Source organism: Juglans microcarpa x Juglans regia, chromosome 2D (genome assembly GCF_004785595.1).
Source record: "Juglans microcarpa x Juglans regia isolate MS1-56 chromosome 2D, Jm3101_v1.0, whole genome shotgun sequence".
Lineage (NCBI taxonomy): Eukaryota > Viridiplantae > Streptophyta > Magnoliopsida > Fagales > Juglandaceae > Juglans > Juglans microcarpa x Juglans regia.
In genome coordinates, this window is record NC_054596.1 from 5,700,035 (window position 1) to 5,769,275 (window position 69,241).

The window sequence follows — 69,241 nt, forward strand, 5'->3', positions numbered from 1 at the left end:
TTTAAGATGCATGCATGCATGCATGTATGTCTGCATTTTCGGAACTTCCAATCAGTTAAGATTTCCGAGGTGCATGAAACGGAGCTAGCTCATTCATGTCATAAATACTACGTACGTACGTCTCCTCGCGTATGCAATATAAGAACAGAGCAAGCTCATTCATGTCATATATATTGAATTTCTCGAGGAGACTATTTTCCATTTTTCCTTCCAAAATCAAAACTTTGTCACAATCAGAATTAAGCCAGAACCGGCCTGTTCACATAAGGTCATACATATGATTTCGGCTGCGAGCGTCGCGTCAGCCCCATTTAGAAATAATATGGAGAAGGACCCATTAATTTGTTTACTTTATGACGAACAAAATATGCAATTTCACGCATGCCTACATTCAACAAATTTGATTTTTAGGGACTAATTTTTTTTAGGACAATTTTTTTCATCTTTAAAATTTATTTTTGGGGATGAAATTTAAATCTCGTCTAAAAAAAATCTGAATTATAATTACTGTTCAAATTTATCGTTTGAACAACAATATTTAGAGACGAAATCATGTCTCTAAAATTGATTATCCGTTCGAACGATAATAGTATCCGTTCAAACAGAAATAAAGTCTGTTCAAATGAAAATAGTTGAATGGGAATAGTTTTACTTCGAACGGTTAAATTTTAGTAAAATGTTGTCAGGATTTGGAACGTGCTAATTTTTTAAATTTTACTGTTCAAACGGTTTATTATATCCGTTCAAACTGTGTTAATTCCGTTCGAATGGTACCAAACTCATCAAATAGTAATAATATGTTCAAACTAGAACATGTTCGTTCAAACGAGAATAGTTTCCATTCGAACAGTAATAATGTCCTTTTGAACAGGAATAATGTTAGTTCGAATGGTTAAATTTTAATGAAATTTGGCCGAGATTTGGAATGTGGTAATTTTTTTAAATTTTAACATTCAAATAGTCAACAATGTCCTAAAAAATATAAAGCATCCCAGACTTATGAAGCGTGGCATATTTTACAACTCCGAGAGAGAGAGAGAGAGAGAGAGAGAGAGAGAGTAGCATTCCAAAAATGGAAAAATTTTGGGGGATATTCTTTTGAAGTTGGGAATGGGAAGAGTTATTTTTTCTTTCAAACAAATGTAATTTTTTTTTTTGTTTTTGTTTTTTTTTTTTTTTTTTTTTTGCAGTTTGAATGTGCATTTTTTCTATACTCTACTAATGTTTCTATTTTTTGTTCTTGTAAGGGATGCTTGGTGCTCAAAAATCACTTTCTTTGTTTGTATTTGAGGTATATTTACATAGATTTTATTCTTGTTTTCAATTTTTTTGAAATATATAAAAACTTGTTGTTTGCTATAAATGTTGTTTTTATTTTTTTGGTACCCTACGCTGTTCTTTATTATTATAATTAATATTATTTATTACAAATTATAATGGTTGCTTGGTGTAGACTTGATGTTTATATTTTGTAGGTTTTATTTTTAGAAATATTCTGTAGGCTAATATTGTTCTGTAGTTTGGAAATAGTATGTGATTCTAGCAAAATATATAAGATCGATGGTGTTTAGATATAATAAAGTTTGAATGATATATGTTGGGAATGAAACATATAATCTCTAATTAAAAAAGATTGCAACTAATCCTCGTCTAAAACAAATCCGAATTATAATTACTGTTCAAACGGTAATTTATCGTTTGAACAACAATATTTAGAGACGAAATCATGTCTCTAAAATTGATTATCCGTTCGAACGATAATAGTATCCGTTCAAACAGAAATAAAGTCTGTTCAAATGAAAATAGTTGAACGGGAATAGTTTTACTTCGAACGGTTAAATTTCAGTAAAATGTTGCCAGGATTTGGAACGTGCTAATTTTTTAAATTTTACTGTTCAAACGGTTTATTATATCCGTTCAAACTGTGTTAATTCCGTTCGAATGGTACCAAACTCATCAAATAGTAATAATATGTTCAAACTAGAACATGTCCGTTCAAACGAGAATAGTTTCCATTTGAACAGTAATAGTGTCCGTTTGAACAGGAATAGTGTTAGTTCGAATGGTTAAATTTTAATGAAATTTGGCCGAGATTTGGAATGTGCTAATTTTTTTTAATTTTAACATTCGAATAGTCAACAATGTCCTAAAAAATATAAAGCATCCCAGACTTCTGAAGCGTGAGATATTTTACAACTCCGAGAGAGAGAGAGAGAAGCATTCCAAAAATGGGAAAATTTTGGGGGATATTCTTTTGAAGTTGGGAATGGGAAGAGTTATTTTTTCTTTCAAACAAATGTGATTTTTTTTTTGTTTTTTTTTGTTTTTTTTTTTTTTTTGTTGCAGTTTGAATGTGCATTTATTCTATACTCTACTAATGTTTCTATTTTTTGTTCTTGTAAGGGATGCTTGGTGCTCAAAAATCACTTTTTTTGTTTGTATTTGAGGTATATTTACATAGATTTTATTCTTGTTTTCAATTTTTTTGAAATATATAAAAACTTGTTGTTTGCTATAAATGTTGTTTTTATTTTTTTGGTACCTTAAGCTTTTCTTTATTATTATAATTAATATTATTTATTACAAATTATAATGGTTGTTTGGTATAGACTTGATGTTTATATTTTGTAGGTTTTATTTTTAGAAATATTTTGTAGGCTAATATTGTTATGTAGTTTGGAAATTGTAACACCCTGTATTTTAGTGAATTTTTTACTGAAGGAATTATTTTTATGGATTCAAAATTTTATTCTCTTATTTTAAAATTATTGGATTTTTAATTGGGTTATTTTTATGATTTTTAGTTTACGAAAATAATTTTCGAAGTGCTTTCTTTAAATTAATTATTGTTATGTGTTTAAATTTCTTCTCGAATTAAATTAACTTATTATTGGGTTTAATTATTTATTTCCATATTAATCACTGTGTTTGAAATATTTTATTTCACTAGCTGTTTTAAAATCGTTTCCGTTGGATCATTTTCGTGACCCAAGTTATGAGGATTGGACCTCATTTCTTTTCCCTCTATTTTTCTTTTCCTTTTCTTTTTCTTTTCTTCTTTTCTTTTCTTTCTTTTCTTTTTCTCCTCCCTGGTTTCCCTTCCCGTGCGCGACTCTCTCTCTCTCTCTCTCTCTCTCTCTCTCTCTCTCACCGTGCATTCGTCTCTCCCCTAGCCCGCCGCCATGCGCCGGCAGTGGTCGACACCGCCCGGCTCCTCCGCTCCCCCTGCCGCCGGCGATCACCCCCTCCATTTCCAGCTCCTCCATTGCTGTCGTTAACCACCACGAACCCATTGAAGCCGCGGTGCTCCTCGGCATCTGCGTGCTCCTGGCATCGGCCTGTGGGCACCCCATTCGGCCCGTCTTGAAACACGGACCAAGGAGTCTGAAATGTGTGCGAGTCAACGGGCTAGTAAACCCGTAAGGCGCAAGGAAGCTGATTGGTGGGATCCCCGCGCGCGCGCAGCGCCCCAGCGCCTGCGCGCGCACGTTTCGCCCACGCCCAGCGCGCGCGCATACGCCTCAGCACGTCCAGCGCGCGCGGCGCCGCCGTCGCACCACCATTGACCACCATCTTCTCACCACATCATCCTCGACCTCTTGGCAACCCATTGGACCCAACCCCAGCTCCAATCCGCCACCGGTGAAGCTCCACCATCTACATTTTCGATTTGAGTATTTTGGTCTTCTACCGCCCATTGCGCAGCCACCCACGGCCAACCTTCACTACCACTAGCTTCACCGACCTCCTTAGGCCCTACCCTATCATTTTTTGGTCTTCGCTTGTCCCTGTTTGAAAGTGGGTATTTGTGACCCACGGCCACAGTGTATTTTGCACTGTTACGTTGCTCAGACGTCATTTCTTGCAGCTTTGTGATCCATCGAAAATTGCTATATAGCGCTGTAAGTATTTCTTCAAAGAATTCTTGTGAATTTAATGTATTTTTGCACTAACACATTTTATTGTATTTGAACTGTTGATTGGTTTTGCCGGACTGAGTCCGAGGAGTATGGGGGTCGGATGGATTGGTAATTGGAGTTGTTTAGTTGGATTTGATTGGATTGGTAATTGTTGGTTTGGATATTGTGTTGGTTCATGTACATTGCATTTGGCACGCATGATCATGTTTGTAAAGGAAAACTGGATTTTCGTGTATTGCATTCATGTTTATGTGTTTATGAAAACTGAGTTTTCATGTGAGTATGGAATTTGGGTGCGTGTGTATCACGACCCCAAGCCGAGATGGGGCATTATCTCGGTGGAGCTCCTCTGGTTACTTGGGAGCGGAATATACTGAGTAACGTCCCTTGGATTGTCGTCGGGCGACAATGGGATCGGACGAGAGATTCGTGCCGACTCCATGGTCCTTCTGCTGGCGGGGACTAGAGGATGTCTGGCCACGTACGTGCTGGGCGCGGAATTGGGCATCGCTCATTGCGTAGTGTGGATGCTTGGCTATGTATGCGCCGAGCGCGGAACTGAGCACTGCTACGAAGCCAGGACGTGCGGATGGTCCATAGGGGAGGCCATGGTGCATAGGGTAATAACGGATTAATTGGCTATTTTCTGGAAAAATAGTGTGCGTTGGATTTTGTGTAAATCATTTTCTGGAAAAATGTTTTACGGATTATTTTTGGGCCAAATGGGATTTTGGCATGTGTTGGAAAATTATCATTTTTGGGGAAAATGATGTTTTGAGGAAAAATGCATATTTCATCATATGCATGCATGTTAGTTGCATTAAATGCATTTTATTCTTGAGGATTATTTGGGTTATACTTACCTGCGATACCATTTTATGGTAACGCAGATTTTGATGCAGATGGAGAGGATGAGGGCGAGCCTGAGGAGACGGCTCTGCCTGAGGAGTGATCTGGGATCACTCGTTTGTTTATTTGAAAACTATTGTATTATATTTTTATGGATGACTGTATAACTGCTATTTAAATTTTTACTGATGTTTGATTGTAAATAAATTCTGGTACTTAGTTGACTATCCGCTGCGTTATTTTATTTGTACACTGTTGCATGTACACACACTGGCACTTCGTTGGGATGTGTGACTGTGTTGTCACCATCCTGGCGTCTCGATCCCTGTGTATTTATATAAGGGGGATTGAGGGCGCCACAGAAATAGTATGTGATTCTAGCAAAATATATAAGATCGATACTGTTTAGATATAATAAAGTTTGAATGATATATGTTGGGAATGAAACATATAATCTCTAATTAAAAAAGATTGCAACTAATTGGGCTGAAATATATGTGCTAAGAGGTTCAAGTGTAAGGAGTTATAGACCCACAATAATAAATGTTGTTGGGTCTTATAGGAAGTATACCTTCAGTCAATTTTGCTATGGAATAATTTTTTTTCAATGATGTATAAACTAGAATTAAGTGTTATCATTAGAGCTTGAATTGTTAGTTCAAAGAGAAAGATGATGTTGATTGAATTCTATGTTCATTAGCATACATCATGTATTAGCTATTTGTAGAGGACTAATTTTCCTGTATGCCTATAAGGCTATATATCCTAGTTGTAGACGCATTTGAGGTCATGATCCCTTTGTATGAATTTGGTCCTTGTTGGTTGGAATAATTGAAGTGACTTTATGCAAAAGTGGGAGTGGTTTTTAGACAAACGTTGTGTGGGTCTTCGTGCTTTCCTAGATGGAAGCAAAATGTTCTTTATGAATTGTTAAGTGTGATATAAGTTGTTCTTTTAATTATTTACTAATTGCCTCGTGTTTATGAAAATTTTTAAGAATTATTCTTGACTATAAAGGAAGATAAAAAGTTCAAGACATGAATATCCTTGAGTTGAACAGATCTGGAAAGAACAGAAGTACTAAAGTTTCAAACTTGGTCCGTTTCATCATGTTGTATTTTTCACATGTTCAAGGATATGTGATGGGTTGTGTAAATATTGTCAATTAATTTGTTATGGTAATTAAGAATTTGAGGGGATTTTATAATGAAGAATTTTTTTTCAACTTTTATATTAATTTTCTTGATTTTGTATGACTATAATTTTTTGCTAGGTGAAGGTAAAAAATGGTTATATTTTTTTTTTTAATTTTACATTAAAGTATTTGTTGGGAGATCAATTCGCTATAATTAACACTTTTTGCCACAAACCTCATTTCCTATGAGATAATTTCGCAGGAAAAGTAATTTGGCAGCCAATTTTGTTGCCACAAATTGTTATTTGTGACATTTTCAAAATAAAAATTTGTTCTATTAAGACTATTAGAGACGATTTTTTTTTTGTTCCAAATAAAATCCATTCGAACGGTATTTTTTTGAGACAAAAAATCTATTCTCTAAAAAAAATCCATTTGAACACTTTCGAATGGAAATGACAAATTTTGTCTCGATAAATATTTTTTAAGATAAAATTTGAATTTTGTCCCAAAAATCCTTTTGAGACAAACTTTTGTAGACAAATTAGAGATAAAAAAAATTTTGTCTAAAAAAATTTTAGAGATGAAATCGAAACCTTCATAGACGAAAATTTTCAACCCTAAAAAGTAAATTTGTAGTGATATATCTTCTTTTACAACACATCTAAATAAAACTAGATAAAAGAGGTTCGATATCTGCATTAATGACCACTCAAATACTCTGGCCAGCTAGCATGGCATGCAGCATGCAGCATGCATGGAGCGATCAGCCTCTTTTTACATAGAGTTATCTGTACAGAGCATATTAGATTATTAATTAAGATCTGTTTCATATACTCACGATAGATCATGAGAATGATCAACTAGAACATTAATGTTCAAAACAAAAGATATGTCTGAACTAATTTTCAGGATAATCCTCATTTTGTTTAAGCTATATTAATATATCGATCATGCATGCATGCATAACACAATATGACTACTTGGTTGCAAGGAGCCATACGAAATGGAATCATTTGAATACGGCACACTAGTTAAAAAAAAAAAAAAAAAAAAACATGCCGAAAGAATTCCAATCAATATGATTACGATTTTTAAGTCAAGTGAGAATTTCGAGTGCTTCATCCGAATCATGGGTCCATCATTCTGTCGGAGTAATATTTTGGCAATCTTTTCTTATCAAATAGGAAGCTTCGGAGGTAATTACACAACTTACTTACTGTTGGGTTGTCCCACATTCGTTGTGAAACGGATTGGTGGTTAATTCATAAGTGTGTGGAAAAATCTCACTTCTTGAGCTAACTTTTGAGATTGAGAAAGATCCAAGACCACCTAACACTGTATCAGAACTCAGGTTTACCAATAGTATCAAGTCCAACAATCCACAAGAGAAATGGATTGTTGCTGCTCCGACCCAAGACCCGATGTGTGAGGGGGCCGGGGAGATTGTTGGGAACATTGTTAGTTGTCACACATCGATTGTGGAATAGAGTATTGGTGATCACTTTATAAATGTGAGTAAAAGTTTTACTTCTTGGGTTAGCTTTAGATCAGATTGAGAGGAGCCTAAGATCACCCAACACTTACGAGCTGGGCAACGTTAGTTTTCATTTTTCTAATTTCCATCCATGCTAAATTGATCGGTACTTCAGCCTTTCTGCAATCAGAAAGCATGCGCGCAGTCGTCACAATTATGCATGAGATTAGAGTGACCCGCCGATCGAGCGGCGCCGTATGGCAACAGTACGTGAAAGCTCCATTAATTGATCATTAGGAAGAGGTTGCAACTCTGAATATATAGATTATAATACGAGGATTTTACAAAAGGGACGTACGTACAACATCAGTCTTATATAATGTCGAAAGAAAAATATAAATGGTTGATTAAGAACTTAAGCTCAGATCGATACCAAGAAAAGGAATAGATCAGCTATATGTAATATCGAATCAATTAAACATAAAACTATACAATAAGGTCTGAATTATATGGTGTGCAAAACTGTAGTAGTACTACTAATACATATCAAAGCAACTTGACACTAATGAACTATCAAACAAGTCGTGTTGTGTTAAATTATTCAGGTAATTAAGTTCTTGGAAAATAATTTACACATAATATTTTTTACAATATTTTACACAACTATATTTTAAATGAGGGGTATTTTTATAAAACATCTTATAAAAATAACACCATTTTATAAAAATACTCTTATTTTATAACATTGTTGTATGATGTATTGTGTGTATATCATTACTTTAAGTTATTTGCCAGCCAATCTGAATCTGACATGATTAACCAACGGAATAATTACTATGACCCGAACATTGACCCGCATGTTTTATGGGTTCACATGACGCAACTCATTTGATCATGCCAAAATAAAATAGTAGAATATACATCTAATGTGAACCAACCATTATAATTTTTTTTTGAAGTGTGGCTTGATGAGAGGTAGTACTACTCTTAGTACGTGTGAGTTTGCAAAATTTTTGTTTTTTGTATACTGTTGTTTTTTAATTTGATATAAAACTAAAACGGGCCAAATCATGATTTGTATCGAGTCAATTAAATATGCTAACTTAACATGTCTTTATAATTTAAGCAGTTAAACTAATCAATTAGTCAGGTGGATCAAGTACTCATGACTAGCTAACCTAGCTATGAGTCAACATGAAAATGACCCGATTATATATAATCATGATCAGATTCATATAAATTCAATTAATTGACACGAAACGTGTTTAATTATATCTAATCTCCATTAATTATTCAATTATTTCGTGTCAAATCCATACAAAGTTCATAGGTTATGTCAATAAACATTTTTGGTCCCGATACATATAATCTATTAACACAAAATGCACCGCCCGTTTCATTTCATTCTATGGTTAATTAAGATGTTAGTAGAAAAAAAAGGAACTCTTCGATCTCATGGGTCAAGTGGGCCTAGCTAGCTAGCTAGCTTTGTTTGTTTGATTTATTTATTTAGTTGCTTTCATTAGTTCATATGTGTGAACCATTGTAAAGTGATGGGGGCATGATCATTTCTTTCAGTGACAGCTGGTCGATCGAAATGATGGCAACCTTTTTCCGAAATCATGGTAGTTTAGACCTTGAAATGGGATATGCATCAAGCTAAACCCATACATCTTTTATTACTTTCATTCAAAACATGAGCGGAGAGAGATTAATTAGTGTGATATTCTTGGAGTAATTTACCTATATATATATATATATATTATATTGATCACACATGACTACTCCTGGGAAAGGGTCGGTATTATAAGAAAATTATTTATTTGTAATCAATTAATTCTAATAAAATGATTATTTATAATTAAAATGAGTCTATTTTAATTATAAATAATTTTTTTATTATAATTAAATGATTACAAAAATCTATTTTTTATTTATAGTGCGGAGACTTTACAAAGGAGTTGTTGTTCATGAAAGGCTTTTGCACAGTACTTGAAAGTGGTGGGGGAGAAGATACAGGTGTTCCTCGTGCTTTGGGGGCCCCTATGTCCGCCTAAAGAAGTGAAGGTAGTGCTTGTTGGTGGAAGTTGTCAAAATGAACGAAGCCATTGGTCATTTTCATGACCCCATCACCTTAAGAAATGTTGGCAGCTGGGCTTATTCCGGAGATATTGACCCCTCAACCAATCAATTTAGGGTTCTGCATTTTTATTTTTATTTTATCAGATTTGAATATATATATATATATATATAATATATATATATATATGTATGTATATATCACTTAACTAGCAATATCTCATGCGGCAAAGCTTCAAAGCAAATCTAGCTTATCAAGACGATCACCTTGATCATTTGTCTTCTTAAAGTATAGCTTCTTTTCTTTATATAAATCAGCTATATATATATACATACATACATATATATAATGATCAGATTGATTCATATGCACAAACTGCATGTACGTGCATCTACCTATATTAATATAAAGTGTTGATCATGAAAAGATATGAATTATTCAATTCCTTTTGGCAACTTAGAAAGTTGAATTAATGGCAAAAGCTAGCTAGCTAGCTATGATCTGCTTTAATTCTCCATAATGGGATTTAAATATGTCCAATAGAAAACGCAACTTGAATCACATTTCCAACAAATTAAACCATTAATATTATTCGATGGACCGAGTGGTACATGTTAATTTTATGCCCATCCTATTAATTTGAGGTAGATATATAATAAATTTTACCGTAGGTGCAAACTTAAAAGTGACATGCATGATAACTTAACAAATCCCTTTAATCTTGAATAACGAGGTCTCGATACATCTAATTGAGAAATAAAAATACTAGTTACCGATAGTTGGGTCCTGATAATTTTTTTTTTTTTTTAACTTAGTGATTAAAAAAATATATTTTAGTGATGTTGTGAATTTTTTAAAAATAAAATGTTTAAGAATATAAAAAAAAAAAAATGAATCTTATGGCGACAGAGCACTGCTCATTGAGAAATATGCTTTTTCTTTTTTAAATAGCCTAAACACAACTATATATTACCTCTCGGCCCGTTACACACAAAAGGAAATTAAGAAAAAAACACTGCGATTAACAGATTATTTTCCTAAAAAACCAAGCATTGGAATCAGACTTATCCTTATGAGGCATAACCAAACATAGGCCACACATACTGTATTAATTTTAAAAAGTTTGATATAAAATGTACCCCATGTTTCAACTTAACTAGGTAGTTGAATTAATGGGGAAGCTAATCGTATAGCTAGCATTAATTTTTAAAAATGGGATTTAGATATGTCCAAAATATTTTAGGCAACAACAATCAAATCCACCCCATTTTCAACTTAGATATATTTATATATATATATAGTCCAATTAATTATGAGTGACACTTTCAAAAAACTCAACTACTGATAAAATCCTTATAGATAATTCGTGATCAAGAAATAGGACACAGCTATTTGCGGTTTGCGGCTAATCAATTTTAAGCTGATCATCAGTAATTTTAGTAACAGCAATATATAGATTACAAAGGCATTAAATTCAACAAGTCGTTGGCTATATGATAGACCCTCCTTTTTAGCCCTCGTTTTACAAAGTTTCATATTTTTTACTAAAACATATGATCAACGCTACAAAAGATCTCCTTTACTTCATAATATAATAATATATATAATAGATTAATGCTACTTACTAATTAATTAAAGCCCTAAGATAAACTAGAAAAATACTATATCTTATATTGAGTTTTATCGTCTTAATCAAACCAATCTATGCAGTTTTTAATTTTTAATGACTTTCTTAAAAAAAACATTTAAAATGTATCAGATCAATCAATCGTGATTATATAAAAAAAAAAATACTAATATATCGTATGAGTTTGCTTCCTCATTTTGAATGTTCATGTATTTAATTTTTTTTACTTAATGATTTTGGAAATAACTTTTAATGTATTGATATATTTTTTTATTTTTTAAAAATATTTAAATATGTTAAAAAATATAAAAAATCATATTTGTGCTAGACGGCACAGCGTTATTGCTGGCAGCAGCCTAGCATCACACTAGTATAAAAATGACAAAATTCATTCAACAATCTTGTAGAGATTGCCTTAATTTCAAGTAATTAATGGGTGCGTTCTAGTGACTTTCAAGTGCATGGTATTTTGTTTGGGGAGTAATAAGATGCTTTGTAGTATATATATATTTGATCGATTACGTACCCACCTGGTTTAGTCCGGAATTAATGCCATTTGGAGAGCAAAAAGCATTTCTGAACTAAATGAAAAAAATTAAAAAATAGACTCCAACAACAACCCCACATTCCACATGGTACCGAGCGCTGGCGGCAATGTGCGGCCCCACATCGACGCAGCCCCGCAGGCTCACATGCCTACCCTAGCTACCTATTATATTCACCCATCATTGGGCAAATCGTAATCCGGACTTTCTTCCCCTCTCTCTCCCTCTCTCATTGCCATGTAGCGCATTCTTTATAAGGAATGTGATAACCCTTTAACTTTATTTTTCTCAGGCATCTTCTCTTTTGTTCTACACAAGACTATAAATTGGATCAAAATGATTTAAATGCCTTTTTGAAGTTAATAAGAGTAGAACTCAGCTGCACCTCATGCACACAGTTACCATTCATGTGCTTGTTATAATATATCAAATTGCTCAATCAAGCGAGGGAAATAAAGTTACTGGAGTTAGATATAAGGTAAACCCAAGATTGTTTATGTAAGCCAGCTAATTAATTACTCAAAAGAATTTACTCTTTGATGTAAAGCCAGGTAAAGATAATCATTATATTTTGGACATGATTGGGTTCCATGTACAATGAATTTAGATTAATGGTTCACTTCTTAAACAACCATGTTTGTTCACAAGTATACAAGTTTCAGACATAAACCATGATGTTTCTGATTTCTCTTTGGAATACTTTCATAAACCAAGTCGAAAAACTTGCAGGCCATTCATTGTATGTACGTGTGATGAAACATAGAAAAAGCTGTGAGAATGCTCGCCATTATTTATTAAAATTAATTACAGATCACGCGCATTCTCTTCATCCCTCAAGAAAAAAGGGGAAAAACTCTAAAGACATGACGTTGAGTTCCAACCAAGTTTAAAAAAAAAAAAAAAATTGAAATGAAATTCATCGGAAATATTGAAAATAAATTAAAGGGAGGGGGGACTGAGAGTGGCTTAAAAAAAAAAAAAAAAAAGTGGGATTAACCTCTCTACCTCGCTTGCTCACGATTCAACTCGGCTAAGAACCTTCCACCGCTATTTGGTCACCTCACCAAACCCCACTGGGTTGAGTTCACTCATGAAGAATCGGTGGTGATGAGCTGCCAAGCCGACGTGGCTATGAGCGGCCGAGTGTGCCAGCCAAGCATGAGACAACCATTGTTCTCATCCACCTTATACCCATCCCCACCCGCAAACAAGGCCAACAGCATGCTGGCCTGCCTGAATGCGTTCGACCCGAGGTGCACCGGTTCGAACCCGGCCGATCCCATCCTAGTACGCCATTGAGTCAACGTCTCGTGCCGCTCTACTCGGTCGGTTCCTTCAGAAGCCACGATGTTGCATATCTGCCTCCCTAGGTACGCCTCGGACATTATCAGGTCCTGAGTCGGAGGGACCAACGTGGACCCCTCCAACGAATCGAATAGACTGGAGTAGTAATGTAAGGCCTCCGTGAACCGGTCCATGAAAACCGGTCCGTTGTGGTTCGCTTCTTGCTCCACCACTGCGACGATCTTGGGCTTCATGGCCTTGATGGAGAACAACACCTTGTCGATCGCTCCAGGTCTAGCCAACAGGGGGTGAAGCTCGAACACGGAATTCACAGCCACGGCCTCTTCTTCGGGGGGCCGGATATCGAGCATGGACGGATCGATATCGGCCAAGCTATTGGTGACGAATCCCCGGAACTGGAATTCGACACCGATAGTTTCGGCCAATTCAGCCAGCTTCCATCCGACTTGCTGCAAAGCATCCTTGTTGTCCGGCTGGGGTGGACCAATTCCAGTTAACCGAAAAGCCGGTGGCCCGCCAGGCCTTAATGCGAGCGCTTGAATTAGTGCCGGCCATTGCATCCCCTGCTTTAAGCCAAAATCAATAACATGCACTCTGCTGGCAGTGGCAAATGCTTCTAGTATCGCTTGGTTTGCAGTAAAATGCGCAAACTTGAGGTAGGGGCAGGTCTCGTAGAAGTGCATCTGTAAGATATCGGAGTAGGACGCATCGAGGCAATCTTGTGGGTAAATTCTGTAAATTCGGCGAGCCAATGCTTTGGCAAAGTACGTGGCCACTTTTTTCATGGCACCGGCTTGCGAGGCCGCAAGCAAATGGACTTGTTTAACGAGAGCATCCGCAATCTTCAAATTTTCTTGTTGGACTGCTTCGGCGCAAGCCATGAGAGTGTGGACGAGTCGGACACCAGTCTCCTGCGAGTCGGCTAGAACTATTGGCCTAGACGGCTCCGACACTGTACCAGCCGCAGCACCGCCCGCTGGTTGCGGAGAAGATGGCAGTAGCGGAGGTGCAGAATTAGACCCACTCGAGGTTTTCAATCGCTTTCGGTTGCTTTCCCTGTCTTGGGTCTGGGGGTAGGCAGCAGAACCAGGAATAGCTCTGAGATCATACTCGGAGTCATCGTTGTAAATCCGAGAGGACTGGGCCGTGTCAATCTGCCGCTGTTGCTGGGAATTCAAAAAACCTAGTGTGGGGACGGACGAGAATTCAGCAGGAGCAAGAAGAGGATCGTCGATTTGCTGGCCCTCAAGCATAGGGTCAAGAATGGTATTGGGTGGATTATTGAGCTCGGAAAGCATGCTCTGGACCCATCCATAAAGATCGGAGGGATTGTAATGGACTGTGTCGCAAAATAGATTTGGGACCGCATCCATGACCATCCCGAGCTGCTCCAGCTTATCGGCTACATCTTCCATCTCGGAGGACTTGACCTTGTACCCCAAAACCGCCAGTAGTTCATCATCCACCCCTGTTCCTGCGTCCTGCTCTTCCTCCCACATCTTGGCCTTACCACTGGACATTGATGAACTATCGCTTTTGCCTACGTTGCCCTGCAGGCCACCATAGTCACCTCCACCGGAGGTATCTTGGTGGTTCCTCTTGTTCATCTTTCTCTGATTCTCACAAGAAGAAGAAGAAGAAGCAGCAGCCTAGAGCGACTTAGAAGTCGTTCATTTCATGGGGGAACAATTGGGTTTTCGATAGATTCGGTGTATTTTTCTTTTAAACTATGGGAAAGGAAAAGGAAGAGGCCGAGAAGGGTGGGAGGTTCAATGAAGGAACAAGCACTGAGGAGAGAGCTGGAACTGGAAGAGATAAGGAACAACGGAGGCCATAATAATGAGTGTTTTTTGTTTAGTTTTTTTTTTTTTCGTTGGGTAAAAACTGAAACTGTAGCGTTGGGCCATTCTAAAAGGAATAAATAAATACATAAATAAATAAATAATAGCGTCCGGCAAAATAATTATTAAGCAATTGAAATAAAGGGACAGAGACGTGGGAGCACCGCAATGCTAAAATAGATGCCGCATGAGATGGAAGTGTAGAGAGAGAAGGGTGTGTACTCCTCGCGTCGGTAGACCACGCACGCACGCACGCACGCAGTCTTTATATCTATTGAGAGTTTTGGGGACCGAGAATGAACTATGGGGTCCATCTATCAAATGTATATTTGTTCCAGTCTCGCTGCATCCTTTTCCTATCCCCCTCCCTCCTTTTCAACCCTCTTGCTTTCTTTACCCCGCGCGTCCTCCAACGCGCTTTTACTTTCTTTTCAGATTTTATTAGGTTTTTTCAGAATTTTTTTGTTACAATCAGATAATTTTGTATCTATTTATTTCCATAAAATTTAAGACAAAAATACATCTCAACATTTTTAAAATAATTTTTAAAAGCAGAAGTTCTTCTTCCCAAATATTTACATCTCAAACTACAAAGAAACCTTAGTGCTCGGCGACAAATTGATAAAAGGGTGGTGGGTAAATTTCATTGGTTAGTATCCTCTTTTGCTATCTTAAGCCAACAAGCGTAAAATTCATCGAATCATTAGCTAAATAAATACTAAAAATAATATTTCATGTTTCTATACCCATTAATTAAACAAATTGGAGGACATAAAATTTTTAGAAAACTATTAATTCATTATTCTTAATTTATTTTTAAGTAACATATAAAATTAAAAAAAAATAGTAATTTTACGTACAATCGTAAAATATGTAAATACAACTTAATTCCTTTAAAAAAGAATGAAATCTATTTTTAAAAATTTAATTTTTTTATATAAATTTTATATTTTATTCATTATTATAAAAATAATTACGGGAGAATTACAAATATCTTTTCTTGTAAAAAAAAAATTACCGAAATTTAAGAGTGCTCCAGATTTTGTAGCTTTACGTGAGAAGGTGCGGTGTCAAATTGACCAACGAAAAAGAAAACGAAAAACCAGTCTAAACAGACATCAGAGCAAAAAAGGTCAAACCTTGCCATCATCAAAGTGTTCCTCACTCTCCTTTATGTCGAGTAGAACTGTAGAGGTATTCCGCCTCGTACACGATCCTCATCACATGAGGCAGAGAGAGATAAAGGGTGGGATGGGGTTCAACTTTTTTAAGTCCAAACGCGTACGCACAAGCGACTGACTCTCTCTACCCAATAAGGAACCGCTTAGTATCCTTTACGACACCACGTGGCATGATTATGTCATACACGCGCTCGGTGAGCGAAATCGTATTGTACGTACTGATTCGTAGTAGTGTATGATGTTTTCCCGTGGGACCCCACAATGAGGGAGAGTGGGGATTCAGACGTCAACATCGTTTTTAGGACCATCACACCCCTCCCCCCCTAATGGGGCCCACTCCAAAAATAAAAATAAATAAATAGTAATAATAACTATTATTATTGCTATTATTATACGGAAAAAAGGAGTGGCAGCGACGTAAACGTTAACGGCGTTGAAGGAGAGGGTCTGCAGACTCTGTAGTCTGTACCCCCCTCTCTCTCTCAAAAATGAAAAATTTTATTTACTATTTTCATACACCACATATCATATTTATTTTTTATTTTCTTCTCTTATAAAATATGTGATATATGAATATTAAATAAAATAATTTAATAAATTCAAAAAGAATAAAATTTAAAAATTTAAGAAAATAACAATAATATATAATATGTAAAAATAATGAGTAACAAATCACCTCAAACATTGAGGCTGAGGCGAAGGCGAAGGCGCACTGACACCTCGTCCCTCGTATTGGTCCATAGCCATGTGATTCTGCCACGTTTCCCAGATTCGCATGCTTCTGTGGTCCCTCTCACAGCCTTAATACGAAAAGCGAATTGTAATCCACCGGACGAAATAGTACAAAAAAAAATTAATTTTCTTTTTTCGAGATCAAGTTCGAAATTATTTACGAATTTTGTTTCAATAATGTATTAGTTTATAAATTTGTATTAGGAAAAATTAACAATGTTGGTTTCTTATAATTTGATAGTACAATGTGAAAGTGTAAAATTGTAATAATATAAGGTTCAAAGTGTAGTTATTCTAAAAATTAAACAAACAAATATTGTAATTTAATAAATAATACAAACCTTTTTATTAAAAAAGTAATAGATCACTTCATGACTTTATTTTACAGATTTTGACAGGTTAATTTTATATTTATATAAATAAATACATTTGTAGGTGGCGGTGATAGAGTTATTGTCTTATTATTATCTATTTATTATTCATAGTTCATTTAAGATTTTTTATTTTTTTATCATTTTATTTTAAATATTTTTTTAACATCCTTAACTATTAAGAAAAAAATTAAAAAAATATATAATTTTACTAACAGTCACTTCTTTAAAGATTAAATAAAATAAAAAAATCAAATATAAAATGAGTAATAAGAGGATATTAACCTTATCATTTTCTTTCGTTTATATCTACTCATAAGAATTTAAAGCACCTATATTGCTTTATGTGTATCATTTTTCGTAAAAACATTTCTATTTAGTAACTCCACACCACATACTTAATTAAAAAAAAAATCTCAGCAGTAAGTGTGTAACGTGTATAGTGTAAGACTGCTAAATAAAATAACTCTTCTCGTTATCTTTTTGAATACTTAAACAAGTTCTTGTTACAAAATTGAAATAATATCATCAAATAATAAATAATAGTTTGCAAAAATTTATACAATGAGTTGAGTTGGCTTTATACAAACCTGACTTAAATAAGTACTTTAAATTGATGTTCTGACTTAATTTGCTTATCAAACTTAATTTCAAGTCAGGATATACAAACTGAGTTCATATTCCTTTCATTAGTTTATTAATTTTATTGTTAAATAATAAACGGATTTTATTGCAAACAATCCAATCTAATATACTCTGTATTATTTTATTTTATCACTAACAGTACTAGTCATCTAAATTATGAGAGAAAAAGTTTTATATGGCATATATAGAAGTTGTGAAATTCTATGTATAACTGTGAAATGCGTAAACGCCGCGTAATCATTTTAAAAAAGAGTGGAATCTATTATTAAAAAATTAATTTTTTTTATATGAGTTTCATGTTTTATTTATTTTTTTCAAAATAATTACGTAGTACATACATAATTTACAATTATAAATATATTTTTCTCGAAAAGTTAGGTATGCTTGGGTAAGTATTGAATTTTCAAAAGTTATGATAACAATTTATTATCAAACATAAATTAAGGATAAAACAACAACAGCCAACTGCATGCAGCTTTAAGTGTGACGGCTAGCAACATTAATATAGATAAAAAAATTCTACATTAAACCCTTATACATCCATTTAATCAACGTAATATTAATGATGTGCTGTATATTAACGTGACACAAATTCATTGGTTAGTAATAAATTAAAAGGGTCTCTCAAACTGGTATTTGGCAGCAATATCTGAAACCCACAAGTGCCTGCTAGTCCTGTTTTTATGCCTGGACCTACTGCAATCAGTCCGTCCACCTTACATCTAATTTTTTTCATTCCAGAAGATCAACGAACGTCTGCACAATGTTCTGCTAGAAACTATACTATTCTGTCTCTTATGATCATAGTAATTATTATTAATTGATGAAACGAAATAATAACGTGATAATAAATTAAGTAAATTTAATAGTATATATTCCAACAGGAAAACAATATAGCTGCTGGTGTGCCATGATCTGAGTCGAATGCCTGTAAAAATTGGTGGTGTTTTGTATTTGATTTGGGCGGGACATGTCTCGGCCGGGGGTGGGGGGTCAAAAGCAGTGACCAGTGACCACTCATCCCAAACCGTACGCACAGGTTGCTATTTTATAGGGCGTCCAGCTGGGCCGAATAATCAAGAGCGTACGTACTTGTACCTAATTTTAGGACGTTGTTTTGATCGGCTTTGCATTTTTTACTCTTTTATATAGTCAAAGTATTTCAATTCATTTTAATTTATTATTATAATTATTTATATATAATAAATAATTAAATTTTTTAAATTTTAAAACCATAATAATATTAAAAAAATAATTTTTTATTCAATTTTTAACTTTTATTTTAATTCATCTCCTCTCAACTCATTATTCAAACCTTCCTATAATTAATTAAAAATAAAACAATAATATGATCAACAAAGTTTCTCATACAAATTTTAATTAATCTTTTGTTTGACAAGGCAATCATTTAAAGAAAATGGAAAATCTAAATACAAATAAAGCTCTAAACAGAAAAGATACATTTGCATGCAATACATGTATTGAGTTGGGCATCTTAATCACCACAGATTAGTATTTAACACATATTCAAACGGGTGGCAAAAACTTAATTGACCATTGGATCTAAAAAATAAAATAAAATAAAAAACCTTGACCATTTCAAATATCAATGGCCGGTTAAGGTGTCCCGAACAGCTAACAACCTTGTTTCGATTCCATATACGAATAATTTTATTTGAAATCATTTACACCACATACTATTTATGTGATATGCATAATTTAATTCGGATTGAATGTTATAAATCAAATATTGTCATATGGATGATTTTTTTTTATTTTTTATTTTTGCAGCGAAAAAATATAATGCAGTAAAAAATTAAGTACCAAAAAATTTAAAAACCGATACAACAAAGTCTTCCAAAAGGTTAATACAGTCATCCGGCTGAAATAAATGAAATCATAAATACAAAGGTCCAACAACAAATAACGGGTGAAGTCCCAAGCCATCACTTCTCAGGTGTGGCTAGTCCCTCTACTCATACCACTTCTCTACAACAAAGCCTTTGGCGTGATCAATATAGGGCTAAATCATGTATAACCTGGTAGTGAGGTTGAATGGGACGGCAACTGGTCGACTCAAATCTAGGGCTTTTGCTCTACTATATGGCAAATAGGAATGTCAAGCATTTACTCCCGAGGCTTGTGAATCTTCGACTACTATATGGTTCTGTGGCCATATTGTCATATGGATGATATATAGTGTAAAGATTCTTCAAATAGTACTATTATAAATTTTTATATATATTGTTACCTCAACAAGTTATTTCAAGATCAGATGTACTTCTTACGTACATAATACAAATTATAATCTCTTTAATCTACATGAATTTGATTCAATTTAATTATTGATGCAAAAAGATTGCTAAATCGCATAAAAACCAAAGCCTTTATAGATGCATATATATTAAGATATTGTACCCATGCATTAGCCATCTAGGAAATCACGAAAAAAAAAACAGCACCAAAAATATAGTACTACTACTAGGGAAACTATAAGAATCTTGTACGTACGTATAATATTTAGAACGGTTCAAATTAGCATTATTAAACATATATCCGAAATTTTTGTATTTGTCATGACATCCTAGTACAGCTAGCTATGCCACGTTGTTTCTCTCCTCCATTTGCATTGAATTCCTCGTTCAAATAGAGGTCAATAAGATTCCTAAATTCTAAAAGTCAAGATACCTGCATGTTGTCAGCTTGTACTCTTGTTACGTAAACCCACATGAATTATTTGAAAACGAAATGCACTTCCTTCCCAATCTCGATGCACCTTGTAATTATAAACATAAATCAAAATTAATAATAGTAATAATTAATCTCCTGTTAATTACCATCAAAGAAATTCCACCAATTATAGATTATTATTAATGTCCTTGTGCCGGCCGTAAGCCATGCAGGCCAAGTACATGGCACCAAATTAGTGATTAATAGTTAAATAATCACACATCTTAATCTAATCTTCAATGATTATTTCCACTTGTCGTTTAATATATTGGAGATAATCATTGTTCACATTGATGTAATTGCCATATATATGGTCCACGCATGCATCATGAGCTAGCTCATGTCGACTTGAAAGCTAGTATTAGTGAAAATGACTCTTAATTAATTAGGAAGTTAATTAATGAGCTGAAAAGAACGCGTCGCGGCCGGTTTACGGCCGGGTTCTGTTATCTTGATCACCAGGTACAATATCATGACTGAATTAAGCTTAAATATTCTCTCATCTCAAAACTTAAGAGGCTGCATGGATGCTGATCATGATCGATGAAACTATCTATATCTATCCAGTATTTATTTTGATCTGCAGTTCAAAACGGAAAGTTCTAAGAAGTCACGTACGTACGTCTAAACCAATTACTTGCAGCTAGCTAGCTAGGCGCTCATGATCATGATGAGTAGTTTGGTCCGAGTCGTGGAATCGGAAGTAATCCAGAGGCAACGATACAGTAGTTGTTGTCCGTTGTGGAGCAATGCTGATAGCCACAAGTTTGTGTTCGTACTAGATAGATGATCACCATGAATGATATTTGAAATGAAAATGAGATTTTGCTTAGAAAAAAAGCAGGAAACTAAAAAAACAAGATGTTCTGGAAAACGATATTGGACGTAAGTTGAACGGATTCAAATTTAAGAAACTAAAAATAAAGTCATCAACGTCAGTTAAAAAAAAAAAAAAAAATACACAACATCTCAACGTCAAATATGTCTTAATTAATTAGTGGGAGTTCAGGCCAATTATTACATCTAATCTTTTAACTCCCGGTTAATACATCTATATCAATATAATTAATTGTGGGAGGATCAGACCTAGTATACACTGTTCCAACGTCTTTTTTAAGAAAATTATTTAAGTATTCATGAGATACATATACGTACTGTACGTGGTTCTCTTATTTTATCACAATATAATCGAAATTTAATTAATTATTTATAAATAAAATAATAATATCATGTCGTAGCTAATAATCACACTTTCTAGTTTCTTTCGAGAGATGTGGATCCAAAAAAGAGAAAAAATTAAAGGAGATCGTTGATGATCGGCCGGTGGAGAAAGCGAGAGAGAGGACAAAAGGGTGTCAAATCAGAGTGGCTAATGTTTGAAATTTGGTGGGTACATGTTACGTATCGTACAGTACTGTTTGAAATTTTAATAGCAAGAGATATTGATTGAAAGACAGGGCATTAACCCAAGCGTGGCCCTCTCCACCGATCAAATATTATCCTCCAATTCGTACCACAGCAACTCCTTCATCATTACGGATCATCGAGCATGCAATATTGCTGCAGCATGCATCATGTGAAATGTGAGGCTAGCTCTCTCTGATCTGTTTGGTGAACCCAGATTTTTAGTAACATGCTTTTGCAGTTGTTCATCATGTTATTGGGGGTGCCAGGGTGGTGTGTATATATAATTAGTGGAATGGCTTTGTAGTTTTTTGCTTTTGTGTTTTTGATGAAGAGGTGGGTCTGATGTGAAGAAAATAATGGGTATGTACGCACGTAGTGGGATCCTATATTATATGTCTCCTTTTACGATTTATGGATGAAAAAATAAAAATTTCCTTTTTCGATCGATCTTAATTAGTTTTTCAAGTGTGTATATATATATATATATATATATATATTTATATATATGAGCAAGCTGGACGACGTTTGCTTTGAATAGAACGAAAGGAAAGAGATCATTCAATGTGTTTAAAATTGGTCATGTTGGGCCAATTATATATTACTGATTCAAAATCAAAAAAGCTTCTTTAATATTGGAGTACTTTTTCTGTATATATATTTCACTTCATTTGTCCGATTCAATTCAACTGGTCATGATCATCAGGAGTACTACAAGCAGAAGAAGCTGCAGTACCAAACTAATTAATTAATTTTTCTATCTTTGACTAAGTTCATGCATAGGTACTTGTCAACCTTTTAATTTGAACCAAGGTGTCTGTATATATTAATAGCCACGGTACACGCGAATCTCGATCGGGAGAGAACAAAGCGAAGGACAAATTACTACACCAAACAAATATATATATTATCAAGTTTTAAAAAGGAACCTGTTGTCATATTTGATACTGATCTGTTTTCATTTCTTTAACCATTAGAAAGCTTGTGCATGGCGGGGGAAGACCTCTTGCATGCATGCCCTAGCTCTAGCTCTAGCTATAGTACTATTGGTAATCATAATAATGGGAAAATCGTGAGGACATGAATCTCTTATGGGTCCAAGAATGGGGATATTGTCGTACTGTCTAATGCTCAATTATATTCCTCCCTCGATCCTTTTACACGACGATATTGGAGTACTCCTATTAGAGCTCACTAGCGGCTAGGGTACGTTTACATGCACATGATGATATATTTGGCCTACTGATCAACGTGTTCATTTAAATATTAACTCCATCTCTCGATGAATTTCTTAATTTCGATGAGGGAATTGTACGTGTACTATTATAGAATGTAATTATCTCTTTGGATCTTTAAGTACTGATCAATGGTCAAGCTTAGGATCAGTATTTATAAGATATGGTTCAAATTAGCATGTCGGCCGGGTACGAGTGTGTCAATTCACACATTGCACGTTTGGTTTGTGAGTTGACATGCAATAGACCTAATTATATATATATATATATATATATATATATATATATATGGTTCTTGCAGCTAGTGGGGCTTATATATATATATATATATATATATATATATATATATATATATATATATATAAGCCTTTGGAGTTTCTCATTGTTTTGATCCCTATTAAGGCGATGCGATCTTTGTGTTTCTTGCCCGCAGTCATGTACATAAATAACATTACAAGAAAAATAAGTATTTCTGATGGATTGTTTGTGATGATAACGATTATTTATGACAAAAACAAACTTATTTTGATAGAAAATAATCATTTTCACTAAAAATAATTAGTCATAAATAAACAAGTTTCTTACCGTGTAAGTTGGTAATAATTCTTCAAGAAATATGTTAGAAGTACATATATACATAGATTAATACTTTAGACACAAATGGATTATACAAAAATAAATCTATAAAATGACGTGTTAATTTAATCTGCTACATTAGATTGTAAAGTTGTTTTTATTGTAAAGTAGATCTAATGAATAACATAAAGTCACGTCAATTTGTAAATTTATTTTTATATAATCTCTTTATGTTTATATATAGCCGCACATCTCATACACAGATCTCGATTCCAAACGCGCGCATGCATATATATAGTTCCTTAAAAATTCATAAATTGTATGCTTTCATATACATACACACACAGTACAGAACTACTAATTGTAAACTGCCATATATCTAATTAATTTCTTTACTTTTTGTTTTAATGATTTTCATTAATGGGTAATTATCATGATTTGTTGGCAGGCTGCATGCATGTTTAATTAATTGGAATTGAGTTGGGGAACCCACACCAACAACGAACATGGCATGCCAGAATAATCTGTACTTATGATCATCAACCAACTGCCAAACCCTTTAATGTATATATGTATCATGATCATGCATGCATGCCTTTTGCGGGGCAAACGACAATGAACATTATAATCTCGACCCACGTGCATCATGTTTCCCGCCTGGCCTGATGCATTATATTCTAACGTACAAAACTCAATGAAACATGATCCTTTTGATTCGAATCCAAAACCCCAGCCTTTCCGGCCCATTTTTCCGTTGTGTATCTTGCATGAATCTATCTATATATATGATGTTTGGGGTCAGATTAATTATATATAAATGGAAAGGAAAGACGACGATCATGATGATAGATCTTGATCTTCTTGTGCTACTATCGTTCAGACGTACAGCTTAATTTGGTCTACACATATTAAAGGGAAAGAGACATGGACCCTCTCAAAGGGTGGTGGTTGGCCGCTTCAGCCAAACAGAATATCCCACGTGCCTTTCGTTGCGATTTTGAGCTCATGACTTCCAGGTTTCTGCAAATGGTTTTGAACCAATGGGCAGGAGCTGAAAACCACCTGAACTTTTATTAAAGAAACTCGTGTACCCCTATCACATCAATTTCTAATTTATTTATTTATTATTTATTATTTTTTTTATAATTCTCCTCATTATAACTTAATATATATTTCTAGCTCTGTTGTATTAAGTGAACCCTCATTGCTCTTTTAAAGAAACAAGCGTCCAGATTTCCCAAATTTCACATGTGAACTACATCTCTTTCTATTAATCAGATTGTTGCCGACTTGATTTCTTAGAATTCTAAGGATACTTCAAAGAGCGACCATTGTTAATTTTCAGATTCAATGGCATGGATTGTTTTTCCATATCAAGATTTGTCACTTTTAGATTCAAATATTTGATTACCATCTTAGGATTTCCCATCTTTTGCACATTTAGTTCTTTAATTTAAGAGAAATTCTATACATAAGCCTCACACTTCTGCACATCACTTAAAAATATGTAAATTTATTATTTTATCCTCATGTTTCATAAAATATGAAATATGAAATATGAAGATAAAAGAGTAAAATCACATATTTTTTAAGTGGTGTGCAGAATGTGAGGTTTATGTGTAGAACAACTCTTAATTTAAAAGTGATACAAATGATATTGCAGTAAAATGATCATAGTAATATGAAAATTTGTAAAAATTAGGTTATCAATTGTTATGACCCAACCTAAATATTTTCAAAAGAGAAATGTTTGGTCTACACAAGGATGTTTACAAACTGATATAACTTAATATGCTCTATCGGATTGTAAAACTCTTTTTATTGTAAAGCATATATGATAGATTAAGTGCTCGTTTGGATAGTGGGATGAGATGAGATGCAATGGTTTTAGATGAGTTGAATAAAATATTGTTAGAATATTATTTTTTAATATTATTATTATTTTGAGATTTGAAAATGTTGAATTGTTTATTATATTTTGTTTGAGAATTTGATAATGTTGTAATGATGAGATGAGATTGTTTCTCTATCCAAACAAGTCCTAAATTAAACCATACCAATTTGTAAGTTTTTTTGTATAAGATTTCATTGTAGACCTAACACTTCTATTTTTATAAAGAGTAATACTACTCATAATCCATTTTACTATCATCATTTTATCATTCCATGATATGGTATTAAATGATTAGAGATTATTTATTTTGTTTTATTTTTGAGCTTATTATTTATTATCATATCAAAAAATGTTGAGGGGATGATAATAAAAATGACGATAAATAAATTTTTTCTTTTATAAAAAAGGACTCGTTTAAGACGCTAGGCTCCTATTTTAGATGAGTAGCAAAAAGGAATGGTCAATTTTTCCTCGAGACCGAGATATCCCCAAATAGTTTGGGCCTGAGTAAACTGTGTTGACAAGTGAACGGGGCTTATTGGGCTAAAACCCTATAACTAGACAGGAGGCTTGGAAGGGCTCTAAAACCCTCTGCGTCTTCTTCTTCCAGAAAATCTTTAGATTAGTTTATAGCCAGACTTAAGATCTCTAAAGAAAAATGCTATGCGTATTTATAAAAAGTTTATTTCTCTCTACGTATTAGTTATTGATATGATAAAAATTATGAAATTTAAAATTTAAAAGAAAACTAATAAAATAAGTCTTACAAGTATAATTATAAGTAAAAGCATAAATACATATAACACTACTCATCACTAAAACTACATGCTTCTTGTGTTATCTGAATGTTTTTAGCTATATACCATCCAAGCGTAAGATTCAAATTTTAAAATTTATGTCAAGTAAATGGTGTGTGGTATAAATGGTTCAAATAAAATTATTTAAAAAAAAATAAATAGCATTGTAAAAAAAGAAAAGGAAAAAGAAGATTGTTATGTTTACGCAAATCATCTTTTATAAAAGATAAGGTATTTAGTAATAACAACCTCAGTTTTATCTTTGTAAAAAGTAAACCAAAAATATAAAATAAAGTTAATCGACACATTAACATTAAAATCACTTTTGTAGAATTCTTCTTCTTTAGACCAAATAATACTATTAGTTAACTTAAAATCGAATAAATTTATTAGAAAGTCTGTTTATTGAAATATATGAAAATTTGCGATTTTAGTTTATATAAGAAAACTAAAATTTAAATTTATTTTATAAAAAGTAATGAATTTTAGGATAAGAAGTGTGTCAATTATCTAAGGAAAATTCTTTTTGCTGGGGCTACGGTTTGTATTTTTTTAATAATGTTGTATTTTAAAAAAAAAAATTAAAAAGTATTAAAAAAATATATGTAAAAAAAAAGAAAAAAAAGAAAAAAAAAATTAACTGGCGGGAGCCTCGTGGGAGCTGTAGAGCCACACTCTCAAATAGCTTGAGTTTTTGAAACCAGGCCTTTTTTCTTTTGTTTTTTGGCTAAAATGAAACCAGGCTTCTTGCTCACAAAAGCAGGACCCCAATCCCAATCGGTTCGGTTGCTAAATAGATCGTCCAACAATCGGATTCCAATCGTCCAACAAAAGCAGGAACCCGATCGGATTCGGTTGCTAGAAGTTCAAGAAAAGCTCGGGAGTTTCATGTTTTGCGACATAAGCAAGGAACAAATTCTATCGAGTCTGAGACGATGTCGACTGCGACGACTGCCAAAATCCAACCCACACCGTGTTCGTTCTCATCGACCGTTAGACACGTCGGCTTCTTCAATCTCCGGCTTTCCCGAAGCACCCATGTATCGTCCAACAGCTTCAACAACCACGTTGGACGCCACGGTATCAGAAGAGCCCTCACGGTCTCCATGTCTTCTGCTCCGTCTTCCAACCCTCTTGAAATCTGCGTTAAAGCATCCGTCACTACCCCCAACAAGCTCGGTGACTGTAAGATCTCTCTCTCTCTCTCTCTCTCTCTACCCCCTTACTCGGTTTGGTTACTGAGAAAATGCTGAAAAACGAAGAAAAGAAAAGAAGAATGAGCTTCTTAGAAGCCTTGCTGTATGTTTGCATGCCGAGATTATTGCCGGAAAGATGGTCAAACTGCGTATTTAATAAGATGTTGTATTATGTTGGAAATATTTATCTGTTTAACTTTTTTCAGTACAATCTGTACTACTTTAGTTAACTTAATAAATAAATAAAAAAAATCAATTTTAATTTCTGATAAATTTTAATGGATGCGTGTGTGATGTATTTTGTACTTTGATCATGCATTACTGTTTTTATTTATTTATTTATTTTTTCTTTGGTTTTGTTACGTCTATGGACCTTCTGTAAAATCTATAAAAGTGTGAATTCTTTTTATATTTATTACTGAAGCCCATTGGTGATAATTTTTAGATAGGGGAAATTTGATATATATTTTTTTTCTCTCGTGTTTATAGTGGTACTTTTCCTGTATAATTTAGAGAGAGAGAAAAAATTCTAGTTCTGAGACTATAGGGAACCTATCTGGCTATAATTACACTAGGCTGCTTTTCAGATCGATTTATGAAGATCAAGTTGATTAGCATTTATTTTTCATCCACTCATTAAAATTTTTCTTTTAGATTCCTTTAATTTTGCATGTTAATTTGAGCGTTCAATGTGAAGTATCTTGCCAGGATAAACATTGATTTTAAAAACAAGCAATGTATTTGAGCTTTGAGGATTTTTCTATAACCAAAATAGTATCATGAATTTGAAATAACATCTTATACTTGATGATTCAAATCTACATGGTAATAAGGGTTAAATACAGCCACGAATTTCACAATAGAAAATATTGTTTTTTCTCATCCATTACTCAAGCCATTTCAACTGAAATTGAGATCGATACAGCAGAAAAATGAGAAGACAAAGCGCATAAATGGGCCAAATTACACCAAAAGGTGAGCTTAGAGAGAATTTTCCTGTTAGGTTATGTAGGGATCCAAAATGCAAAAGCCTGTTTTGGCTGCCTACAACCAAAACAGTCCCGCATATCTATCTACCATAATCCCAGGCCACTTAGTTAAAACATTGTGCATGGGATGATATTCCTTACTTTTCTTCCCAGGTCCATTTTGCCAAAGGGTATTGCTGACTTTGGAGGAAAAGCATCTCCCTTATGATCTCAAGTTGGTAGATTTGGCTCACAAGCCGGCATGGTAATGACCTGATTTTATCTCTTTGCATTATATCAACCTTTTCTTTTTTCCAAAAAAAAAAATGTTCATATAGAGGATGGACCATCTCTTTGGTAAAAAAACCAGTCATATAAATTACATATACACATGCACCCATAAGCCCATAATCTAGTAGCGCTTTAATATAACATCAAATGCTTTTGTCTTTTGATTTTTCTTTACCTTTAATAACTTGTCAAATTTTTTTTTTCTCTTATCTAGGTTCTTAAAAATTAATCCAGGAGGTAAAGTTCCTGTAATTAAACTTGATGAGAAGTGGATGCCAGATTCAGATGTGATCACACAAGCACTAGAAGAAAAGTACCCTAATCCACCACTGGGAACCCCTCCCGAGAAGGCTTCAGTGTATGCTTTTATATTCAGTGGTTTATGCTTTAAGCTTATGATCAGACATGCTCATCATTAGAAACTACTTCAAACCTTCAGTGCTTTTCACCCATCAAAGTGCATAATGGCAATTATATATATATATATATATAGGGTAAGTGCATCATAGCAATTTTATGAAACCTGCATTTGACTTCCTGGCTCCAAAAAGTAAACGAGTAAAAGTCTCCAAATTGATCACCAGATACCTTTTTGGTTCAGACTATAGGGGTTGTTGTAGTAGCAAAACGGGCATGCTCTCTCTCTCTCTCTCTCCAAAGGGGTATTATAAATACTGGTTGCAGTACGTGGCCTAGAGAAACATTGGGCACCTACAGGAATGCTTTATTACCAAATTCATCTTATTCTTTATCATCCATGAGCATGTGATTGAAGGTGAGGATGAACTACCCCAACTACAGTTTGCATAGTTTTTTTTACCAATAAAAAAAAAAAAAAAAAAAAAAAGTTTTGATGTGATTCTAGATCTTGCCGCTAAGGTGCTGAAAATGGAATTTTGAAATAATTCAAAATGACTCTTTATCCTTTACCTATAAAAAAATGTAATTTTGAAATAAAACATAGCTAAGCTTTTTATTTATATTTTTTTTATACCGGATTTATGGAAATGTAATTGGAGGTCAGCGTCATTGAAGCATTTCTTAAGGTCTTAGGGTACAGTTTCCACGATCCTTTTGAAACCTTGTGGGTGATAACTCTAAGACTCTTTACTCGATGTTTCTTTGTAATTCATCTCCCAGCAACCCTGGTGTCGAGTTGCCATCGATAATTCAATGAAAACATGTGATCTGCTCCTTTAATCGTCATATTTTTCCCTTAACATTTGTGATCTTCAGTAAAACTGTTGGTACTTTAATAGAGATTTATTACTAATTCGAATTGGAAGCCATTGTGGAGTTTATTAATTCTAAATTTCGCCAATTAGCTTATATAGAGGCATTATTTTTTAAGTAAAGATGTTCAGCTGTATCCTAGTACAACTCTGAAGATGTTTCTATTATAACTATGTGGTGCTGAACACTGTATTAGTTCGCCTTTTATTCTATTATTTTATTGTGACATTTGAGAATATGATCACCATTTCCACATGCTGTTAAGTGAGAGCTCCAGTTTCTTTCAGTTTGTAACATTACACTTTTATATGTGTGTGTGAGCAATGCATGTGTAGGTGCGATTGCGATATTTACAAATGTAACTTGATTAAATCAGTCCATTCTTGTTAGGGTTTAGATGTCTATAAGATGGTTTAATTTTAAGTGTTATGTCTTGTCATGTTTCTAAATTGTTTGGAGTTACGAAGTGAAGGGGATAAAGGAGAGTTATTTTAAATGCTGTCTTGTAGTGGGTCAAAGATCTTCTCCACATTTATTGGTTTTCTCAAAAGCAAAGACCCCAGTGACGGAACGGAGAAAGCGTTGCTCAACGAACTCACTTCTTTTAACAACTATATTAAAGAAAATGTGAGTGCTCTAAACTCATTTTCAATTTTTTCCCCATCAAGCTAGTCATATTTCTTTCTTTTAGGACAACATTTTCAATGAATTTTTATGAAAATAAATGTTGCATTATGTTTGGATCAACAGTCATTTTCTAGTCACTACAATAATTTTTTTTTCTCAGACATTAATGGCCAGAAGATATCAGGAGAACTTTTTTTTCATCATCCAGGCTCTGTCATGCTAGAGTGCAAACTTCAAAGACTGAGTATTTGCAAAGGAAAATTCTACTCATAACACCCTAGGTGCAACACTAACGTAATACCATTGATGCGGTAGCCAGTGAAGCCAATCAATTACATTATCTATGCCCCACCACCCGCTACCTCTGCTATTGAATTTATGTCTATTATGAAACTTGATCTTTGATTTAGGGGCATGTGTACATAAACCAAATTTAACTGATAAATGTTTTCTACTGACACTTCAATGTAAATTGGTTGTTACCCCTGAAGGGTCCTTTTGTCAATGGGAAAGAAGTTTCTGCTGTAGACTTGTCACTTGGACCCAAGCTGCATCATCTAGAGATTGCTTTGGGGCATTACAAGAATTGGTCAGTTCCAGATTCTCTTCCCTACGCGAAGTCTTACATGAAGGTATGCTCAATATGAGCAAAATTGCAGATGCTATCTATCTCTAGCAATGTTGTTTCATAGTATCTATTAGTTCACATATAAATTCTCTAATCCTAATAATGCTTGAGTTCGTGCCATGCAGGCTATCTTCTCAAGGGATTCATTTATTAAAACACGCGCGCTGCCACAGGATGTAATTGCGGGCTGGCGTCCCAAAGTCTTGGGTTAAATTGTCTATAGCTAGTGTATTGGACTGCGCAGGTCTAAACCCATAACCTTCTTTACATGTATGAATATGTGCGTATATATTGGGTTAAATTGTCTGTAGCTTGTGTGTTGGACCGCGCAGGTATAAATCCGTAACCTTCTTTACATGTATCATGAAAATGTTGAGGAATAATTCTACATTATTTGTGGAGAATGTCTTGAACATATTTATAAAAATTGAACAATCCTACCTTATAAAACTGATTTTATGAGATGAGTTAGGCCATAAATTGCTTTAAAAAACACTTCTTTATTATTATTTTTTTGATAATTAAATGCATTTATTACCTATTGATCATGCGTATAAAAGTTGAAGAGTATTATTACCTATTAAAAAAAGGTAGTGATAGGGTTACTATTTATTTACTATCAATTTACTACTTATACTGTATTTAAATTTTTTTATTTTTTTATCATTTTCTTTTAAGTATTTTTTTACCATTCTTAATCATTAAGAAAAAATTAAAAAAATATATAATTTTACTAATAATCACTTTTTTAACCATTAATTAAAATTAAAAATTAAATATAAAAAAATATTAAATAGATAGTAAGAAAGTAGTAACATTAAAAAAAAAAAAAAAAAAAAAACGTGCAAGAGTACTTCAGGCCTTGTAAATTCTAAAAACTGCGCATTCCCTAATCATTGGTGCAAAGAGTCGTGAATCTTGTGATGGAATTTGGAAAGAGAGAGAGAGAGGTCATCATCCACGTGGGTTTCCAAGATCCTATTCTTTTTAGATACACATTTGGGGAGCCACCGAAAGCCATTAATGGGTCACAACTGACCCACATCTTCTCTCGAGCATTGATTACTGTTTGGGTGGCTGATCTGGTTCGTACAGCAACGGAGTTAGGTATTTTCTATCTTGAAGGAAGAGAGAGAGAAGACAAATAGGAGTATAACTTCGATTATATCCAACATAAAGAAAAAATTGCTTTATCTAACATAGATTTGAAGTACCATATGTGCTTTAACCAATATATACATTACATCCCCAAGACTTATGCACAATTAGTGCTAAAAAGTCTTAAGGCTCGAGCAACCTGCAATTTTGTGACATAAAAATTTAAAGCAGCCATGAAAGTAGGTCCTCTAATTCTTTCGATTGGCAATGTAGTCAGCTAAATAGCATAAGGGGGCAGCTTTTGTGGGTTCGAAGTATGCAAGCTCTTGCATTGCTTGATCCGCCAGTATGCGGGCGAACTTGTTGGCCTTGTCGATGCCCATTAGCTTAGGATATGTAGCCTTGTCGCTTGCCAAATCCTTCCCGGCCGTCTTTCCCAGCTCCTCCGACGACTTTGTTACATCCAAAATATCATCCACCACCTGAAATAACAGCCCTACACATCTCGCATAATTCCTCACCTTCTCTATCTCAATCACGTTCCCACCTGCCATTATCACCCCACACACAGCTGAAGCCTCAAGGAGCTTCGCTGTTTTATGGACATGAATGTACTCCAACTCACTCAAATTCACCTCTGTTCCCTCGCTACAAAGGTCCATTACTTGCCCCGCCACAAGCCCTTCTGAGCCGACGGCCGAACCAAGCTCTACAATGGCTTGGATGACGCGGTCGGGAGAAACTTTTGTGGTCTTGGCTGCTACGTGTTCGAAGGCAAGGGAGAGGAGTGCATCCCCAGCTAAGACAGCAGTTTCTTCGCCGAAAACCTTGTGGTTTGTGGGCTTGCCGCGCCGAAGATCATCGTTGTCCATGCAAGGAAGATCATCGTGGATTAGTGACATGGTGTGGATCATCTCGGCAGCACAAGAAACCGGCATCGCTAAGGACTCATCCCCTCCCACCAATTCACACGAAGCAATGCATAAAATCGGACGGACACGCTTTCCACTGGAAAGAAGCGAGTATCTCATTGCCTCATGGATTTTCAAGGGATGTTGCAGAGGCACGGCCTCACTCAATGCTTTGTTCACTTTTTTTGCCTTCGTGGCCATGTATTCTTCGAATTGGGATGTGCGTAAAGGGGTTTGTTGCAGGGACTTGGTCATTACTTCTTCAGTAAGTAGTGGTTGGAACAGAGATGATTTTACAATATGGGTGGCTCTAGTTTTCATAGGAACACGTTTGAGGTGCACAAATGGGATTCTAGTGGGGTTTTCTAGGACATTTCTGGGGTTGTTGAGAAAGGGTGAAGTCTGGCAACTTGAGATGGTTGCAGAGAAGGCCATTGGAATGAGGTTTGGGGAAGAATTATTTAGGCTGATGCTGGTAGCTAGACCTTGTTTCTGGTAGTGATAAAGGTGACGGGAGATGCTATGTTGGGTGTCCAAACCTGTGGCTTATGGTGATTCCTTTCCCTGCTACTTGGACACTAGTGCTTCATTTGGCATTTTCATGCGTATTTATCCTTTTTTTTTTTTTTCAATATCATTTTGAGGACCCCATGCCAACCTTCCTCCGGCTTTCGTACCTATGTCTTCGACAGGTCTGTATAATTAAATGCGGATGATTTTATTCCTGTGTGGACAGCTCACTGCCACCTCAAAAATTTAAGGAGGATTTGAGAGTTTTAGATTACTATACTACTAAAAAAGCATTGAAATCACCATTCTATCTTGTTATTGGACCAAGGCAACCATAAAAAATCTCTCTTGATTTTTTAAATTATGGGTAAATGACTTTTTCATCTTGTTAGTTGATATTTGAAATCTTGGATGATATTTGTTTGATTTTTTTAGATTGAGATGAGTTTAACTTTTTAGGTTTAAATGTATAAAGTGAGTTGAGATTAGTTTAACTTTTTTTATAAAAAGTTAAAAAAATAATGAGACTCATCAATAATTAATTTGAAATGAGTTAAATTTGATTTAAGAAGAAAACACAAAATTAAGTTCAAAATTGGAAATCTATGCCATCTTTTGGAATTGATCTTGGACCTTCAAGGTTAGTCCCAACCAGCGTTATGTATTTGGTCGATTTCAATCAATTAGGGTAGGCATCAATATGGTCTCTTTAAAAGGTTGACGTTTGTAGCATACTAATTGATAATGGGTTATGCTAATTACCATCTCATTTTACAATATTTTTTTATCACCATCAACAAAAGTTAATTTTTCATTGTTTTCAATTATATTTAAAATAATATCATTTAAAAGTCATTTTATTTTTAAAAAATAGACATATAACTTGACGTAATATATTAAATATATTTTACATTCAGGCTTCGTTTGGATCATGAATTACTCTCAACTTATTATTATAATTTTTTTAAATCTCAACACAAAATATAATAAATAATTCAATTTTTTCAAATTTAAAAATAATAATAATATTAAAAAATAATATTTTAATAATATTTTATCATCTCAACTTAACTCAACTTAATTCACTTCAACGTTCAAACTCATCCTCAATGTTCCAAATGGCGGCACAAACACTGAACAAACAGTCTCAGGGTTGAGCCTTTTGGCATCGCAAAGGCACAGACCAACACCTTACAGGCCGGAGCCATGGACTCCACCCCGACTACTCCCCAACCCCAAGATCCTTCCCCCATCTCCATCAAATCCTCTCCCCACAAGCTCCCTATCAAACGCAAAACCCCCAATTCCTTTTCTAACCCTAATCTTAATCTTCATTTCGTTTCCACTAAACTCGAATCCACCCTCGATGAAAACCACGTCGACGCGAAACCACCGCCATTCAAGTTCCACCGGTTATGGACAGAGCCCGACGAGATTCGGTTCCTCCGAGGCCTCCGAGACTGCGCTCCCCAGGGCCTCTCCTTCCCCAGAGACCTCCACGTCTTCTACGACCGCTTCTCCAGTACCATGTCGCAGCCCTACACCAAGTCCCAGCTCTCCGAGAAGCTCCGCAGGCTGCGGAAGAAGTTCCGGATCCTATCGTCCCGCCTCGCCCGCGGGCTCAATCCCTCGATGCTCTCGCCGCACGATCGGGCACTCTACGAGCTCGCCGAGAAGCTTTGGAGCCCCGAATTCTCGTCCACATCACCGTTCGGTAACAATTCGAGCGGTTTTGGTAGCAAGGAGAAAGAAGAGAAGAATAAGAGCGAGAACAATTTAATTGGAGTTAAGGCTAGCTTCTTGCCGACCCTGCCTACTTTTTGTTCTCACTCCAATCAAAACGTTCATGTCAACGAATTCGCTAATGTGGATTATGAGAATCATAATCTCGACGATGATGGTCACGGCCATCATGGCCAGGCGAATGTTGTGTATTGCGAGGAAGTGATATTTGGTCATCAGAGTAGTAGTTTGGGCAGTGGTGGGATCGGTAGGGTGGCGGCCGAGACCGTGTTGGATGTGTTTGATCGGTGTTTGAAGGAAATTCGGACGGTTCTTGTTCGGCAGGGGTTTCTTTATCCTGATGGTAATAAATCTTCCAAGGTGCCGGATTTCGACACGCGGTGGCAGCTGCAACGTGTTGCGGAGTTGGACATCTTGGCTCGGCGCTTGAGGTTGGTTCTCGAAAACTCTCTTCGTGGGCAACGAGTATGATTTACGCCAAAAGCAAAATGCCACACAAAATTCAATTTATTTTCTTTTCTTTTTCCCTTTTGTCGTTTGGTTTTGCTAAATTGTACATCCTGCTAGGCGTTATGGATATTGTTTAGGTTGGAACAAACTTTTTTATGATGTGAATATTCTGTTTATTGATTTTATCGAAGTGCTTATTTACAGTACCTGTGTTTGCTTAATGAATTATCTGCTCCTGCTGATGAAGGCAAATCTTGAGAAATTTGTGTCGGGGCAGGTTTTAGTAGTAGCAGTAGGAGTAGTATGTAAAATTTTATAGACTGAAAATGTAAATGAACGAAGTCCAGATTGATGATTGTCCATCGTTCGTGATTTCTTCTTCATTTTCAATCTTACAAATAATAGTGCAGTGCATAAATTGGTTGTGTTTGTTATCGAGCTTGCAATTGACTGGTTTTCTCTCAAATGTTGCTGAGTCTGTAGGTTCACTTCTTAAATGGTTCTGTAAGAAAGTACTAACCCATTGAACTATTTTCTTCGTCGAAGTGCTCCATAGTCTGAGGTTCTTCTTGGAGGTGGGCCTGGTTGGTCAGTGAATTCTATTGGAAATGCCATGAATGTTTTAGATGCTGAGATAAGTTCTAGAAAAAGGAAGAAAAGAATCAAGCCTATAATATAGGGAATAGAATTATTCGATTTAATTTGCTTACAATTTTTGAGGTTTGAATGCAATGTGAGAAGTGGCAATAGATACTCGGGCTATCCTTTGGCAAAATAGAAGGGCTACCGAAGTAAGCCGTTGAGTAAAGAATCTGGGATAGTTCTAGTTTTTTTATAAGAGTGACAAGGCGTCTCTGATGCAGTTGGACCTTCGGGCTTTGGCTAAATATTGGTTTTCCTTGTTTCCTTCAAATTTGAAGTATTGGCTTATTCCTAGAGAAATGGGGAAAACGAAGACTGACATGATTTTTGTTTTTGCTAGTGGTAGAAGTATTTGGGGGAGAGGCAGCGACACCCAGTTCTGTTGTTTTTTACCCCTATGATATTATTGAGACAAGTGAATCGCTTTTGGGCGCAGGTAGCCTCTACCATCCATCCCATCTTCTCGCATTGTGTACCGTACCATATCAGACTAGATACACCTATTGAGTGAGAGAAAGGGAGAATATATTTTATCAATTTTTTTATTTATAGGGATCCCCATTCATTCCTAGATTCCTGTCACTACAGATTGATTGTCCCAACGTAACTACATGGTAGTGGTCTAGGGAGTGCAATTGCTAGAGCTCGGGAGAATGAAGAGTAACGATTTCAGCTGAAGCAGCCAGACGGATTGCTGTTATTGTCGTCTTAGTTATCAAAATGGCAGAATGCCATAGCGTGGAGAAACGCCAGGGTTAGCACTTGGATGCTTGGACAGGAAAGTAGGCACAATTTATCTGGCTTTCACACGAGAGATATGATTGTCCTAATAACAAATAATGATATGCGGATAGGCCCCTCCCTTTCCTTCCCAGTTCCTACCCATTCTACCAACCTAACAGTAATTTGCTCAAAACAAAAAAGGTTATCACCAACCTAACACTTAAAAAAAGATGATGCTCGAATGTAGAATGGATTCATCGTGACCTACTTTGTTAAGACATTTTGCTTCTAAAAGAAAACTAAAGAACTTTGATACTCTTTTTTTAGAGGGAAAGGGTTAGCACTTAATGAAAAAGGGGTTTGAGAGTAGATTTTTTAAGAGTAGGGGTCATTCTCTTATACCCGAATTGTTGGGCTAACTGAAATTGGAGTATGTTTAGACTTTAATTAAGTATCGTTGTGCACTTTGTCAAGAAAAAAAAATGTTAATATAATTTTGTTATTTGAGAGGTAGGAGCTATTATTTTCTAGGAAGGGAACCAGAAGCTCCGAGCACTCATGGCGCCTACATACAACAGTGAATGTCGACCCTTCTTCCATCTTGCGCGTTTCCTACCATATCAATATCTTTCTATTGGAAAGCAAGTATCATGAAAATCCTATTGATTGTATTTTCCTCTAAATCTTCATGAAAAACATTGAAAATAATATATCTCTAATGGTATAATCTCACCCTCACTTTAGGATGCATAACATTTACATAATGACGGATTTATCCGTTTGAAATTCAGGTTGGGGTTAAAGGAAGTGTTTATAATAGAACTGTAGATTCAATATCTTTCTTTTTTCTCCTCTTCTTCTTCTTCTTCTTCTTCTTTATATATATATATATATATATATATATATATATATATATATATATATATATCTTAAAAAGAGTAGTGCTACAATTATGGGCTTTTTTTTGGGACCATGTATTCTAGATGTTGTTAGATATTCTCAAATATTTTATTTCTAAATATTACTCAAATATAAAATACTTTTTAATTTTAAACTTTCAATTTTTTCATTTAATCATTATCTAATTATTATAATTTTTCCAAACTTTCCAATAAAACACAAAAAATAATACAATTTTTTCAAATTTTAGAACAAAAATTATATTAAAAAATTATATTCGAACAATATTTTAACTTCATAATATTTTTACTCGATTTTTTCTCTATTCTTTATCAAAATTCAATAAACATGTTAATTAAAATAATTTCATTACCATTCATAAAATATATAACTTCCATTTACAAGATATATTGAAATATTTTAAGTATTCAAAAAGAGACTAATTTTCACATAAACAATAAAAAATTTCGTTGGTGAAAAATGCTGGCATACATGTCCTTTTTTTTCCATCATATATTCGATTTCACACTAAGGTGATCTTGATGGGACTACAAATTATATGAATTCAAAATATTTATTTTTCTTGAATGACTTGCTTGGGATTAATTGAGGAAATTTGTTTGATTTTCATCAATAACTAACTCGACAATGGATATTCTTGTTCTCCTAATCTCCCTTCGTATTTTATTTCCTTTTGTTTGGGTCTAATAGATTTTGGGATGTTGGAAGAATTAGATGAGATAAAAATTTTATAAATATTAATAAGATAGTTTGTAAATAGTAAAAAATAGATTGAATCAAGTATTTATTTAGTTTTAAGAGAATATGAATAAAAAGTTGAATAAAAAATATTATAAAGTTGAAATATTGTTATAATATAATTTTTATTTTGAAATTTAAAAAAGTTAAATTATTTTTTATTTTTTTAATATTTATTTCAAAATTTTAAAAAATTATAATGATTAATTTGAAATTATTTTTATTTTAATAATATTTATAAAAAAAATGAGATGGATCGATAAGAAATAGAAAAAGATAGAAAAACTTTTCCAAACATCCCATCTCCGCCGCAAGAAACATCTCCGCCGCAAAAAACAAAAAGAATACAAACACGAAAGCACAAAAAACAATTCTTGCAACTTGTTTGACTTTCAGAAAGGTCCTCCTTAAGTTGACATTACCTGTCTTTGAGTGTACGGAAAATTGAAATCCTCGCCTCCACCCTCCGACCCTTCTTTTCTTTTTATATTTATATTTAGAAAAATTATGTGCATCATCTTTATATATTATACATAATTTTTTATTTTTTATTTTTTATTCTTTTTTCTTACCAAATATGTCATATATGAATATATATAAATGATAAGTAGAGATTTCAATTAATTTAGAAAGAATAAAATAAAATTAAAAATTAAAATAAATATAATGTATAGTTTGTAGAGATGATAAATAGCAAAATCTATATATTTATAATATTGTGTTTCAAAAATTAGGAATCATTCTCGAATTTTATCAAGTCCGACTTATGTTATATTCAATTTTAATATGATGCATTGAATTAAATAGATTAGAGAATTCCAAATGGGTTATGTAAAATTTATATTTTTGTAAAATTTGAAAGAAATAGGTCAATTAACCCATCTAACAGACGATATATTTTATAACTAATATCCAGTTTGCTACAGTAGTATCTCTACATCTATGGAACATTATTCACTATTGTATAAATATTTGATTCATTTCTTTCTCTATTTTTTACACTTTATTCATTTTTTTTGTCTACTTTCTACTTTTTCCTTTACTCGAAATGAATAAAATATATTAAAAAATATAATATTTAAATGATATAAAAAAAATAGATAAGTTAATGTATAGTATATTGTAAAAGTTAATATGTAAAATAGAAAAAGTAAATTTTAGTGATATATTTTAAATGATAGGGGATGAAGAATCCATTGAGAGTGTTCTAAGATCTTTTAATTTTAATTGGTTTATTTTGTATTTTTTGAGTAAGACTATCAATTCTGAATAACGCGTGTTAGATTCATATTACCAGGAATTAAGTTTAGATCATATAGAAGATACTCATTGATTTGTTTGATTAAATAAGTCAAACTACTAGATTTTCATTCATTAATTTAGTATTAAGATAATGTCAGTTTCAAGAATAATGTTAATTGACATCACTCCAAAGAGAAAAGTAGCTAAATTCAAACCACAAGATTGTTTTCCTAGATGGCAAACTTATCTTCCTGTGGATTTATTTTTATATATTAATTTATTTTTTAGTATGCCCTCTCACCAACCACTTGTCTCCATATCTCTTAATATGGTATATTGATATCATCTCATATCTTAATGAGAAATGCTTTAATCATAACAAAATTTTATAAAATCAAATTTATAAATTGACGTGATTTAATATGATACGTTAAATTATAAAATTATTTTTATTATAAGATAAATTTAACATATTATAAATTTATATGAAACCTCTCTAACTCAATATTATAGGTATATTTTTTTAAAATCTCTTTGTTATGGTATTACTTACCTAACTCAATATTGTAATAAACCATTGATTCATGATTGATGATCCAATGCTATCACATGACGTCATGATTCGGAGATTGAAGAAGTGGTTGTGGGTCCCAAGTTAACACTAAGGTTTTTGTGGAAGTAATCAAGAGGGCAGAGTCCGATCTCTGAGAGATAGTGAGTGACCATTGATTGGGCAAATCATCTTAAGTCTTAACCGAAACTATAGATAGGAATAGGATTCCGATTCAATTCATTTGTTCATTTTGTATTTGTTTTTATTCCAATTTTACCCTCCCAGCTGCTTCAATATTACAATGCAGAACTTGCTGATTTTTATACATTTTAAAAAGAATTATGTTAGATACAGTCATTTTTACGTATATTTTTATACACTCTACTGATATGATTGATTAAAATAATTATTTATTAATCACATTAATAGAGTACAAAAATAACTGCACATCTAGTTTTTGTCTTAAAAAATACTTTCTTGGATCGCCACGAATTTTTTTTTTTTTTTTTTTTTTTCTATATTAATACGTTTTATGGAATAAAAAGATGCTCGTCAATCATAATGGAAAAGAAAAAAAGAGGGTGTCCACGATTGCACTCAAAAGTTAGCAAAAGTTATTAGTGCTTTCAAAAGTATGGAATAGAAAGCCATTAAAATTATTTATATAAATACTTGCTTCTTAAATATATGACATCATGTAATGGAATGAAAAACACTACACATATTTATATTTCGACGCTATTAAATAATTATTAAAAATCAGGATAGGTTTAGATTACGATGGTTAGCAAAATAAGTGACCAAACTTTTGTTATACATATTATAGATTGATTACTTGTGGGAAATAATAATGTAATAAGTAATCCAAAAAACAGGGTCCCCTATTTATATATATTCACAACACTTCTAAAAAAATTAGAAGCAATAAGTGAACTTATTATTATTATTTTTGGGGAAAGCGACTATTTAAATAGGAGCTTTGTAGATTATGTTATGGTAATTCTTATCAAACATATTATAAAACACATTGAATTGGATACGAAAGGAAAATTCTTAATTTATGCTTCTTAGAGATGTTTATAGATTTTTCCATTACCAATTTCTTTGAGGATTTTTCTCAAAAATTGAGGATTATTAAGAGGGAATTTTTTTAAAAAAATTGTTTTATTTAAAAGTCCTTATTTTAAAGGGAAAGAGGTTAAAAAATAATTAAAAAACCCATAAATAATTTGCTTACATACAATTTTCGTTCGATATGGGCTATGCCTATTTCATTCCTATCATTAAATTTACTCTTACTTACTCAAATTAAAAATTAAAAATTAAAAATTAAAAAAAAAATCGTTCGGTAAGCATTAACCAAAGAAAAAATAATCCAATAATGGCATTTGTGTTATTTGTCTAAAACAATAAGGAGTGAAATGACCGAGAAATAACACGTTTCCTTTCAGGGAAGTCCTCTTCCGTGTCCTATTCTTCAATACCCCCGAATCGCACCCATTATACATTTCTCTCCGTGATCCCTCTCCCTCTCACTCCTGTCGACGCGAGAACGAGAATTCCCCCACCAAACTAAACAGGCTGTTTCGGAGCTTTTGCTCTTCTGTGTTTCGTTCGTCTTTGAAGCTATGGACGAGAATACAGCTGTCATTGAAGCGATTCTAAGAGAGCAAGAGGAGGAAGATCAAGCAGAGAGGAATAAGAACAACAACAATATCAAGGAGAGCCAAAACGAAGACAAATTCGCCTGGCAAACGGTGTCCTATCATAAGCGCAATAGGAAGGCATCCAGGACTCGACTGGGGGAGAATTCGACCGATCTCCAGAGTCGCCGGCCCAACGTCGCCGCCTCCTCCGTCAATGTCTTCCGCTCCATCGAGCAGCACTCCGAGGATCGCCTCCGCCGCACGCTTGAGACCCAGATCGCAGACGAAGCTGTAGAGAGATCGAAGCGACATTCCGACGACGGTGAAGACAGCGACCCTGAGGTCTCCGCCGCAGTAGAGAATGGTGACGTGAAGCCTAAGAAGCCAAAAAAGCCGAAGAAACCCAAGGTGACAGTGGCTGAAGCTGCGTCTAAGATCGATGCCGCTGAGCTCAGCGTTTTCCTCATTGATATTACCGTAAGCGCTATCGTATCTTCAAATTTAACTTCTCAGCACCCTGATTGGTTCCTTTCTTCATAAGTTCCGGATTAAATTCTTGTGCATGATGCGGTAAAGAGTTTTTATTTAGCGTTTTTATTCCTTTTTTCGATATTCTGCTCAGGCATCGTACGAATCGCAACAAGATATACAGCTGATGCGATTCGCGGATTATTTCGGCCGCGCATTCGCGTTGGTGAGTGCGGCTCAATTTCCGTGGTTGAAGACATTGAAAGAGTCTAGTGTTGCAAAGACGGTTGATGTGAGTTTTCGCTTCAATTCTTAATTTATCTAATTCGCTCTGAATTTCTGAGGTAGGAGAAACGTTGAATATATGGATCTTTTGGCATGAAATTGATAGAGATATGTAGGTGGAAAAGAGAAAATAGAGGCAAAAGGACCCTGGAGAATGTGGCTTTTTGATGTGAGGTGTATAATGTGTTATAAGTAAATCTACCTTGTTGTGAAAAGCATGACTTTTTTCGTGTATATGTCATGATGTATTTTGTGAATGCATGTGGGTATTAGGGTAGTATGTGAAATGAACAATGCACTTCTGCTGAGTTTTCCGTCAAAATCTCAAGCCTTCTCTTCAAATTGAGTTTTGAGTGCATGATGGCTGCTCCTTGAAATGTTTTGATATTTGATAAGGTAATTTTACAATGATTGTAGTCTGTTTCTTGATCTCAAGTATGCAGTATGTTGTCTAATCATTGATTAGTCTTTGCTATGATTCTGTTTCCATAATCTCAAGTTTACTGATTGCTTATACTTTTGGACTGTAATGATATGTATTTATATATATATATATATATATATATATATTTTATAAGTAAAATATATATATTAATCTTTGGTTTAATTTGTAACTCAATTGTTATTTTTAGAGATTTTATTTTTCATTTTTAATCATTATTTGATACTCTTTACAGATTCCTCTTTCCAGTATACCTGAAGATGTTTATAAAACATCTGCTGACTGGATTGGAAAGCAGTCTTCTGACGCACTTGGGTCCTTTATGTTGTGGTCATTGGATAGCATTTTCACTGACCTTGCAAATCATCAAGCAGCTGCCAAGGGATCCAAAAAGGTGGTTCAGCAATTATCTTCAAAGTCTCAGGTAGCTTTCCAATCAGATCTTTCTTATGATTCCATTATGTTGGTTGTAGTATATGAGAACTTGGTGCTCTGTAGTTTATATCAGCTCTTGCATATTCAATGCTCTGTTCAAACAAAATTGTAGAAATAACGTTGTAGAGGTTAGAGTACAGTAGAAGATGGTTCAGCAATCATCTTTAAATGCTCTGCTCTGTCGTTTCTGGTTTTTTTGCAGTTACCACTAAATCCTAAGTTAACTTTAATAACCATAGTCTCAAAATGCTACAATACAAGGGCATTCAGATGCTCTGCTCTGTAGTTTCTGGTCTTTTTGCAGTTAGCACTAAATCCTAAGTTAACTTTAATAACCATAGTCTCAAAATGCTACAATACAAGGGCACATCTTCCAAGGGAAAATTTTAACATGCTACTTGTTCAGCCACTCTGATGGTTTCCACCACCTGACTACTACTAAAAAGTTAGAAAACAAGCACCATTCATTTCATAAGAGCACCCAATAGAACGGTAACATAAGGCCTCACAAATTGAAGTCCAACTGAGGCCCTGGGAAACATGTTATCAATGGTGCATCTAGTGGAACTGCCCCCAAGCTGGGGGATTTTCAGGTTCATTTGAATTCTATATTGACAGTGCTGTATTTTCATTTAATTCTATAATGTCAACTTCTTGTGTGGCCACTAACAATTTGCATATCTTCTGTTCAGCTTAGTGAGTAGTTAAGTTGAAAATAATGTGTGGTTGGAACTGCAGGTTGCTATATTTGTTGTTTTAGCAATGGCACTACGAAGAAAACCTGATGTGTTGATCAGTTTATTGCCTATAATTAAGGAAAATCCCAAATATCAAGGACAGGATAAGCTTCCAGTCACTATTTGGGTGATTTCTCAGGTGAATGTCATTGATTTAATAATCTGACGTTCCCTGTATAGATCGTTGTTGTGATTGATGATATTTTTCGAATTGTATAGGCAATGCAAGGAGATTTAGTAGTTGGGTTATACGCGTGGGTTTATTTACTCCTGCCTATACTGGGTAGCAAGTCAGGCTGTAATCCGCTTTCAAGAGACTTAATTTTACAGTTGGTGGAGAGGTTAGACATATTTTTAGATTGATCTTAACTTTTAATTTGTTACCTTTTACTTGTGTTCCTTTATTTTTAGACCAAAACCATCTTCATTCCTAATTGCAGCTATCTTCTCCTCTTCCACACTTTTGTTTATTTATTTATTTTTAAATTTATTTTCATCCCTTGAAACCAGAATTTTATCTACCCCAAAAGCTCGCACTATTCTGTTACATGGTGCTGTCAGAAAGGGAGAGCGCGTGGTGCCACCATCAGCTCTTGAGCTTTTGTTGAGGATTACTTATCCAGCATCATCAGATCGGCTAAAGGTGGGCATCACTGGGAGTATGCTTGCTGTATACTTGTGATATTTACTCTTTTTGATGTATTTTTAATCTCTCTCTCTCTCCCCCCCCTCCTCTTAGGCAACTGAAAAGTTTGAAGCCATATATCCTATTTTAAAGGAGGTTGCCCTTGCTGGTTCCCCAGGAAGCAAAGCAACGAAGCAAGTTGCACAACAGATTTTAAACTTTGCAATCAAAGCTGCTGGAGAAGGTAGCCCCCCCCCCCCAAAAAAAAAAAAAAAAAAAAAAAAAAAAAAAAAAAAGAGACTATTTTGAAGTGCTGGAGTTTAGGTTTATGACTGTCAAAGCTTGACTTAAAAATGCATCTGCAGGCATCTCTGGCCTGGCAAAGGAAGCAAGTGACATTTTTATTTGGTGCTTGAGTCAAAACCCTGAATGTTACAAGCGATGGGTGAGCATTTGAAACTCAATATATTTATGGTTTTGCCTTGTTACTTGTCTCAATAAAATTTTTATCATAAAAAAATTAAAAAAAATTAAAAAAAAAAAAAAAAAACTTAATATTTCATGGTTTTCTTTTCTAATTTAAGACCATTATCCCCACTTATTTATCCGTCATTGAATTTTGTCTTCACTTTGGAAACAGGACATGCTTTATCTGGATAATCTTGAAGCAAGTGTTGTTATTCTGAGAAAGCTGTCTGATGAATGGAAGGAGCACTCTGTGAAACATCGTACTCTGGACACTTTGAGGGAAACTCTTCAGAGTTTCAAGCTAAAGGTAACTGTTTTTCAGATATTGTAAGCAAGATAATATGTCAGTTTGAGGACATCGAACTCTTTCAAATTGTCCCAGTTTTTTCTGCTCATAGAAAAAGTTGCAAACTGTTCAGAAGTATGGCCCTAGCACCACTCTCCCACCCCTCTGGCATCTCTCTCCCCCTCTTTATCCAAAGGGAGTGGAGGAAGTGAAAAGGCACTCTAAGCTTTTGCCGACCCCTCTTGTGATTCTTATCTTAAGGATTGACATTTCCACGTCCAAAAGATTTCATTATTGTACAATTTCTGACCTAAAAATCCACTGACTTTATGATGTATCTGATTTGAATTTTGAAAAGTATAACTGCCGATCATTTTTGAGTCAAAAGCATACGATATTGTTGCTCACTTGTTTCATTTTCTGGTCATTTAGAATGACAAAGCATTGGCAAAGGGAGATGATGGTGCTCGCCATTCATCATTGAAGGATGCAGACAAGTACTGCAAGTTGATTTTGAGGCAATTATCACGAGGCCGTGGATGCATGAAGACCATGGTCTTTGTGTCTGTTGCACTTGCTGTTGGTGCTGCAGTTATGTCCCAAAACGTGCAATCTTGGGATTATAGGAAGAAACTCTCAGAGATATTGAACTTTCCCTGAAACTTTCTTAGCTCAGACGCGTGCAGAGGTCCGCCAGCAGTAAATGGTGCACTCCGTCGCCATATAGGATTAATTATGTCCGGCATAGGTCCAGAATGGCCTGTTAAAAACAAAATGGGCCATTGATGAGTAAAATTATTTCAGTATTGTGACCAAACTCTATTTTTTTAGTGAATTGGAATAGGAGCAGCAGCAGCCCGTATCTGGTTTTCAGTAGTGGGTCAGATCAATGACTTGTTTTCATAACGACGACTTTATAGTTGTTTGTTTTTCTGTTAAGTTTTGGTCGTGCAAAATGGGTATACGAGGGAAATGAATGATGAAATCAATATATGCCTTGAAAGGAGTTTCAGCTAATTTTGCTTTAATGTGAGTGTTAACGTCGTGTTTCGTACGTCTTTGGTCAAGTTTCAGCAACTCAAGTCTTTAGAATCGGGCCTGCGAAAATAGGGAAGAAAGAAATTGGGAGAGAATGGCCTTAAGGTCAAAGAGTCTTCGATGCCAAAGTTAGTAGAGTATTTTAGAAGTTTTTAAATAATGAAAGAGTTTAGGGATCAGAAAGTATTTTTCGTACCTAAAAGTTGCTATTTATACCAGGAGTCTGGGGGGGGACAGATTGTGTTTGCCCCATGGAGTCCGTGTCCTTTTACTGTTTCTTCTGTCAGAGTTCTTTAATACGATATGCCTTTGCGACGACGTCATTGATGTGGAGTGTAGCTCAGGTAGTTGTGTCATTAATGTAGCATGGTTTCCCGATTTGCTTCACCCTATTGGTGTCTTTAGTGATCCGTCAATGTTTCCTTGTTAAAGGATTAATGGTCCATTTTACTTTCCCTTCTGTTACGCGCATAGGTATTTAAGGGTTGGACTCTGTTTGAGGGGTCTCCAGAACTGCGAGTCTCATTTTCTTGTAGTACACTCTCTTACAGAGGTTGCGTCCAAGGAGGCCTACCTGTGGGTCGGGCTAAGAATCTATTCGTTCTGGGCTGAGCCTTCATTTCTAATTTACTTAGTTGCCCTTCTCAATCTCGCTAAAACAGATGGGGGACTCTTTTTGTATCACTATAGTATTAGAAGCCTAGATGGTAGTGGTTCCCTAATCCAATCAGTTCCACACTTTCCTCGAGTTTTGTCTCTCTTGATGAACAATTCTCATTTAGAGTAAGTGGACAAGTAGGCAATAATATATTGTTGCATTTTTATTTCATTTTATCTTATTGACATTATTCATAGATCTTTGAATTTGTTATTTTTTTTTTAAATAATGGTTGTTGAACAATATTAGTATCCTATACCTAAGTGGAATATTTGTTTGGTAATTTAACATTTTGAGAAATGATATTTACAGTCATAAAATATCTAAACATGCGTATAACTTTTAAATAAAATGAGTAAATTTAAAATTTATATAAAAATAATAATTTTTTAATGACGAATTCTTTGTTTTTTTTTTTTAAATGTGCATGCTTGCTACCATAATTATATCTACCATCATTCCTAATTTTTTTTCGAACTATAATGAAATGCTGGAAGGTTGGCTCGGCCAATCTGCTGTCAAATGGTTGGTTTGAATAGTGGGATGAAATGAGATGAAATGAAATAGTTTTAAATGAGTTAAATAAAATATTTTTAGAATATTATTTTTTTAATATTATTATTGTTTTGTGATTTGAAAAAATTTAATTATTTATTATATTTTGTATAAAAATTTAAAAAAATTATAATGATAAGATGATATGATATGATAAGAGAGTATTTATGTATACAAAAGAAACAAAGTCTTCCAAAGTTGCAGGTGATAGATGATGACACTCAGTCCCTGTAATAAGCACGAGGGTTGCACGTAATAAGACGTCTTTGTAGTTCCTTGATTTCCGGCCCAAGTGCCTCTCAGGCTGTGAATGCCAACAAGCAAGAAATCTTCCAACAGCATTCTTTGAAAATTGCTCCCTCCTCACATGGCCTCTACCAACCAATATATTGCAACCTCAAATTAAGTTGTTTTTTCAGGGAAAGAATTTCAACGACAACTTATTCATGGATCTTGTCTCAAGGGTTACGTCTAGTCGCCGTTACAAACATTTTGTTTCATCGAAAATCTTTTACCTCGAGATATTTGTATCCCTTCCAAATACTTACTTTGATTATCAGTTTTAAAGTTTTGAGTAATCAAAGTTTAATATAGTTCTAATGGATGTACAATTACACGGGCTGATTTAGTTACATAAAATTAAATTATCTTTAACTTTTATCAAAATATTTCATCTGAACTGTATAACCAAACGAGACCTAATTTTTTGAATTTAAAGGCAAACCAAGAGATGGCCCATTGTTTTTTTCCTTGCAAGCGTTTTTTGTGACTTTTGGAAAAGCTGAATATTTTAGTTAGTAGGAAACGTCAAAATTGAATCAGTCCACAGTCACCTAACTAATTCGCTTTTTTCTGCATCAATTCAAGCTTGTTTTAATACTCTGAATCTCTGATCATGCTCCATATGGGGAAGGAAACTATGCATATTTGGGTTATGATCCTGCTCTTAAGTAAAATATCTTCCGTCCTTGTGAAACATTACATCAGATGTATCTAGATTTTGATTTTCTGGAGTTTCTGTCCGAATTTTAGGACCTACACTGAGAGAAAAATAAACACATAAAGAGTATCCTTATAACGGGTTGCCATATATTATAGCCATTCTATTTGCCCCATTTTGCTCATAATTCATAGGATGCTTGCTCGCTTGCCATTTTAGCCCCCAGAGAATGACTCTAGTACGTGTGGATGAGAGGTGCTTACCTACTAATATATATATATATATATATATGCTAATCACGAGTCAACTTCCTTTACATAAAAAAAAAAAAAAAGAGAGAGAGAGAGAAAACTAATTAGTATGCTGCCGCTGCAGTACTTGCTAGTTGCTGCCTATCTAAAATAATGACCCGTGATTAGCATATATATATATATATATATAAGTCTGTGAGGAGCCTAAACAATCATGACAAAGTGTGTTTTGTTCTCACCTAAAAAAAAAGTGTGTTCTGTTCTCACTCACTCATCCAATAAAACGAAGACCATGTTCACTCACGTGCCACAGCAACCGTACCCATATCAGGACAGGAGATCACCTCACGTTCTATTAACATCTCGAGAAGAAACAATCTTGCAGACTTAAAAGAATATTTACTTTTTCTTACAAAATAAAGGGCACATGGAGATCAGAGACGCAATTTACAAGCGTGTAAAAACTGGAGAGGACGTAAGTAAAAGTGTGGAAGTCGACAAGCAAACCAAACAAACGAAACGTCAGACACGCCTGTAACGCACACTTTTTTCACGACGCCCCACATAGATTTGTTTTTGCATAAACCATCCCCCAATTTAACGCCTCAAATGACGCATTCCATTTCTTTCCCTGATTGCAGTTGATCGTCCCCATTAATCAATCCCATTATAAATAACACCTTGGATTCCTCCATTGCTGTAAACTCCATTGCTTGAAGAACTACTTGACCATCCCTTTCGTGCTTAATTCGCGAGAGACAGTTTTCACAGACATGGAAGGACGTGCGCATGCACACAGATCCCTCTTGTTGGTGTTTTCCCTGCTTCTTTTAATCACTTTCTCTGGTGTAGCCGAGGTATGAAGCTTTACTCACTACTCATCAGTACTATGTAATTTCTCGTAGTATTTGCTCTGACTTAATTCGTTTCTCTTTGTATATGACTCTTGAACGTACAGGCTTATGGTAACGCAAAGCTGCGTCCTTCAGGTACATATCTGTATATATAGTTCTCGTGCTTGTAACTTGTGAGGAAGTGAAGGATTTCAAGTTTTATTTTCATGTTAGCTAGGACGTTTCTATGTATGTGTACGTAATTTGTGGTGTACGCCTACGTGCAGATTGCAAACCCAAGTGTACGTATCGTTGCTCGGCGACATCACACAAGAAGCCGTGCATGTTCTTCTGCCTCAAGTGCTGCTCCAAGTGCCTCTGTGTTCCTCCCGGCACTTATGGCAACAAGCAAGTGTGCCCTTGCTACAATAGCTGGAAGACCAAGGAAGGAGGACCCAAATGCCCTTAATTTAATTATTTAATATTCTTTCCTCGTTAAATTGTACTAATAAGCCTGCCATACATGCTATGCTTCTGTAGCATTTCTGGCAGCAATTATATATCCCTTAATTAGGACTAGATCATAATATATACTATATATATATATATATATATATATATATATATATATATTTGGGTGCCTGTACGCTAGCCGGTGCCATGTCTTTTGTATCCAGAAATGGTTAGTTATAAATAGAAATATTGCATCAATTACATGTTCATCTCCCTTGTTTGGATCCAGAAAAATAGTAAATTTCTCTAAAATTCTGCAAACTTTTTTAATTTAGAATGTTTAAAAACTCAAATTTAAGTTTAATATTTGTAAAGGAGAGCATTATCGTCCAAATTCTACCAGTATTATTGATCTGTTGTCATCAATATCAAGGCAACTAATAACATAGCCACCAGTTTTTTATGTTGCGATCATGACTCATGCAAGAGAATAATGATGATACAAAAAATTGCTAAATAGAATTAGAAATTTTCTTTTCAACCATTTGAAAAGGCATAGGAGTTCTATTTGAAGAGCCCTTTTACTCACCATCTTTATATTACACACCACACATAATTTTTTTTTTTTTTATTTTATTCTTACTAAACTAAAGGAATTATTTTACCCATAATCTATATACTGCAGATTTAATAAGGGGAAAAAAAAATATATATATATATATATATAGTATGTATAATATAAAGATGATGAGTAAAATTTTTCTTGTTTTAAACTACCTAATGAATCTTACTCACGTCAAAAAACAAATAGTTTTCAAAGAAGTATAATCTAAACCGGAGCAAGCGTGAACTTACATAGAAGCTGGTGATTTAGGGTAATCCACTTGCCAAATCAGATATTTATCTGATAGATTTACTACTTCTTATCATTCATTTATTTTTATTTTTATATTTTTTTTTATTTAATAATTAAAAAAGTGAGTATGAGTAAGTAACGGATGACAGGCTTTTGTGGAAGGCTTTGGTGGAAATAATAAATATCTATATATATTTATCATTACTATTAGTAAATAACGGATAGGCTTTTGTGGAAAGCTTAGTTTAAAGACGCGTGGCAACTGTAATGCAGCGCAAATCAATAAACGCAGAGGAGCTGATATATTTAAATATAATTTTTTATGTCTCGGGATGGGTTGAGAAATCTCTGTTTTTAGTTAGTTTGGTAGCGTTGGCCTTCACGGGGCCACAAGCTTACCTTGTGGTTCAAAATCTCTTCCCAATTTTCTTGGCCTTGCGCCTTTGCTCTCACTCCCACTCTCTACAATTTTACCAGTTTCTTCGTACTTCTTTTCCTCCTCTCTCTCTCTCTCTGTCTCTCTCTCTCTCTCTCTCTCTGTCCTTCTGGAGACGGAGTGCTTCTTCACAGGTTAGTACCTCAGTCTCATTGCTTTTCTCGCCTCCCGGACTGAATTTTCCATTGCCTAATGGCATTATTATGCACTTTTGCTTAAACGGGTATTCATTATTTTCTTTTTTCAAGCTGTCGCTCGTGAGATTGAGTTGCGAAACTTTTCTTCTATGTGAGACAACTCTGATGCGTCGAGGTTTTCTTTGCAGCAACTTTCTTTTTTCTATGCGAGTTTATTTTTCTTCATAGGTACATGGTTGTACTATTAGTTGTCACTTTAGAATTGTCAAAAGGTTTTATTTTTGGACGAATGTGTCACCCAAAAGTGTAATCGCAACCGCTTAAAGCTTTTGATTACAAACACTTGTGCTTTTAACCTTGCCCTAAACGCGTTGAACAATATTACCTTCGGTTTTCTTCTTGTAAAACTGTAGAAACCATCTGTATCAGGCGTTAAACTTGAGTAAATACGATAACCTTTAACATCACTTCAGGTTGTGAAGGTGAGGAGAGGTATTGCTCGAGGCTGAAGTAATTTTGCTGTTTGAATTTGATGTATATTTTGGCCTTGATGCTCCTTTGTAAACATAAAAGAGGCCTTCGATTTAGTGCTAAAGATTTTGCATTTACTAACAGCACCCAAATACAGATATAAGTTACGGGGTACCAACCTATACCTATGAACACTCATCAGAAAAAAAAAAAGAAAAAATTACAGTATACCGTCCTGTTTCTTCAAATAAAATAAAATATGACCAGCACCCTTGCCGTAATAGGGGGGGTGAAACACAAACTCGTGTGAGATATCGACGACTTATAGAATACTAGATTTGTAGGCTCTTTCCTATAGTTGCATTACTGAATTACTTTATACTTTATCAATCTGTATTCTGTAGTCCTTTCACTGTGTCAGTAATAAATTATCTTCTTTTTTTTTTTTTTTTTTTAAATGTTTTATGTTCAATGCAGACACAACTGCGGTGTGAAAATGATATGGTAGCTAGGTATACATTTTCTTCCATACTCTTTACCTAAAAGCTCACAGAGAATATGTGACACTTACTGACGATTCCTTTTTGTTTTACTGTAGCTCTGAGCTTCTGTGAGGGAGATGCTGCTTGAGATCATTTCATCCTTGTCTTGATCCTTCCCATGGCATTTACTGCAAGCAAGGTTTCAAGTGATCCTGTAGCGAGTGATAGGAAAAATATCCTTAGATCACAGGGAGCTGCATATTCTTTTGCCCAGTCACCACAACATGATAAAATACATTTTCCTAGTCCCGTAATCAAACGGCAACTGAGCCATGGACATCTCTTGACAGCAAAATCTAGTTTTTCAAATGGGGGTTTGTGGCACAGATGTCAAAAACCTCTTAGTTTCATTGCCTCTCGGGGTGCTTCTATAATATGCAGGTCCAAAGGAACACACAAAACCAAAGAAAAAGAATTTGTTAGGAGTTATGGTGATTGTGAAGATGTATTGAGGTAAAAATAAGGAAGTGCTGATTCCCAATTCTAATTTACCTGATATTAAGAACTTAACATCGAGATTCTTACATATCTTATCAATATAGTTTTACGTTGTTTTATTCTACCTTTTCAGTCTTCTTTTCTTTTTAATTTCACCATGTGCATGCATTGTTAAGTTGCCTGAAAGCTGTACCATTTACCATGATACATAAACACAGAAGAGGTCATTGTATTGGGCATTAATGCTTTCATTAGAGTTTTTGCTCTGGTTTGTATTCTAGCATTTACTGTAAGAAGCATGCTTCTCCGTCAAATGATTTTGCAATTCTATGTTTCTGACATTGACTTGTGTTGAGTTTTTAAAGTTAGTAGATGTTGTTTTTATTTATTTAAATTTCTAAAATTTTGTGGTAAACCAGTGCACAAATTGGTGATGAAGAAGATAAGCATCGAGTCATGCCTGAGAGTTGTCGCTCCAGTCTGGGCTTAACTGAAGCTTGTAAATTTGTCCACAACGATGCCAAGTTCGTAAATGAAAGGGCTCGTAATGACATTGTCTTGCTTTCTCGGTAATTATTCAGTAATCTAATGTGGGCCTTATGATTTGTTTGAAAGATCTTGCAATGATCATGATCCCATGCATTGTCAATTTAACAAGTCAGAAAGTTTGTGAATAACTTGAAAAACATAGCAATGATATCCATTATCTATTGAATTAGATGCAAGCAGTTCAGATTGAGTAAGCTTTTATAGAAATCGTATTTATGTACAGAACCTATTTTTTTAAATCAGAGAAACAAGCCACAGTAGATCGTTTGGGTGGCATTAGTCATTAGATATGGTTTTAGATATAGGCTTGCTTCCTTTGTTGGAAAAGAAAAATATATTGGCTTAGCTAGAAGTATTTATATATATGGTTCAGACACATGCCTTTCGACTGCTCATCGTGTGCCACTTTTTCTCAGTGGAATAATGAGGTTGGATGCCCGGGTTCGACAAGACGTTGCTATTCTTGGGTCAAAATTTCTTAAGCTTGATGGTAAATCATTATGTCTCTTTCCAGTGTCATGAGCTCTTTCTGTTTTGAGTGTTACATATCTACTTATATGTGTGTGTGTGTGTGTGTGTGTGTGTGTGTGTGTTATTTTCTAATGATATCATCTAACCTTGTGGAGTGAATCCAATTTGTTGTATCACATAAATGTCATTTTCTTGCATGTGTAGATGCTTAAATGTTCTGCTTTTGTTGTTGTAATGACATTTTCATCTTACATGATGCCTAAACATGCTATTTTTATTTATTTTTTGCATGTCAGATTTTTTGGTATCCTTATGCTGACCTTATATTGTGCCAGCTCGGGCCAGAGAAGATACTGAGAAAATTGATCGCAGTGTCAAAGAAAAAGCTGAGCGCCTTCATCATATTGCTACTGTATGTTATGGCTAGATTTTTTAGTCTTGTTTTACTTGGGAATGAAGACATGAATTGCTTGATAGTATCTTTGTGGTGAATTTTTGGTGATCTTTGTATCTTGCAGAGCTTGACATACAAAGCACAGTCTAGATTGAAAAAAGCTGCTGATAAGCATTGGAGTGATGGAGCCCTAGAGGTGCATCTACTATATAATCATTTCATAATCATTTGTTCACTTGGTGCATGCCATGTAGTGTGGAAGTTGCACAAGTTTTAACCCTATTTGTGCTTGGTAAAGCTAGGTTCTGCTAGCAGTTGCCTAGAAAAGGTGAAGTCAAACAGTGTTACATGTAGAATAGTTCATGCATCTGATGAATATATAAATCATTACTCTTATCCTACACTAGATTGTCTAAAATTGAGAGAGAACTTTTGATAATGTCAATAAGCGGGGGTGTGAAAATCTTACAAGTCACTAATGTTGTTACAAGGTGTCTTTAGAAGCATCCATGTGACGTAGGAAAAAGAAAAATGGTTCATAATAGGAAATGTACTCTGAAGTCAAAAGTTGGCAATGGAAGTTATAGAGTTTTACAAAGTGCAACATATAGAGAGAAGCTGCAATGAAAGGAGGACTTGTTTTGAATGAAAGGGAAAAGGTGAATGTGATACAGAGAAATAATTACGTCATGGTCAGAGAGGTAATGAAGGGTTGTACATATTATAAAATAAATTTTTTTATGTTCCACGCAGGCTTATTTTTTTAAGCATGCAGAATACTTGTATATCTGGGTGTTTCTTGCTCTCAAAATGCAACTGTTGTAGCCGATACAGCTACATTCTGTTCCAGCATTGAATTTGGAGTCATGTTGCAAGTGCCAAGTAATATGAAGTATTTGATGTATACTCATGCTGGTTTATGAATGATTTTCAGGCTGATTTGCGCCTAGCTGACTTCCGTGCAAAACAACGTGCAATGGAAGATGCCCTAATGGCTTTGGAGGTCAAATTGATCTATTCTCTGACACTGATAATTAATGGGATAATTTATAAGATAATCTCTTCTTTATAATCTCATCATTTGTTGCAATGGAAATACTTGTATCTACTCTTTATAATCTTTTTATTTATTTATCTACTTTAATGTATTATGCCTACTCTTATTTATTCTCCTTAGAATTTATTTTCTTTTCAATTTGTATGTATGCAGTTTGTGAGAAATATCCATGACATGATGGTTAGCAAGCTGTACAAATTGTAAGTTTATTCTTTCTTTAGCTAACCATCTGCCACCTGCCCCCAATGGAGGGGAAAAGTATACATCATTGAAACCCTCACTCTGATACATTGCAATTCAGTCCGCTCCGTACAGAAAATGGTTCTCTCACTTCCAACGATGTGATGGGGCGCATAATGCTTGAAAAAAATGGGAAAACTCTTGATTTCTTCGCCAGTGAAGTGTCTACTGATCGCATAGCTGCTATTCAGGTCCTCTTTAGGTTGTTTAAAACCACTTACTCCATCAGGTGCATTAGGAATCACAAGATTCATTCTGCTCCCCTTTGATTTTGCACAGGAAGCTTACTGGAGTATGGCATCTGCTCTTTCTGAAGCTGATGGGATTGACTATACTGATCCTGAAGAGGTTGGAATTTTTGTGTTCATTCATGTTCCGTATCATAGGGAGCCATCAATGTTAGAATATTTTTGGTGTCTATTTATTGACCATTCATTACTTTCTGGAGCAGCTGGAGCTGTTGATTGCAACTCTTATAGATCTTGATGCAATGGATGGTAAAAGTAGTGTATCATTATTGGCAGAATGTTCGAGTTCTCCCGACGTCAGTACCAGGCAAGCTATTTAAATTAGGTGCTTTAGCCTTTAAGAGATTCATCTAAGTACACGATCCTGCACCTAGATCAGCAAGAGTGCCACAGACGATCTCTTTTTGTGATTTTTGAACTTATGTTTGTTATCAATTATGTCACAATGGACTATACCAATGCCCACAAAGTATTGCTAACATAGGTGCATGTGTAATCCATATTAATGATTGATATTGCGTTTATACAAATTCTGAAGGGAGAGGTTTTATTATATAGCAAGCAGTACTAACATTACTAACATTTACCTTGGTTGATATGCAGTTTTGTATAATTTCTTTCATTGATGGATGACATATTCCTGTAATTATCTGTGGTATAGGCAAGCAGTAGCCAATGCATTGGCAGCAGCCCCATCCATGTGGACTCTTGGGAATGCGGGCATGGGGGCATTACAGGTAGCGGATGATTCTTAATTTGAAAGAAATTCGTTTAAAACAGTCATAATTTATTGTCCTGAACGGCAGAAAATGATGCTTCTGCATGGTTTTCTTTTCAGAGACTAGCGGAAGATAGTAATCCGGCAATTTCTATTGCGGCATCCAAAGCTATTTTTGAACTGAAGAAACAGTGGGAGATAGAGGAAGGAGACAGCTGGAGGTTTATGATGAACCAACAGACTAATAAGGAAGATGGCCAATAAGCTGAAGATGATTTACAAGTTAAAATACTTAGATAGTAGTAGATATTCACAGAAGGTCTCGAGTTTTAGGATAAAACCTCTGATCACTAGAAAGTGATGTAAAGGAGAAGGCTGTCATATTCTACATGAATTCTTTTTCTGTTTCAGACTTATATTCCAAGATTTTCCGTTCTCTATGACATGCGAATCTGCTTTCCATTAGCGAACTTGGGCTTAACGTGTACAGCTATAGCGTTAAAATGATGAACAGCTTGTTGATTTTTAATCAAAATGACTTAGATATTGGAAATCTTACCCTGTTAATGAGAAATAGCCTCAACCAAGTTAAGAATCAAGATACTGAAAACCTCTCTCTCATGGAGGAATCCTGGACCAATAAACAGGAATTTGTACTAGAATTCCTATTTGGATTAACAATATGATCCTGGTCTTCATAGTCGACGGAGAGGAAACTTTGTTTTGTTTCACTTATTTATGTCCATTTTAGGAAAAGCGTGGAGATCAGGTTGCACTCTAGGATGTTTATGATCACATGAAGGACTATTTTTTTAATCAATTTAATCTCTTTCAAAATATAGTTTTCCTTGTTTATTTATTAGTGGAGTGGCTGATATATAAATTGAAGAACGCCCTTTAGACATTCTACTAGAAAAGTTCTACTCCAAATGAAGAATATTTCAGGGACCTTTAGGCTGTCAATCATCATACAGGGAACAGCATCACATGAGTTCATAAGTTGCAGGTCTCATTCCAAAAATCCATCCGGCTCTGCATTTGCAATGCTTAGGCAGCACAAGTCCACATATAGCATGGGGGGGATTTTGTCTAATATCTTTACAGCTGCCGCTGCATATTTTTCTGTCTGCTAAAAGAGCCCTATTCTTTCCTTAAATGTATCATTATAACAGGCTTTGTCAATCGGAAGCGGATCTGAGGCAAGAATACATTAGCTTTGCTTTGGAACTTCTATATAGGCTGCACAAAGATCCAGCATGGGAATTAAGTCACCCCACCATCGTGGATGGTGGGCTCCATGTCATGTGGCAGGAGCTGATCACGTTTGGGTCGACAAAATTATGTGTTCCATATCGCATGGTCAGGTTTAGGATGCCATTGCCACAAGGATGGAGGTCTCTACTGCACATAAGACCCATAAAAGACTGCACCTCAAATTCTTGTAAAGATATAATCATGTAAGGGTCCATTCTGAATAGGGTGCCAATAGAGCCAACCCAATCATAGTAGCGGATTTAAACGAGACGTAAGCGTGTATGCAGTATTCCTTCGTCAAGAGTGAGGATTGATTAATAGAATTTAGGATATCAACCTCGAAAAAAAAATGAACTGTAGGTGCATGTGGGACTACTTCTCCATCTGTGTCTAAAATCATCTACTCATAGTGATAGCCAACCTTCCGTGATTGTTTTCACTATCTCTTTCTTTCTTTCTTTAATTAAGGTTTAGTTTGGTAAGCTTTAGATAGATTCTTTGATTAATATTCTGTGTGTTTTCGTAAATCCAGGAATGTAACTTTTCAAAAGCCAAAGCTGAGCCTTGAAAAGCAAAAGCAAGAAGGGAGACCTTATCCCCACAAAACATTATTATAAGCTTTATTGATGCAAAGGGGTCTCAAATCTCTCTCACAGGGCCCCAGTTTGATCCACTCCACTCTCCTTTTTCTGTTCACTTTTCCTTTCCTCTTAGCCTTTCCATCATGCCTTCCACTGTTTGCTGTTTGACAACCTTGTTTCATCATTCCCTGCCAGCCACTTTTAATCTTTGATTAGTATTGTAAGTTTATATATAATTGATGTAGCTATACATTTATTAAACTAATCAAAACCATTGAAATTGTTCTGCACATAATCAAGTACGAAAGGTCTGAGGACAGCAATGCAAAGTAGAAAATAAACTACATGGATCAATGGGCAAGAGCGTCTGTCTAATTCTGCAATTACAGGTGGGCCACAAATCGTTTAATATAGAGGGTGGTGGGTCACTTGTTGCGCGTGGTGCAGCCCAAATCAAGTTGGGAGGACCACTGTGGCAATAGGGTATTTTTTGTTGCAAAAAGAACCTATTTTCATCTTTAGAGTTTTACTATTTTTTTTTTTTTTTAAGAAGATAATGATATCTCAATTTTATTGATAATCTTCACTTTTGGTGGAGGAAAATCGTAGTTATAACTAGACACCTGAGAGTTACAAATAAGACCAAAACCCAAATATCAAATATTTTCTTAGCGGGAAATCTCTCATAATTTTTGAGTTATTTTCTGTCCTACTCGTATAATAATGGAAGTGCGGTATAACTACAGTCACAACTACGACTAACATATGAAATTAAAACATGCAAGTAGAGTAAGTAACACAACATTCTGAGAGGCATCTCTGCTTCTCTTGCAACATCTCAGTTTTGTTCTGTCAAACTCCAAAAACATTCTTCCATTCACCTCCCTCTCTCTCTCTCTCTCTCTCTCTCTCTCTCTCTCTCTCTCTCTCTCTCTCTCTCCCATATGTATTTGCTAGTGTGAAAATAACAAGAAAACCCAGCAAATTCATGGCTAGCAACAAGTTTGCAACTATGTTGCACAGAAACACTAACAAAATCATCGTCACTCTAGTCTATGCGATCCTTGAATGGATCTTGATAATCCTCCTCCTCCTCAACTCTTTGTTCAGTTATTTGATCACAAAATTCTCCAATTGCTTTGGCCTTAAAGCACCATGCCTATGGTGTTCTAGGGTTGATCACATCTTGGAGCCTGGCAAGAACACAAACTCTTATAGAGACCTTATATGTGACACCCATGCCGCTGAAATTTCCAAATTGAGCTACTGTTCAACTCATCAAAAATTGGCTGAACCACAGAATATGTGTGAGGACTGCTTGGCATCTCGACCAAGCTACGATGGCAGCTTCCTTGGAAGCACGCAGAGGATTGCTTTTGTTTCATGGGTGACTGAGAACCATGGTGAAAATGGTACAAATATCTTCATCTGTTCATGCTGCAACAAGAACTTGAGCTACAAACTGTGTCCTCCTTCTTGGGGTGCTTTGAATCACAACCAGAAGGAGGATTTGGTCATAGAAGAAGTGGATGATGACAACAATGAAGGAGAGTACAAAGAGCCAAGCAGATCTTATTCTTCTCCAAGTCACAGAGAAAAGGACAATGAGATCCATAAAAACAACTGGGAAGAAAATCAATGTGATGAAGGGATAGCAGATGAGCATAAGATACATTCTGATTTTGGAGGTTCAAGCTTCATAGAAGTGGCACAGGAGGATGGTTCAATGGTATTGAAGGACTCCACCGAGCAGGACTCCGATGATACCAGTTTTGTTCATCAAGCTTGTGATAATTCTACCATACAATGTTTCCCTGAACAAGATAACTCTCTCGAAGTCATCAGTATGCATTGCAAGAATTATTTTGCTTATGAGTTAAATCGTTTAATACCAGTGGAGTTGATTGATTCTTCGACTACTGCAAACCTAGGATCATGCAACTTGAGAGAGGAAGATCTGAGAAAGCATGATCGACAGAATAAAGCTTCTGATTCTGAGGCACGAATTGAAACACAGTTCAATGTCACAACGGAGGCAGCATTTCTCATGACAAATGAGTGTCCAGGTAGGGCAACTAAAGAAGAACTCGAAAGCTTGGAGATAGTTGAGGTTGATACCGACAATTATTTTACTGAAGAGGTGGTTGAAAGAAAACAAGACATGGTCTCTGAGGCATGTAGACAAGTTGATACTACTCAAGAACCTCTAACTTTATCCCTCCCTGAAGAAGTAGCTAGGAAAGAACCAGATGATCCACCAGGTACACAGAAATTCTTGTTATTTATAAACTATTCCATTATAATCTTTACTTTTCCTCGTCAAGGACACTACATTCATGTCATGCGTTTCCATTGATTGAAATAAAAAAGGAGCATGTGGAGCAGAGATAAACATCATAAATCTCTTGTCCGATCAAAGTTCAGCCAAGAACGTGATAGGCACAGAAAAGTCGGACTATGCAGCTGAGCCTCAAGCTGAAGAGCCAGTTTCTTCACTGAGATGCCAACCAGAAGATCAGGCTTTCATTAATGGCGATGTTGCTGAAGTTTCCCCTACCCCTGATGCATTCATGGCTCAGGATGACCTTGGTAAGCCTCACATCTTATGCCCAATTATCAGTTAATCAATTGTAAGAAATACATAAGTTAGTACAACATAGGTTCTAACGCGAGATTTGTTTTACTAGGTCTAAGTTCTATGGAGAAAACTACCCAGCACGAAAAAATAATTTTGGTTGAAAATGCTCAAGAAGGGACAAACAATCATGGATCCTTGCCTTCAGAGCCTAACGAAGCAGAGGATGAGAAATGTCCCGATACACCAAATTCGGTTGACAGCCTCCATTACTCGCAAAAGAAACTATTGCTGTTTGAAAAGAGAGAGTCAGGAGCTGAAGAGTCTTTAGATGGAAGTGTGGTAAGTGAGATGGAAGGTGGTGATGCAGTTACCACCATTGACCGGCTGAAAGCAGCTCTAAAAGCTGAGCGAAGAAATTTAAGTGCTTTATATGCAGAACTAGAAGAAGAGAGGAGTGCATCTGCAATAGCTGCTAACCAGACTATGGCTATGATCACCAGGCTTCAAGAAGAGAAAGCAGCAATGCAGATGGAAGCGTTACAATACCAGAGGATGATGGAAGAACAAGCTGAATATGACCAGGAAGCGTTGCAACTTTTGAATGAGCTCATGATCAAGAGAGAGAAGGAGAAGCAAGAACTTGAGAAAGAATTGGAATTACATCGTAAGAAGGTCTTAGATTATGAGGCGAAAGAGAAGATAAGAATGACAAGAAGAATCAAACATGGAAGTTTAAGAAGCAGAAACTCTTCTGCTTCTTGCAGCAATGCAGACGAAAGTGATGAATTATCAATTGATCTAAATCTTGAAGCGAGGGATGAAGACAGTAGCTATTCCAGCCATCAAGCTACCAGTCGAAACAATAGTCCTGATAATGCAGTTTTGAATTTGGAGGAAATGGCACTCGACTGTGTGAAGCATATGAGTGCTCTTGATGAATCATTGGTAGAATTCGAGGAAGAGAGGTTGTCCATTCTAGATCAGCTCAAAGCACTGGAGGAGAAGCTTATCACATTGGGTGATGATGAAAGATATTTTGAAGATGGGAAATCAATCGAGCGGTCCTCGACATATGGTGCCAAGGAGTTTGACGATCATGTCTTAACTAGTCCAGAAGAAAATGGGGTTCCAGGGAAGCATTCCTCACTGTATGTTGTCAAAGAGGTTGACAATCATGGCTTTACTAGTCCTGAAGAAAATGGGATTTCATTTGGGTTTTCGAAGGATAAATTTTATCCAGAGAGAAAAACAATGGATTCAATGGCAAAGAGTCTCCTTCCTCTCCTAGATGCCACTAATAACAAAAATGAAGAAGGGTTGTTATATGAAGCAAAGGGAGAATCCGAATATGTTGAAATGCAAAACTCCTTTGAATCCAATTTCGAACTTGATGTAAAAAAACTAACCATTGAAGATGAGGTGGATCATGTTTATGAGAGGCTGCAAGCACTTGAAGCAGACAGGGAGTTCCTAAAGCATTGTATGAGCTCCATAAAGAAGGGAGACAAGGGAGTCGATCTTCTTCAAGAAATCTTACAACATCTTCGCGATCTGAGGGCCGTTGAGATTCGTGTGAAGAACATGAATGATGATAGTCTAGGGTGAAAGTGCATGCAGTAGCCTGCCAAAAATGAGAAGACAACAGGTACTATCTAATTTCTGCTTCCATCCACTAATTCTATCTTGACTTTTGACTGCAATGAAATTGTACTCCATATTACATCAGACCTGAATTTGCAAACTTGTATGTGGTAACTCCTAATTTTTTGAAAAATGCAGATACTTTTCTCAGAGATGATCAGTAGGCTGAGTCTGCAGATGTAAGTGATTTGACACAACACTTCATACTGAGCACGAAAAAAAGCTCATCGAAATATATGCTTTCTAGTGCCAGGAAATCTCTTGATGGAGAAGGAGAGTCCTGGTATGGTTTGTTTGAATTGATGCATGAAACTCAGCTACCGAATTAAAGTCTGCCTCAAATTTCAAATTTCTTTTTTGCTACAAGTTTGGTGCAAAGCATAGAATTTTGTGGTACCTCCTCACCACGAGTTCTTCCCAAGCAACCGTGAAAGATGTACATTAAAAGGAGTGCATCTTCTTCTCTGCCTGACCTCATGATCGTGTAGGTCAGGGTATATGCACTTCAATTGTTTTTGAATAGTTTTATTCCTGTTTCTTTCTTACAGGATGTGAGAGAGGAGATCTTCTTCAAGGAGAAGGCTTGAATTTTCTTGGTCCTGATCTTTTGGTCTGTTAAATTTTGCATGGGTGTTCAGGATCCAGGGGCTGTAATTTATTTGTATAAACAAGCATCAGCTGTGTCTATATTTGTTAGTGAGGGTTGTCATTAATGTTCTAGCTCTTTTATCTTTCCATTTGTTAAAAAAAGTTGATGGCATTAACTCCTTTGCATGGTGTGCAGTGAAAATCTTGTACTGCACAAAGTTTAATTGAGGAATGATACGTTCTTGAATATTTCATGTTTAATTAATGTGGTATTTTAATTTTTTTTTTTTTTTTGTTTTTCATGATTTCTTCTAGACACCAGGAGGCCATAAACTGAATCCCAAGGACCCAAACCGAACAATCAGCACCTATGTGGAGGTTCATGCTCGGGTCAGACTTACTAAGGCCCAGTTTGGAACCGGTTTTACAAATAGGACTGACTACCTGCGACCCACAGATGTTTTAAGATTTTTTTGTTAAATGAAATATTTTGAAATCTTAACTGAAAGAAAATTGTTACTCTCACTGACGATTGGGTCTCAATAATTTTTTATTTATTTATTAATTAAAGAAGTGTTCTTTAATAATATTTTGATTTTTTTTTTAATATTTAAGAGTATAAAAAAATTAAAAAAAAAAATATTTTTTCCCCTTATCGGACCGTCTCGTGCTACTTCTCTATCCGAAACGGGATGAGTGCATCCTGGTAAGTTTCTCAACTAATGAAAAGTGCCCTCCGTCATCGATCATGTATGCCTCTCAATCTACAGTTATCCGTCTGATTATCATCCACTTCAGGATTTCAAAGCCGTCCATTTAAATAAAAAAACGATTTTCTCATATCTAAATAAATATTGGACTAGCTTTAAATACAGCCTTCAAATCAGTGCAAATGCTTTCAACCGCTGTTTTGGAGAGCCCTCTCTCTGTCTAGCTTCCTGCTTGCTTTGCCTTCAACAAAAGCGAAAACAAAAGACAAAGCCTCTCTCTCTCTCTCTCTCTCTCTCTCTCTCTGCACCTCAACCCTCATGGCGACTGAAGACGTTACTAGTAAACCGAAATCACTCCCTCCTTACCCAGAGGTACACCACTCTGTCCCTACAAATCTCCAAAAATGAAAAAAGCTGGCCTTTTTTTTTTTTATCTAACTCTTATCTTTCTTTCCGTCAGCAAGGTTCAACTCTGGTGGATCCTTTTTTTTGGGTTTCCAATCATTTGCTTTTCGCTAATTTCCTGTGTTTTAATTGAGGAAAAGAAAGAGTTTCTGATGAAGTATATAACAATATAATAACTTTCCCTTTTGATCCTCATTTTTCACCTTCTTTGTCAAGTGTGAGCTCTAATTGATCTAAATTTCTTCCTTTTTTTTTTCATTGATTTGGGTTTTGCTACTCGGGGTTGATATTTGAATTTTTTGTAATTAAGAAATGGGTTTCCGGAAGAATTAAAAAGGACTTTTTTTTTTTAATTTCCTTTTAACTCTCGTTTTCTGCTTCTTCTCATCACAATGTCCTCCCGTTGATCTGTATTTCTTGGTCTTTTATTTCTTTGGTTTGTTCCACTTCAAACTATTTTTGGGTATTGTTGAAAAAACGATAGAAAATTTAGAAAGAAGAAACCGTCCACTTTTCCTTCAGACCCTCACTCTACATTTTCCTACCCACAGTTGAGCCACAATTCTACAAAATTCTTTATCTTGAACTGCTTTTGTTCTTGATATTGCAGTTGATTTTTTCATTATTTAGAGCAGAATTTGCTAATCCAATAAAACTTCACACTTTTTTCTTGTAACCGATCTGAGTTTTTGTCGATTTTTTAACCCTAAAATTAAAAGCACTACCTTTCTCAATTTCCCATCCTAAAGAATAAGAGAGAATAGCCATTTCTTTATGAAGTATGGGCTGTGGAATTCCAGATGATTTTGAAAATAATTGAACCAGTGAACGTTATAGTTGATTTTTTATCCTAATCCATAAGCTAACGGCTCTAAATTTTGCTTTCAACAGACAGACAAAAGATAAATAAAAGGAATAAATAATAACCAGTTGTGATAATGCTTGAGCTTTGGAATTCCAGATGATTTTGAAAGCAATTGAAGCAATGAACGACAAGAATGGCTCGAACAAATCATCTATATCAAAGTACATTGAATCGACACATGGGGAGTTGCCTGCTGGGTACTCAGTACTCCTCACACACCACCTCAACAAAATGACAGAGAGTGGAGAGCTGGTCTTCTGGAAAAATAACTACACGAAGCGGGACCCCAATGCCCCTCCCAGGCGGGGCCGTGGCAGGCCGCCAAAGCCGAAGGTCCTACTGCCAACTGGCATGGATTTGGCTCCAGCGAGGCCTAGGGGCCGGCCACCTAAGGACCCAAATGCACCTCCAAAGCCGCCCAAGATGAGGGTCTCAACGGGTAGTGGGAAGCCAAGAGGGCGGCTGAGGAAGATGGCAAGGCCCAGTGGAGGATTGGGAGGATCGGTAACAACAGTGCCAGCATCTACGGCTACTGGAAAGCCGAGAGGTCGGCCTCCAAAGGTGAAGGCTCCGGTGACTGAAGTGAGTGTTCGACAATAGACACTCTTTAATGGTGGCTGTGGTAATCAACGTCCTTGGCGTCTTCATTTGTAGGATTGGGTTGACCGTTGACGTTAGTTCTAGTTTATAGTTTCCCATTTACTTTCATGTACAATGTAATGTAGCTGTTATCGAGGCTTGCTTAGTTTCTAATTCTAATAGAGGATATGATGGCTAGTTCTAATGATGCTTTTAGGATTTGTTTATTTGTTGTGTTTTTATAATTCTACTGCATGCATTTTCTTCATTTTATTGGTCCTAGAATCATGAGTGCTTGAAGGTGGGTTTCGTTGTTTGCTAATTGATATTTTGCTTGGTGCTTGTTTTGTTTTGGATGTAAATTTTGCGGCATTCGATATGATTGGAGATTTGTTTGAAAATGGGTATTTACTATTTAGTGAGTTGATGGTGCTGTAAGAGTTTTCTTCTCTCTCTAAATAGGAGCAACATTTTCTTTGATAGGATCTTATCCACAGCCATAGGTGTGTCTTTGTCTTTGTAAAAGGCCCTTTGGCCCACACCGACTTGACGTGCGGATAGGAGCTGGTTGACGGTGGCTTTTGTGGAGAATGATGCACAAATTGTTTGTGCGCGCGCGATTGAAGAGATGGGCCAATAATAATATCATAGATAGAGAAACCGATGGTTCTGTTTAAAAAAAAAAAGTCAAATTACAAATTGATTGATTCAAACTATCGGTAGCGGGACTCATCATAGATAAGTACGATACCAAAAGCTTTCTTATGGTGCTTTTAATGGTGTTATGGACCCTGGTTTCAGCCATGAATTAACTCTGAATCAGCGGTAAGGTGACCCCCAAGGTTATATGCACGGCTGTCTCGTCTACGTGACCCCATTGCTCTACACCCGATGGGCCATTGTCTGAAAGCTGATGGCATCGTTTGTTTGGACATAAATCTTGACTTGTTTACTGAAGTATTTGAGAGTATAGAAAATGATAAATGCATGTCTCTTTTCACATCATGATTTAAACTAAGAATATTAAAAAAGATTATAGTTTAGATGGTGCAATTCGTTCAGGCTGTTATGCACATCTTTTTTTTAAAAATAAAAAATAAAAAATAAAAATAAAATAAAATAAAATAAAACTTTTTTTTAAGCCAAGACTATTTCCTTTCGTCACTCTATATCCTTCATCTCTCTAGCTCATTAAATAAATAAGACTGTAACCCTACCGTGCACATTTTTTGGAAAACATTTGTGCAATAGAGTAATGATTTGTACAAATTCTAAAGAAATATTATTGGGAGAAGCCACTATTTATAGCAGCCATTTTTGCACACATTATGTGGCAAAATCTACACCACATTTTTTAAATTTAAAATTAGAGATGGATGAAAGAGAGCTGATGAGAGAGAGCTGAGATGAGAGAGAGCAGAGATGAGAGAGAGAGAGAGCAGAGATGAGAGAGAGGACGACGAGGGAGAGACGATGAGAGAGAGGCCGAGATGAGAGAAAGAGTCGAGGAGAGAGAGAGAGTCGGTGAGAGAGAGAACTGAGATGAGAGAGAGACGATGAGGGATGAGAGAGAGTTGATGAGGGATGAGAGAGAGAGAGAAGCCGTCCATGTTTGAAGGAAGAAAAAAAATAAAGAAGTAGATGAGAGGCATCCACATAGTATGCGCATTGTATGCACCACTACTGTGGATGCTCTCTAGCACTACTCAATTCTAAATAAACAAGTATTGTGCAATCTCTTTAATAAAAATGTGATGAATCCCACTATAAAAACGTGTAAATAAAAACCAATTCTTTTCTAGTAAAACCTAATTTTTATAAATGATCGACATCAAACTTCTCTATTTTAAATATTAATAATCTATTACTTAGAATGATTGCATGTTTTCTTTTAAAAGTTTTTTGATATACAATCGTTAGATACAACCGACAGCACTCTCTCTCTCATCAACTCTCTCCATCTCTCACTCCTCGAGTCGTCTCTCTCTCCCATTAGCTCGATCTCTCTCTCCTCAACTCTCTCATCTCTCTCTTATCCGCTCGATCTCTCTTTCATCAGGTATTTCTACATCAACCCCGTTCGCATCAGACGCTTGCAACAAGTATTTTTCTTCTTTTAATGTGACTTGGAGCCAAGAGTGTCTGACCGTTTTGTCTTATGCCGTGTACACCGCAAATTTTGACGGTTCTGTACTAAACATCCGTACACTTGCAGGAAGTTCCAAGTTGGGCCTTGGCCATAGAATCAGTCCTAAATGGATGTACATAGATTGCAATTCTTTTAAAGGCGCTGGTGTAAAATCTACTTTGCATGTATAAAAAATTTCTACAGATGGGTGGGTGGCCCCAGGAAATTCAAGATAGATGCTACAATTCTTCCACTTGGACTGAAAATCCACAATGGCATCGCTTTATCAGCACCAAACTCTCGTCATCAAAACTCTGGTTCTCTGTCAAGAATACATGTTCGTGGTCTTCAGACAAGGCAGTTGATGAAGCATCCAACTTAGCACGATGTGTACCTTCTTGTTGGCGTACAAGAGAT

The 69,241-nt window shown here is 35.3% G+C and overlaps 10 protein-coding genes across 18 annotated transcripts in view; 7 read left to right on the plus strand and 3 right to left on the minus strand.

The window, feature by feature from the left end:
• Positions 1-12,403: 12,403 nt before the first annotated feature.
• On the minus strand, positions 12,404-14,914 carry LOC121248842 (DELLA protein GAI-like). The gene has a single exon (XM_041147434.1). It carries the CDS (start codon positions 14,543-14,545, stop codon positions 12,722-12,724), a length of 1,824 nt encoding a protein of 607 aa, XP_041003368.1. The 5' UTR covers positions 14,546-14,914; the 3' UTR covers positions 12,404-12,721.
• A 12,146-nt stretch (positions 14,915-27,060) lies between these two features.
• On the plus strand, positions 27,061-31,686 carry LOC121248843 (glutathione S-transferase DHAR3, chloroplastic-like). The gene is made up of 6 exons (XM_041147435.1): positions 27,061-27,529; positions 28,683-28,773; positions 29,014-29,157; positions 30,542-30,659; positions 31,151-31,291; positions 31,413-31,686. The coding sequence occupies exons 1-6, from the start codon at positions 27,280-27,282 to the stop codon at positions 31,497-31,499; spliced, it is 831 nt and encodes a 276-aa protein (XP_041003369.1). The 5' UTR covers positions 27,061-27,279; the 3' UTR covers positions 31,500-31,686.
• A 755-nt stretch (positions 31,687-32,441) lies between these two features.
• LOC121248844 (geranylgeranyl pyrophosphate synthase, chloroplastic-like) lies at positions 32,442-34,082 on the minus strand. Its single transcript, XM_041147436.1, has 2 exons — positions 33,944-34,082; positions 32,442-33,910 (listed from the first exon to the last, which is right to left on the minus strand). The coding sequence occupies exon 2, from the start codon at positions 33,729-33,731 to the stop codon at positions 32,634-32,636; it is 1,098 nt and encodes a 365-aa protein (XP_041003370.1). The 5' UTR covers positions 33,732-33,910; positions 33,944-34,082; the 3' UTR covers positions 32,442-32,633.
• A 930-nt stretch (positions 34,083-35,012) lies between these two features.
• Positions 35,013-36,020, plus strand: LOC121248464 (probable transcription factor At3g04930). Its single transcript, XM_041146935.1, has one exon. The coding sequence runs from the start codon at positions 35,013-35,015 to the stop codon at positions 36,018-36,020; it is 1,008 nt and encodes a 335-aa protein (XP_041002869.1).
• Positions 36,021-42,284: 6,264 nt separating this feature from the next.
• Positions 42,285-47,223, plus strand: LOC121248845 (transmembrane protein 214-B-like). The gene is made up of 10 exons (XM_041147437.1): positions 42,285-42,941; positions 43,087-43,224; positions 43,895-44,083; positions 44,833-44,970; positions 45,051-45,172; positions 45,342-45,474; positions 45,571-45,700; positions 45,822-45,901; positions 46,097-46,231; positions 46,643-47,223. The coding sequence occupies exons 1-10, from the start codon at positions 42,447-42,449 to the stop codon at positions 46,868-46,870; spliced, it is 1,788 nt and encodes a 595-aa protein (XP_041003371.1). The 5' UTR covers positions 42,285-42,446; the 3' UTR covers positions 46,871-47,223.
• A 3,076-nt stretch (positions 47,224-50,299) lies between these two features.
• Positions 50,300-51,255, plus strand: LOC121248846 (protein RSI-1). Its single transcript, XM_041147439.1, has 3 exons — positions 50,300-50,509; positions 50,611-50,641; positions 50,773-51,255. Exons 1-3 carry the CDS (start codon positions 50,426-50,428, stop codon positions 50,952-50,954), a joined length of 297 nt encoding a protein of 98 aa, XP_041003373.1. The 5' UTR covers positions 50,300-50,425; the 3' UTR covers positions 50,955-51,255.
• Positions 51,256-52,135: 880 nt separating this feature from the next.
• On the plus strand, positions 52,136-57,904 carry LOC121248849 (senescence-associated protein AAF, chlorolplastic). Of its 3 annotated transcripts, none has more exons than XM_041147446.1 (13): positions 52,136-52,364; positions 53,437-53,833; positions 54,238-54,387; positions 54,784-54,857; positions 55,174-55,250; positions 55,357-55,428; positions 56,167-56,235; positions 56,443-56,489; positions 56,591-56,720; positions 56,809-56,877; positions 56,981-57,084; positions 57,439-57,514; positions 57,616-57,904. In XM_041147446.1, exons 2-13 carry the CDS (start codon positions 53,499-53,501, stop codon positions 57,757-57,759), a joined length of 1,347 nt encoding a protein of 448 aa, XP_041003380.1. In that variant the 5' UTR covers positions 52,136-52,364; positions 53,437-53,498; the 3' UTR covers positions 57,760-57,904. The 3 variants fall into 3 exon arrangements, 2 of the variants coding, with proteins under 2 accessions (XP_041003380.1, XP_041003381.1); XR_005937520.1 differs by having other exon boundaries at positions 52,156-52,364; positions 56,981-57,143; positions 57,616-57,680; XM_041147447.1 differs by lacking the exon at positions 54,238-54,387 and having other exon boundaries at positions 52,154-52,364.
• A 2,178-nt stretch (positions 57,905-60,082) lies between these two features.
• LOC121248847 (myosin-binding protein 3) lies at positions 60,083-64,394 on the plus strand. 3 transcript variants are annotated; one of them, XM_041147442.1, is made up of 5 exons: positions 60,083-61,591; positions 61,701-61,737; positions 61,780-61,919; positions 62,018-63,553; positions 63,688-64,394. In XM_041147442.1, the coding sequence occupies exons 1-4, from the start codon at positions 60,319-60,321 to the stop codon at positions 63,511-63,513; spliced, it is 2,946 nt and encodes a 981-aa protein (XP_041003376.1). In that variant the 5' UTR covers positions 60,083-60,318; the 3' UTR covers positions 63,514-63,553; positions 63,688-64,394. The 3 variants fall into 3 exon arrangements, with proteins under 3 accessions (XP_041003376.1, XP_041003375.1, XP_041003374.1); XM_041147441.1 differs by having other exon boundaries at positions 60,083-60,241; positions 60,272-61,591; positions 61,701-61,919; XM_041147440.1 differs by having other exon boundaries at positions 61,701-61,919.
• A 601-nt stretch (positions 64,395-64,995) lies between these two features.
• LOC121248850 (HMG-Y-related protein A-like) lies at positions 64,996-66,904 on the plus strand. 3 transcript variants are annotated; one of them, XM_041147449.1, is made up of 3 exons: positions 64,996-65,069; positions 65,166-65,219; positions 66,214-66,904. In XM_041147449.1, exons 2-3 carry the CDS (start codon positions 65,166-65,168, stop codon positions 66,715-66,717), a joined length of 558 nt encoding a protein of 185 aa, XP_041003383.1. In that variant the 5' UTR covers positions 64,996-65,069; the 3' UTR covers positions 66,718-66,904. The 3 variants fall into 3 exon arrangements, with proteins under 3 accessions (XP_041003383.1, XP_041003385.1, XP_041003384.1); XM_041147451.1 differs by lacking the exon at positions 64,996-65,069 and having other exon boundaries at positions 65,071-65,219; positions 66,144-66,904; XM_041147450.1 differs by lacking the exon at positions 64,996-65,069 and having other exon boundaries at positions 65,077-65,219.
• A 2,001-nt stretch (positions 66,905-68,905) lies between these two features.
• Positions 68,906-69,241, minus strand: part of LOC121248848 (DNA repair protein RAD4) — an 11,626-nt gene continuing 11,290 nt past the window's right edge. For all 3 annotated transcript variants that reach the window (XM_041147444.1, XM_041147443.1, XM_041147445.1), the window contains one exon: positions 68,906-69,241. This exon is cut by the window's right edge and continues 215 nt beyond it. In XM_041147444.1, coding sequence (XP_041003378.1) covers positions 69,064-69,241 — 178 coding nt within the window. In that variant the 3' untranslated portion in view covers positions 68,906-69,063.

What these genes read in the sequence shown, in the direction of transcription:
- LOC121248846 (XM_041147439.1), top strand. Translation starts at nt 50,426, where the DNA reads ATGGAAGGACGTGCGCATGCACACAGATCCCTCTTGTTGGTGTTTTCC. An exon ending in CTTTCTCTGGTGTAGCCGAG is followed by an intron (nt 50,510 to 50,610) that starts GTATGAAGCTTT and finishes TTGAACGTACAG; the next exon opens with GCTTATGGTAACGCAAAGCT. An exon ending in CGCAAAGCTGCGTCCTTCAG is followed by an intron (nt 50,642 to 50,772) that starts GTACATATCTGT and finishes GCCTACGTGCAG; the next exon opens with ATTGCAAACCCAAGTGTACG.
- LOC121248844 (XM_041147436.1), bottom strand. Translation starts at nt 33,731, where the DNA reads ATGGCCTTCTCTGCAACCATCTCAAGTTGCCAGACTTCACCCTTTCTC.
- LOC121248847 (XM_041147440.1), top strand. Translation starts at nt 60,319, where the DNA reads ATGGCTAGCAACAAGTTTGCAACTATGTTGCACAGAAACACTAACAAA. An exon ending in AGAACCAGATGATCCACCAG is followed by an intron (nt 61,592 to 61,700) that starts GTACACAGAAAT and finishes GAAATAAAAAAG; the next exon opens with GAGCATGTGGAGCAGAGATA. An exon ending in CATGGCTCAGGATGACCTTG is followed by an intron (nt 61,920 to 62,017) that starts GTAAGCCTCACA and finishes TTGTTTTACTAG; the next exon opens with GTCTAAGTTCTATGGAGAAA.
- LOC121248464 (XM_041146935.1), top strand. Translation starts at nt 35,013, where the DNA reads ATGGACTCCACCCCGACTACTCCCCAACCCCAAGATCCTTCCCCCATC.
- LOC121248845 (XM_041147437.1), top strand. Translation starts at nt 42,447, where the DNA reads ATGGACGAGAATACAGCTGTCATTGAAGCGATTCTAAGAGAGCAAGAG. An exon ending in GTGTTGCAAAGACGGTTGAT is followed by an intron (nt 43,225 to 43,894) that starts GTGAGTTTTCGC and finishes TACTCTTTACAG; the next exon opens with ATTCCTCTTTCCAGTATACC. An exon ending in AATTATCTTCAAAGTCTCAG is followed by an intron (nt 44,084 to 44,832) that starts GTAGCTTTCCAA and finishes TTGGAACTGCAG; the next exon opens with GTTGCTATATTTGTTGTTTT.
- LOC121248842 (XM_041147434.1), bottom strand. Translation starts at nt 14,545, where the DNA reads ATGAACAAGAGGAACCACCAAGATACCTCCGGTGGAGGTGACTATGGT.
- LOC121248849 (XM_041147446.1), top strand. Translation starts at nt 53,499, where the DNA reads ATGGCATTTACTGCAAGCAAGGTTTCAAGTGATCCTGTAGCGAGTGAT. An exon ending in ACTATACTGATCCTGAAGAG is followed by an intron (nt 56,878 to 56,980) that starts GTTGGAATTTTT and finishes TTTCTGGAGCAG; the next exon opens with CTGGAGCTGTTGATTGCAAC. An exon ending in CGGGCATGGGGGCATTACAG is followed by an intron (nt 57,515 to 57,615) that starts GTAGCGGATGAT and finishes TTTTCTTTTCAG; the next exon opens with AGACTAGCGGAAGATAGTAA.
- LOC121248850 (XM_041147449.1), top strand. Translation starts at nt 65,166, where the DNA reads ATGGCGACTGAAGACGTTACTAGTAAACCGAAATCACTCCCTCCTTAC. An exon ending in CACTCCCTCCTTACCCAGAG is followed by an intron (nt 65,220 to 66,213) that starts GTACACCACTCT and finishes TTGGAATTCCAG; the next exon opens with ATGATTTTGAAAGCAATTGA.
- LOC121248843 (XM_041147435.1), top strand. Translation starts at nt 27,280, where the DNA reads ATGTCGACTGCGACGACTGCCAAAATCCAACCCACACCGTGTTCGTTC. An exon ending in CCTCCCGAGAAGGCTTCAGT is followed by an intron (nt 29,158 to 30,541) that starts GTATGCTTTTAT and finishes GCTGTCTTGTAG; the next exon opens with TGGGTCAAAGATCTTCTCCA. An exon ending in ACGCGAAGTCTTACATGAAG is followed by an intron (nt 31,292 to 31,412) that starts GTATGCTCAATA and finishes CGTGCCATGCAG; the next exon opens with GCTATCTTCTCAAGGGATTC.